Source organism: Haliotis cracherodii, unplaced genomic scaffold, assembly GCF_022045235.1.
Source record: "Haliotis cracherodii isolate W230 unplaced genomic scaffold, xgHalCrac1.p SCAF_20, whole genome shotgun sequence".
Taxonomy (NCBI): Eukaryota; Metazoa; Mollusca; class Gastropoda; order Lepetellida; family Haliotidae; genus Haliotis; species Haliotis cracherodii.
In genome coordinates, this window is record NW_027266276.1 from 1,276,455 (window position 1) to 1,348,543 (window position 72,089).

Below are 72,089 nucleotides of genomic sequence, written 5' to 3' on the forward strand. Positions count from 1 at the left end.
TATAAAGGAATTAAATCCAAGGGATATTTTTCAGTCAGGTTATTCTACCCCCGATTCATTCTTAACACGGATAACATGCTCGGAAATGAGAATTGGTTTTACAATAACAGATTTCTTTGCATACTGAAACACGGATTTGTTTTGAAAGAATCAAATTATCCAGATATACTGGAAAAATAAACTGGCCCCAGATGGTACACACATAATATGTTCACGTGATATTCAGGATGTTGTGATACAGAATTAAAATTGTAGGACTCCACCTTTAAGAAAAGAAAAGTGTCTAACAGAAGCGTCCAAAAACAATGCCCTGGCCGTCCACGGCTTTGTTTTCCCTTATCATAGAAGAGTGATTCTACAAAGGCAGGTCCACATGCCGATTATATCGCCACAGCCTGCCTCTACGTCGTCTCTTCACCAGCTCCCTATATCCCGAAGTAGAGGAGCAGAGATAAGTTCGAGATAAGGAGATAAATGAGCGAGATAAATACAGGCATGCGCTGTCTGGGTTCTGAGATAAAGGACGCGGTTTGGGGAAATAATGACTTCACCAAATATCTGAGGGCAAGTGCTGTTGTGTGAGTCAGTGCATGTGTTTATGTTGGTGTGTGAGTCAGTGCATGTGTATATGTTGTTGTGTGTGTCAGTGCATGTGTATATGTTGTTGTGTGAGTCAGTGCATGTGTATATATTGTTGTGTGTGTCAGTGCATGTGTATATGTTGTTGTGTGAGTCAGTGCATGTGTATATGTTGGTGTGTGAGTCAGTGCATGTGTATATGTTGTTGTGTGAATCAGTGCATGTGTATATGTTGTTGTGTGAATCAGTGCATGTGTATATGTTGGTGTGTGAGTCAGTGCATGTGAATATGTTGTTGTGTGTGTCAGTGCATGTGTATATGTTGTTGTGTGAGTCAGTGCATGTGTATATGTTGTTGTGTGAGTCAGTGCATGTGTATATTGTTTGTGTGTGTCTCAGTGCATGTGTATATGTTGTTGTGTGTGTCAGTGCATGTGTATATGTTGTTGTGTGAGTCAGTGCATGTGTATATGTTGTTGTGTGTGTCAGTGCATGTGTATATGTTGTTGTGTGAGTCAGTGCATGTGTATATGTTGTGTGAGTCAGTGCATGTGTATATGTTGTTGTGTGAGTCAGTGCATGCGTATATGTTGTTGTGTGTGTCAGTGCATGTGTATATGTTGGTGTGTGTGTCAGTGCATGTGTATATGTTGTTATGTGTGTCAGTGCATGTGTATATGTTGGTGTGTGTGTCAGTGCATGTGTATATGTTGTTGTGTGAGTCAGTGCATGTGTATATGTTGTTGTGTGTGTCAGTGCATGTGTATATGTTGTTGTGTGAGTCAGTGCATGTGTATATGTTGTGTGAATCAGTGCATGTGTATATGTTGGTGTGTGAGTCAGTGCATGTGTATATGTTGTTGTGTGTGTCAGTGCATGTGTATATGTTGGTGTGTGTGTGTCAGTGCATGTGTATATGTTGTTGTGTGAGTCAGTGCATGTGTATATGTTGGTGTGTGAGTCAGTGCATGTGTATATGTTGTTGTGTGAGTCAGTACGTGTATATGTGTTGGTTTATGTGTATCAGTGTGTGTATATATCTTGGTGTGTATATCAGTGTATGTATATATCTTGGTGTGTGTATCAGTGTGTGTATATATCTTGGTGTGTGTATCAGTGTATTTATATATCTTGGTGTGTGCATCAGTGTGTGTATATAAATTTGTTGTGTGTATCAGTGTATGTACATATCTTTGTGTGTGTATCAGAGTATGTATATATCGTGGTGTGTGTATCAGAGTATGCATATATCTTGTTCCGTGTACCAGTGTATGTATATATGTTTGTGTGTGTATCAGAGTATGTATATATCTTGGTGTGTGTATCAGTGTGTGTATATATCTTGGTTTGTGTATCAGTGTGTGTATATATCTTGGTTTGTGTATCAGTGTATGGATATATGTTGGTGTGTGTATCAGTGTGTGTATATATGTTGGTGTGTGTATCAGTGTGTGTATATATCTTTGGTTTGTGTATCAGTGTGTGTATATATCTTGGTGTGTGTATCAGTGTATGTATATATCTTGGTTTGTGTATCAGTGTATGGATATATGTTGGTGTGTGTATCAGTGTGTGTATATATGTTGGTGTGTGTATCAGTGTGTGTATATATCTTGGTGTGTGAGTCAGTACATGTATATATCTTGGTGTGTGTATCAGTGTATGGATATATCTTGGTTTGTGTATCAGTGTGTGTATATATCTTGGTTTGTGTATCAGTGTATGTATATACCTTGGTTTGTGTATCAGTGTATGTATATATCTTGGTGTGTGTATCAGTGTGTGTATATATCTTGGTGTGTGAGTCAGTACATGTATATTCCTTGGTGTGTGTATCAGTGTGTGTATATATCTTGGTGTGTTTATCAGTGTGTGTATATATCTTGGTGTGTGTATCAGTGTATGGATATATCTTGGTGTGTGTATCAGTGTATGGATATATCTTGGTTTCTGTATCAGTGTATGGATATATCTTGGTGTGTGTTTCCAGTGTGTGTATATATCTTGGTGTGTTTATCAGTGTGTGTATATATCTTGGTGTGTGTATCAGTGTATGGATATATCTTGGTTTGTGTATCAGTGTATGTATATATCTTGGTGTGTGTATCAGTGTGTGTATATATCTTGGTTTGTGTATCAGTGTATGTATATATCTTGGTGTGTGTATCAGTGTGTGTATATATCTTGGTGTGTTTATCAGTGTATGTATATATCTTGGTGTGTGTATCAGTGTATGGATATATCTTGGTGTGTGTATCAGTGTATGTATATATCTTGGTGTGTGTATCAGAGTATGTATATATCTTGGTGTGTGTATCAGTGTATGTATATATCTTGGTGTGTGTATCAGTGTATGTATATATCTTTGTGTGTGTATCAGTGTGTGTATATATCTTTGTGTGTGTATCAGTGTGTGTATATATCTTTGTGTGTGTATCAGTGTGTGTATCTTGGTGTGTGTATCAGTGTGTGTATCTTCGTGTGTGTATCAGTGTGTGTATCTTCGTGTGTGTATCAGTGTATGGATATATCTTGGTGTGTGTGTGTGTAACATTGCATGCATATATGTTGGTTTATGTTTGTCAGTGCATGTATATATGTTGGTTTGTGTGTTTTCCAGTGCATGTATATATGTTGGTTTATATGTATCATTTCATGTCTGCATGTTGGTGTGTATATATCAGTGCATGGATGTATGTCGGTGTGTATATATCAGTGCATGGATGTATGTCGGTGTGTATATATCAGTGCATGTATGTATGTTGGTGTGTATTTATCAGTGCATGTATGTATGTCGGTGTTAATATCAGTGCATGTATGTATGTTGGTGTGTATATATCAGTGCATGTGTGTATGTTGGTGTGTATAAATCAGTGCATGTATGTATGTCGGTGTGTATATATCAGTGCATGTATGTATGTTGGTGTGTATATGTCAGTGCATGTATGTATGTCGGTGTGTATATATCAGTGCATGTATGTATGTTGGTTTGTATATATTAGTGCATGTATGTATGTTGGTGTGTATATGTCAGTGCATGTATGTATGTTGGTGTGTATATATCAGTGCATATATGTATGTCGGTGTGTATATATCAGTGCATGTATGTATGTCGGTGTGTATATATCAGTGCATGTATGTATGTTGGTTTGTGTATATCAGTGCATGTGTGTATGTTGGTTTGTATATATCAGTGCATGTATGTATGTCGGTGTGTATATATCAGTGCATATATGTATGTCGGTGTGTATATATCAGTGCATGTATGTAGGTCGGTGTGTATATATCAGTGCATATATGTATGTCGGTGTGTATATATCAGTGCATATATGTATGTCGGTGTGTATATATCAGTGCATGTATGTATGTCGGTGTGTATATATCAGTGCATGTATATGTACGCTGTGTTATAGTTATGTCACTGCATGTGTCTATAACAAGTTATATATTCCTATATAAGTGTTTTATATGTATATATGTGTATGTATGGATGATTTGTTATATATGTGTATTAATGCATTATATAAAAAATTATTATAAGGGTTTATTATATCATAAATATATACCACGTAGTATATGAGTATACGGGCATGTATACATTACTTGTTATAAATATTTGGAATACTAGCAAAACCGCCCTGATGGACATGCACAACATGTGGTATATTCACACGTGTTATATGTAATTATTCCCCATAGGGATTCCATTTTCGAGTGGTCCCTAGCAGCCTGTGCTGATAGTGACGTCGTAGCTTGACGAGGTGGATCGTTGCTCACACGATAATGGATTGCCTGGTCCAGACCGAAATATTGACCGGCCATCGACATGTTGCTGGAAAGGTGCGGTGTTAAACAACAAACAACAGCCACATATACTGCCTGGCAAAAAAATCTATATTTTTATATTGACCAAAAATGAAAATACAAGAAATGGTTATTCGATGGTGATGTATTTGATGTGTTTTGGACCTTAAATTTGCAGTGTTTGGGCGATTGTTTTGGTAATGTTTTGATCAAATCCAGTTTTAAAACGTATACATTCTTTTCCCCGACAGTGTATATAGCTGTATCAATGCATGCATATATCAGTTGTTGTATTTCCATTTATAAATGTACATGTATCCGTTGTTTCATATATAGCTTCCTAACTAGACGTATTTAAACATAGATGTGATAGAATTATAAATGAATGTATACATCGGTTGTTTTATACAGCTTTATCTGCTCATAGTGAATTCTCTATATTTCTGTGCATAAACTTACCAGTGGATGTAGGTGTCATGTGTTGCATATAAATATACCGGGTATTGTATCAAACTGTTGGTCACTATATCCTGCATCAATACAACTGTGTAATTATGGTTTATGTAGCTGCATGTAGGATTGTTTCATACAAGTGGATCAGTGAATATGTAAACCTTTGTGTAGCGCTTATTAATAGACACGTGTTATTCTCTCGTGTTCTCTATGGTTTATATAATGGCATTAACACATGGACGTATCAATTGTTTTATTTTAGCATATAATATGTATATAGAATACTAAACGAGCTCCCGTGTAATACCAAGTTTATGAAACGAATGAACAGTTCGGGTATCTGACGAGAGAATATTCACGAGTTTCATTATATTGGTATTACACGGGAGCGAGTTTAGTATTTCATGTATTACTTGCCGTTTATAACTTTTTTTTAGAATTTCACTGCCGTGTTTGAATAGGTAGACATCTACGCGATCCACAGAATAATCCAACTGAGTTTAACAGAATAGAAATTCAAACACGTCAAAGTTGACAGGTACTGGTTTAATACCATACAACAGCCCACCTTTAGAATTTAGGGGTCCGTTCGACAAAGCTATCGAAGCACAAGGGTTATCCATAACTCCCATATACATGATCATACATAGACGTACGACTGTCGTTGCGCTACGATCGCCGGGTGGGACGGAGCCCGGCTCCACCAAGTTTACAATCACGCCACACTACCTTTTGACGTAATTTGTGGAATTGTTTTGCAAGATCCACCGGCGAAACAATGCCATGTGACGTCAGCCTAGCAACAGGGTTGTTGAGGTCATCGAGTGTGCATTAGCTCCTCTAAGTGATCTATCATGTCTACACACAATGTCGTTGAATAAGCCCAGGGATGTTGAGAGTTTTCAATATTTGTTCGTGAAACTTGTTCCCGCAGTACATCAACACGCGCTTTGGTATTACACAATGTGTAATACAGCTGTATGTTTATCAAACGGGTGATCTCCTCACGGTCAAGTAATAAAAGTCTTTATCTATTTCTATTGTCTATTGTCTATATGTCTTTATCTATTTATTGTTTTACTATTTGGTTATGTATGATAAAGTCTGAGTAGCACGATTAAACTCTGGCTTGCAGCAGGGATTACTTATCGACATGAAATGGGTTTGGTAGCTTCTTTTAATTATTATTATCATTATTATTATTATTATTATTATGTTTATTATTATTATTATTATTAGTAGTAGTAGTAGTTGAATATTGCTAAATGCGGTGTAAAACAATACTTAATCACTCTGTATGAAAATATTGTTTATATTGTTTTTGCTTAAATCTATATTATATAAGCCAATGCAATCGAAATGAATCAATAAATTAAATTAAATTTCCGATTTAATTTAATGATTACCCGACAAGGATAACATTTATTGTCAAGAAAACCGTTTCATTGCTGTTATAATAACCTGCACGGGAATATGTGGATCCTCCCAGAAATGGTACTGCTATTGGCCATGAGGAAACATAATTACACTTTGGTTTCAGAGTTAGTTATGATTAGAATCAGAGAACGTCACAGGGGCATTACAGTAAAATTAATTTGTGAAATGGGTTTGCTTGAAGATGTAGTTTGAGTAGCGTATCATACTCGAACATGTGCACACTGACTGGACGAAGCGCAAGTGCACCCAAGTTCCCAATCCCAACTCCCCTTTCACATGCGTAAAAAAATAATAAAAAATGAATTAATTATACGCATTTCATCATGGAAGAATATTTCAATTTTGATTAATGTGCTTTAATGAAGACAGTAAACAAAATTAGATTTCCGTTGACATGAAAAGACGGCCTCGACTCATCAATAAGCTCAAATTTTCAAAATTGAGAAACCTTTTGAAGTCTTTCAAAGTTTCAGACGAAACGAACCCCTTTCTCGACGGTGCCAGTTTCGGCTTTCACAAAGAGACTCTTAAAACACCCCTTACCCTTTCGTTTCGTGCGATTTCACAATCCATCTTTTCAATAAGAAATCATAGACAGGCTCACGTGACCTGCATAATACTAAGCTTTGCACATGCATGTAATGGCCAATCAGAAGAAGGGCTCGTGCTCCACGTGCAAGGGAGGTCTCATTACTCATATTGCGAAGAAGGCGCGTTGTGACTCACGCGAAACCATTGTCCAAGTCACGTGACTGGTGTTACGGAATATTAATCAAACGAACAGAGTTGTGATTATAACAAAAATGGGGGCAAATTTAGTGAGATAATATTTGGCGCAAACAATCTTAGTTTACAACCATGTTTATAGAAAAGCTATGCCGGACTCGAACATTGCGGAAACTATTGTAGTTTGGAGTGTGTTAATTCGATAAGAAGGTTGTCAGCCTCTTGCTCATTGAATCCAGTATTTATATGTTTCCTGTTCAGTTAATCATCTGTGATGTTATAATATTCTTTCGGGAAATCTGACCTGAAATAATTATAATTTCATGATTCCGCGCCATAGAATTAGACGTCACATCTTTATATACGGGCGTTGGGTGATCAGAGATGTTCCAAAAATTAAAAATGATGCATTAAATATATTCAATACAAAAATATGTAATTGTAATTGCAAGATTAGCCTTTAACCCATGTGAACGTGATTGCCGCTGCCGTCTCTGGGATTAAATCTCAGAGTAATCAAAATCCTCTGCCGCGAGCTCAGTTACCATTTGTATCGCAGACATTAAGCTACCCAGCAAATTTCGGCCACGTAAAAAGCGGTGGCATCTAAATTCTACGACGGAATCAAACCCGAAATTGTAATCTTAGCGAGAAAAAGCAATTTCAAATAAATCCCGTCACGACCGGGCCGGTTATTGTGTCGACAAGGGTGAATTGCGTTGTGTCGGATTATCAGAGAAATATATTTCTTAATGTCATCAAATTATATGGGTCAGGGGGTGACCTTGTGGTTAAAACGTTCACTGGTCGCACGAAAACAACAAGCGAAGCCTTGGTGCCTCCAGACGAAAATTGAAATGTTCTGAGAGCAGTGAAAATATATTTAATAACTTCCTCATCAATAAAAGAAATCACGACAACAATGAACAGGTATAAACTGAATATTTTGTAAAGCAGAGATAATTTCTATTTGTCTGTTATTAAAGGACGTACTATTCTTTCTGGAAAGTGAAATATATATACTATCACACAAACATACCTCTTTAATAGGTCGTTGGTCAATGCACATGCAAATATAATTAAAACTTTGTTTCGTAAATTTAGAGAATAATCGTATCAGCCACGACTTACCAACCCTCTCCACCTACCGCCGTCATATATAAATCTGACTTCTCGCTAAGAATTAGTGTCAAAATCTATTTACCATGTGCTAGATTCCTCATTTTCAAAAACGTCGAAAACCTAGCTTTTTATTCAGTGAAACGTTTCACTATAAGTGATAGTTATTATGATACATGCTTTTAATGCATAAAAAACGCCATTGAAAACATAATAAACAGTAAGGTATGACTGAAATGTTTTATTATTCCTGCCACACAGCTCACAATGGGAAGCGGTGCAGACACCAAATCCTGTATGTTCGCATGTAAAGCATGGAAAACATTTCTAAAATAATTTTCATAACACGTGTAGACGATAACAATCATAATGATATTTTAATTTGATTTTAACTCCGCTTTTACCCTAAACATTAGCATTTTGAATTTACGGCTGTTCAAGTTATCACGCTCCAATTTGATTAGGTAACAACAGGGCTGAGCTTCAACAACTTTTCCAAGGCAAGGCATTTCACCCCAGCTGATGAAATCTACAGCTCCAGATATCGTGTTCTCATTATAATGTCATGCTTTCAAAGCCCAAATTAGCCTCAATGGTTGCTTTCTGGGATCTCTCACTTCGTTTGAGGTTTTCATTTTTCCGTTTTTTAACTTTTGAAACGGATAGGGGCTTGGAAACCTGCCAACGATGAAAAGATTATTATTGAACTGGTTTGTTATTGACGTTAAGGGCCGTTCAAAAACGTCTGGTTTTTTTTTTTCAACATCATCCTGTGAAGAAATAAATTCAAAACATTTGTAAGTTAAATAAGAATAAATATGCTTTACATACTCCATAACAGTAACTTAGGGTTAAACCAGGTCCCCGGCAACGCATGCGTGTCGTAAAAGCGATTCTAATGGATCGGGTGGACAGAGACAGCGATTTGACTGATGGCGTGTATCATAACCCTATAGCTTTCATCCTTGATCAGTCACTGGTTTATCTGGCCCAAACTCGCTAATGTACAGGCCGCCGCCGTATTGCTACCTTGTTGAATTTAGCGTAAAACAACATTCACTCACCAACTTCCTTATTAGTAATTGTTCAATGACATTCATTTGTCCGTCTCTGAAATGAAGTATAGTGTCGCATGATTAGGTCAAGAACAATTTAATGATTTATCAGATAAAATTGGTATCATTTCTTGTTTAATTCACACATGAAATCAACATCCCTAAAACGGTGTGTGAAAAGTGTACCTTGTTTAATAACGTAAGACCGGCATCCATCTGAATAATGCTGATGGTAACAAACAAGGCCACATAAAGAAACAATGAGGAGTAACGTGTACTGCTAGCTTGGAAATATGCTTCACGTGAACACAACATAGCATACAAAGATCTAAATGTAACTGCTAAAATTGTTTGTCAAATTGCTTTTATATATAACTTGAATTATTCGTGACATGTGGTTTTAATTCCCGAACATGTTCTCTTCTCCTTGTGGCTGAAACCATACCGATGCTACGTAACCTTTGACCTGACTCACTCATCAGTGAGTGCAATGATAGTATCTGATTTGTTCATTACAACAACAACAACAACAACAACAACAATAACAATAATATTAATATTAATATTAAATAGCTATACAAGGCTCTATCCTATTATATGAATTATAGTATCATAATAATTTAACAATTCAAACACATATATAACTGATGTTGATATTATGACATACAAAGAATAAATTTAAGTAAATTAAGAATAATACAACTAAGGAAGGTGGATTAAATTGATATAAAACTTATTGACAGAATTTGCCCGATTTGTGAAAACGATATGGAAGATGAACATCATTATAATGATAATTTCTACGATGTCTACATGGTTTAGAAAAATAAAATATACCTAAATCCATATTGAAGACTCTATATATATGATGAAATGTATCAATATGTTGACATGCGTCCTGGTATATGAATACATTTGTCGACGTGTGCATATTAAAATCTCAAGGAACGGGCATTTTCTAAATGCATATGACTTACTTGATTTTCAGATATCTATCTCGTCTTTCTTCTTTGTCGCCGTGGTGTTAGGGAGTTGGGGTTGGGACAGGGTGTTCATGAATGAAATTTCAGGGTCTTTTTAAACGAATAATGGTTAAAGATAATAATACCTAGCGCCGTGACATTAACCTTATATTGCCATAATAAAGGTTGTGCTTCATTCTGTCTATTTATGTCATACCTTATCGAGCACCTGGTTCCAAACAGAAACATGTTTAACAATAAAAGCGTCAAATCCGTTTCCACAATCACAAGCAGAGACCGATGAACGACTTCGAAGACCCCATAAGCACGTGTCCATGAATCACTATTAACCATTGATGATACCAGGTGTTCGGGAAAAGGTGCGCGTATCCTGCCCTACCGGTTGCACCCGCCACAAACGCACAGAGAGGCAAGTCAAAGTATTATATTTGTATTCCAAATCATGCTTCTTTTTGTGGGTTGCGACACCTAACTTATATTGATTTAGGTACTATTTATATTTAGCCTATTTGGAGGCTGGTATTGAGCAAATTAGCATATTGTTCGTTTTAACAAATTCAATGTGACCTAGAACATATCCCTGCAGGATCCCAGTTATGTAAGTTTCCGAAAGTAGGATTAAATTATTAAAGTTTTTTTTTTTGTTTGTTGTTTAACGCCGACCTCAGCTATATGACTGAGGTCTGTAAATAATCGAGTCTGGGCCTGACAATCAAGAGCATCGATCCATGCAAATGGGATACGATGACATGCATCAACCAAGTCAGCGAGCCTGACCACCCGATCCCGTTAGTCGCCTCTTACGACAAGTAAAGTCGCCTTTTACAGCAAGCATGGGTTTCTGAAGACATATTCTACCCCGGATCTTCACGGGTCAGTTACTAAAGTACACAGATGACGTATATCAATGTCTTTCAAAGGAAGAAGGTCGTGTGAATATAAGCGACAAAACCTTTTCCATAGTCGTAAGAATCTCTGCAAAGAGCATAGTCCTTTGTGCGACTCGGACTGTATAATGCCACAGCGGGTGCCTCAGCAGCGCATGTACGATCACTAGTCTTATCTAGACTAGACTATTGTAACAGTCTGCTGGTGGGGACATACAAAGTCACATAGCGATCCCTTTATTTGCTGCCTATTGCGAAGTTGACTTCCAAATGCAAGCGTGTACATGAAACAGCTCCATCTTATCTCAACGCCCTTGTCCCAGTCATCGAGGAACTTGCAGTCTGGTGACAAGCTTCAGCTGGTCACACACATGGAAACTTAAATCATTTGTTGCCCAAACGTTTCAAGTAACTGCTGCTAAAAAATGGACAGATATTCCAACTGCTCTCAGAACAACCCCATCACTTGATATTTGTTTGATAATTTTGCAATTTAACTCTGGTTTACAGATGTACATGTATGTGTGTTGTCAGGGCTTTGGCCATGTTTTGCTGCGTGGAGGCTAGCGCTTTATAAGAATTCTTCTTCCTCCTCCTCTTCTTCTTCTTATTATTATTATTATTATAAGCATGATTCTTATTGATCACTATCAAATAACGATGATACCAGGCATTCGTTAATTAATGCCGCTTAGTGTGATAGTATTGACCAACGCGATGTACGTGTTGCCACTTCAGTGACCACCTTGTGCAGGTATAAATACTAAGATCCGAACGGTGTCCTCCCATTAGTTAGACAGCCAGTTGTTAGACACCTTAAGATAACAACATTTTTGGTTGAGTACACATCAAAGTGCAATGCTGTTACCTTGATTGATAATGGAATGACCCATAGCTAAACATCAAGATATAACAAAACAAAAAGACGTGTTAAGTCAGATGTACTTATTTTACAAACGTTCATCTCAGATTTGGCTGTTACATCAGATGTATATACACATATATTAAATTTAGTCATGATATGTACACAACGTCATACTCGGTTCATCCTGTTGTCAGACTATGGTCTTTAGGCAAGTTTCAGGAGGTGGCCCACAGCATCTAAAAACTGAACTGGAGTCTTCTGACCAAGGCGTAGATAATCTTTCAATCCAAACCTATCATCGGCATGGGAGATCTGCGCAGGGATATGCGAAGCCTACACAAATCAGCTACCAGTGTCGCGCCTTTGAAGAATTACTTGATATAATGTCACATATAAAAGCGTTTATTATAGAAGGTGATGTTGTTTTTTAACTTAGTTGTTTAAATGTATTTGTGTCGAATATAATCTACTGTGCGACATAATGATTGTGAAAAAATACTTCACGACCAGATCGTTTTAAAAATCTACTGTACGTCCCAATCAGTGTAAAAATATAATAAACGATCAAATTACTGTAAACATATATTTACTGTACAGACAAATAACTTAAAAAAACGCTGTAATAGACAACCATAATTGCAAAGAAATATTTTGGGCCCAATCATTGTTGAAATATTATTTCCGACTCACAAAATGTGTACCGATCATTGTAAAGATATTTTGTACGGCCCAATCATTGTGATATTGTAAAGAAATACTGTACAGCTCAATCATTGTAAATATATTACACGCGACTCAGTGCACAAATTACGACCCAATCAGTGGAAAAAGATTATGTACGTTTCAATCTGTGCAAGAATAAACAGGATACATATACAAAGAAAATAACAATAAAAAACTAAGATACGTAAAATATGGCCGCAGACCCTGAACACAAAAAATAAATAAATATGTGTACATAAACTGTACATATAATAAATGCCTGGGAGTACAGTTTTACATCATATATTAGTCTAAAGTCTGATATATTTTCAAGCAATGTCCACACATTCGCTAACAATTGGGGGTGGGGTGGGTGTGTGTGTGTGGGGGGGTACTTCTTGAGCCCCAAGCAGTCGACACAGTGTACTTATACGCTGCCAAGGTCGTTTTCAGACATGGTCAGACAAAGTGGGGATTCCGGGTTAGAATAGGTCCCAAACAATCCATGCTGGTCGTAAGAGGCGACTAAGTGGCTTGGATGACTTGGGTCATTGCGTGTCACCATTATGGTGTGGACCGTTCCTCCCAATAGTAATCACTGGATTGTCTGGTCCAGCCTGGATTATTAACAAGCCGACGTAAAAAACTAGGATATGTCTGTGTACGGCATTAAAACGATAAACAAAATTTCGAAAATTATAGTTTCATGATCAGTTTGTTGTTGAGAGACAATATTTCAGATATTTTTACAAGAAGATATCGTGAATAATTATTTCGCTAAAATGAAATTAAATGAAGTTATCAGCAGCAGTTAAAACATCATGACACCGCTTAATGGATCAGCCCGTCATAATACGACAGATAGATAGACACGAGAAGAACAGGTTCTTTTCTATCCATGTCATAGGATCAGTGGAAGACACTTCAATACAAATTGTTTGGCATCTGAATCGTAACGGGACAGGCGTTACTCGCCGCGTTTCAGCCTATCCTATCTCCAAAGTTGATGTTGAATAATTATTTCATTATACTTTCCATGGTTCTAATTTTACGCAACAGCGAATTCGCGAAGATCAAGTAATATAGGGACTTTAATAATATAAAATGTCACCGCCAGAGAATATCCAGTCTTCAAAACAGATTCTGTTGGGGGTAAAATGCAGAATAGGTATGAAAATGATGTGTATGACTGAAAATCAGTGATGACACTAGTTGCTCGCGAAAAGGGTAAGCACATTCGGTCCTAAAGGTAGCATCCGCCATTCACACAATTTGCATAATACCCATACATAATATTTGATATACCATAGAGTCAACTGATTCAACTACTGATTGTAACATGCGTATTATAGTCCTCCCCACTGGAAATAAAAACAAGAAATCTCGCGATGATTAATTAACAGAGATAGTTGCGTGTGACCCAATACTTATGAAGCGAAAATAAGTTATTCCGCCGAAAATGAATATTACTTACAGTAATGACAAAAACGACAATGTGTGTTTTTCCATTTTGTTAGCGATAAACAACATCGAGTTTTGATCACGTGGTTACAATCCGACTGAGGATCGGCAGTTTGGTGACTATTTTAAGGCTAAATTTAGCATATGTAGCGTGCATACATTACCAGCACGAGCTGAATGAAACGCACGTGCAGATGTAGTATTTAAAGGCATTTGTCCAAGCTTTCCCTAAACGTGGCAAAGCCCAACTCACTCACTCACTTTCACCTCACATTTAACCAAACTCTCCCGGTCAATCGGTTTAGCGTGCAGTGAAGCGATTAAATAATCAAAGCACATATATTTACCAACACATGTACATTAAAATATCCGTTTCTCTTTACAAACGATTGTTTTAGAACCTTTAATCTCCTCATTGTAAATGATAAGTACCCCCACCCTACCCCCTCTATGGGTGTCATACACCATCCCTAAGTCCAGAGCCGGTTCAATAACTACCCAACGCACGCAGGTCATTCCACAGATATACAAATAGTTCAAAGGTCATAAAATCCCGAAATTATCCCCATAGGCCGAGATACAGCGAGAAAATGAACTACACCGTATTACAGCGCGAGTACTCCGACTGACATAAAACATCGGTATCTAAATCCGACCTCTTGTAGAAGCGTAAAATAAACCCTAGATATAAAAGTACGTTGAAAACACTCAACGCTGACAGAGAAACGTCTGGTTTATCAACTACACCGCGGAGCCAGCAGTTTTATGGCTATAGAAGACAGCGGGGTCGGAGTAGAACTGCACTGGGAGTCATAAATCAGCTGTTCGTACTGACCATAAGCGGCCAAAGTGGCTAGCCACTAAGGTCATTATCATAAAGGTCGTGAGATGAATTATTACTTTGATAATGACCGTGGTATATTGCTCCCAAGACGATAAGCCCACTTTGATACTTATACGAGACATACTTTATTAATTGGTCATAAGTTTCCGTCCACGTTCGGGAATGTTCGTTTGTCTCCGTTGTTTTTGTTCGTGAATCTCGGTTTCGAGTAGAACCTTCGCTTGTTTCTCTCAAGATAAGAATCTACTGGGGTATTTTATTGTCAATTCATAATTATTTTCGAGTGTAATTTGTTATTCAAGTGGACTTGTTGACTGAAGCGATGAACAATTATTTAAAAAAAAGAAGTAGTTTTGATTTTGCGAAAAATAACAATAACATAAAATTTGCAGATGAAGACATGCAACTATTATGGATAATAAATAACCGGATGAAGGGGCCGGTAGCCCCGAAACGTCGAAAACTGTAAAGAAGTTGTTTTCCCTTACGATTTCAGGTCTTTATATTTTTTCCAACTTCTAAATGTCATCAAAACTGGAATATGAAAACGAGACAATCGTCAAAAGTTCTATTCTTTTTCTGTTAAAAAGCCCAGCTATCGTTTATGTCTCGGACATCATTATACACCGCATTAAAACGCGTCTATCTTATCTAAAAGCATTTATTGATAAAATAAATCAGTTCAAGAGTTAGAATTAGAATAACAGCTGGGAGATATTTCGTCTTTAAAAACACATACTCATATAATTTTCATGTTCAACTAAACCTTGTCCAGTAATTGCTATTTAATGTTTAATAAAGACAGTAAGTTTTCATATCTGTAGCTCAGCCGACGGTTGCCAATATCACGTGATCCTAACATGATTAGCATACGATATCAAGGACTACTTCGCAACGCTATACAAGGAGGAAATATGTCTAATCTCTCCTGTCGTCTTATTCGCAAAAGATCAATTGTTAAATCCCAAGTCCGATGCGCGAAGATAGCAAAGGTGTCTATCATCTCACTTTATTCAAACATGTATATTGCAGATCAAAGCTAAGGTAAGGTTCGTGAATGTCGCAAAGCATATATTCCATTTGCAGCTGTATTTTGTCCACTGAACAGTTCACAATATTTGACATCATGCAGCACGGGCTATCTGGCTATACATATTCGATCAATATTTTTTGGAAACGCTGTAGCGAAACACACATCATAAATCCTCTAAAAATATACAAATAAATTGACTCAACAAAATTCATATCATCGGTTTTTCTAAAATTGTTTTAATGTTTCAAACGTTGATACATGTATCCATTACGTATAATTGACGAATTACCAAAATGTTCGTCTTCTCGTCCAGTGCGACACACAGACCTATGTTTGATCTATAACCCCAAATACCAATGCTGTGACGTCGTTACGAAATATTCAAGATAGAATTAACTATCATCTGATTTGGTCTTGCCTCATTTTATTCAATGTATGTTTCAGGAAATAGGATTTAATATAAACAACTGAATTCTTCTGTATTTTATTCAGTTCACCTCCATTAGTCGGGTGTCCATCAGTCAGACGGTGGAGTGGGGATTAAACTTTCCCACCCATGTCTACAGCGGACTCTATCCTAAACTTGAACTAGTACAGTGAACTACGTTTATAACGAACACGCTAATAACGAACTGACCGAAATAACGAACTTATTTTTTAGTCCCGGCCATTTGTTGCATATATGCTGTATATATGCGTATAACGAACTATGGTTATTAGGACCGAAAATTTGTGGTCCCTTTGAGTTCGTTACAACCGTAGTTTACTGTAGATATATTTGACAGCTTGGGAATTAACTTTGCATTCGAAGGTTTTCCATATTTATGTTTTACCTTCATGCTGTTAATGTGAGAGTCCCATACCAATTTAAATATTTCTCTATCTAAAAAATTGAGAATCATATATGTTAACCGGTCTCTATTTGCGCCAAGTGATGATACGAAAGCTTTTATCTTTGATTTTGCATATGAAAAAGCATAGCTTACGAATGTGTTTTCACTTACATTAATAAAAGCCAAAATAACACACTTTTCATCTATATGATAATCTTTCTACTTCTAGAGATTAGAGCTGCAACTGAAAATAAACATGTGATCACGTGGTGATAATGACAGCAATATGCAGCTATCTCTGTTTCTAAATACATTCTAATGAAGATAGCAACCAAGTATTAAAACATATCTTTTCCACGTGTCCTATTACAACAAAACCCCACATCATGTCGGGCTTTTTAATCCGAGGATTTTGAGTGGATATAATTATGAGCCATTGGCTGTTAAACCCTCTGTCAAAGTAGAACACGATCCTTGTATCAAACGCCTGTGAAATTAACACGTTTGGATTTCAGGTCGCTTTGAAACATGACCCGTTCCCCCACACGCCTGTACAGAGTAGCCTCTTGGTTTTCGTCCTTAATTGCACAGTGAACAGCTGTTTTCCAGTCCTCCATATGATAAGCAAACTTTATTTGTTTATCTGTTTAATATTATCATAATTAAAAGTATCCAATTCATACTGAAATTAAAACTTTGAAACCCATATACCATTTCAAATATACATAAACATAAGTTATTATCTTTAAGAGATTAATTATATTGTATTTATGTAGTAAAATAACCACGAACAAATATTCGATATCATTTAAAAAAATAAAAATAATAAAAGCGACAAAACGATTTCCATAGCTACAAGACATTTCTGTAACAAAATACCACAAAATCGCTGACAGATCTCTCCAAGTGGATATGTTTTTGCAATGTTTGTTCTCGGCAAACGTCTTGATGTTGTTGTATTTGTATCTTTGTGGTTTTACATCGTTGACATCCAGCTATACACGACGGTCAGTAAATAATCGATCATGGACCTCACAAACAAGGGGTTGATATAATGAGCAACGTCCTTGCCGTCGGGTTACGATGCTTCACAAGCTACCACGTCATCGACTTCACCAACAGAACCACATTGTAGTCGTTTTTAGTGAATAAACAGTTCTGGGATCCTATATGACGAAATGACAAAGATAAAATACCTATTTTTGAACTGATGAAATGAATCCGCATGATGAAATTAATCTCACTTGTTATAATACGTGTGGCGGCACATGGAGCTCTTATATGAAGGTGTCATGTCAATAAAAACAATTATTCTCACTGCCGAGAAAACATATCAACGTCTGTATTTATTTATTTAGATCAATATTTACGTGTAAAGAAGTGTTACAATACCTTTATATCATATATCAACACATGCTGATACAAAAGTATCGATTATTATCATTATTTTTTATTTTTTGGTTATTCTACTTAATGACAATTTATACACAGCCACGTATGTGTATTTGTATGACGTATTTGGATTATACATACCTACTGAAAATGCTTCGCCTTCGTAACAGTCATTTTTTGTTGTCTCCATATCGAAACGATTGATAAAAAATTGTTTCCTTTGTTAGCCTTAGTTAAACAACACGATTATTGATGTAATGCATTATCAATCTAATTTCTGAAATATATGTATTGTGAATGTGAATTCGATACCGTTGAAAAACTCAATGTATGCAGGCTCACTATATACGTTGCAGCAGAAAACACATCAATCACATCAGAACACGACAGCGCCTTAATAAAAACGTTGATTTAATCGTCAACACCTTGCTCTAAAACGTGTTAAAAATGTAATGCAGATTATTACAGTTAATTCATACAAATTATAACATGCCCTGAGTATCTATTTAAATTGTTGAGATTATAAGGGGTCCCGGTGATAGTGTGCAGCTATGGCGTCACGGAGACACTCTACGTGTAATAATGATAAATGACTGTGTTGCGTCAAAATGTTTCAACTATGAGAAAAAATGATATTGTCAATTTCGGATTTAGGGATCTTTCATATTGAACAATGGCGGTAAATTCCCCCAGGGGATTAGTTTGGGGTTCGTTAGAGCGATTATCCGGTATAGCCCTCGTTGGTGAGGTGTCTTCCTGGTTGAAGGTGGTGATTTGTTAATTATGCATGTACTCAGGTACAATAATTACGATTCCAAAGTTTTATGAATTTTGTGTAAATGTGCTTCATTGAAAAAAGGAAATTTTATGACTACACTTTTCGAAACATTTCACGTTGGAAACAGAAATTTACGCGGTTGGAGTTTTCCGAATTTCGCTACATTTTTTTTTAATAGATTTTCGTGGATGATATTAAATCAAAATCAATATCGTACTTTCTACTGATTGTGTTTTATATCTTAATAATGTTTGTATGAAATAAATTAAATTGAATACGAGTAGATGAAAATACGTTTCATCTCCGTTATCTAATCAACGATACATGTGTTATCATAAGCATCTATCTAGTACCGTTTTCACGTGTAAACAGATTGACGATTAGCTTTAAAAAATGGATAAAACCGCAAAGAAATTAAAAGTGGATTCTTACCATACATATTTTCTAATACGTTTAATAGATTTCATATAACATGGTGTTTTTTTATACACGATAACAGAAAATGCAGTCAACGCTTATAAATCTACGGTTTTATTATGTTTAGTTTAAAAGATATCGTCCACATGTTGACGTCTAGATAAAGTCGACATATAAATCTTCCCGCTATTATCAGAAGGGTTTATTGTTTATAAACAGGGGGGTAGACACCAAGTCTGAACGATTTGTAAAGAGTTTTCTTTTCGTGCCTGGCTTCACGTGCTGAAAACCCCCCTGCGCCAAATAAACTTGACCTACTGACCGAATCCCTTCCGCTAAAATACAAGGTCAAAAGAAATTGACAACGCCTGCCGTGGTATTTACCGTGTCGTAGTGACTTCGGTATAACGCAACACGATTCACTCAACAAGTCGGTTTATATTTATCACAGCAAGGTTGTATCGAAGTGCGGCGAAGAATCCTGTGGAAATCCCTTATTGCTATGACAAAATCCACAAACAAAGAATGTGTTAGGCTTGTATTAATAACATACCTTAAGCTACAAATATCTTTATTATATTTTTTTCGTTTTGTTTCCGGTAAAATAAATGTATTTTATGAGCGCGGTGTAGAATATATTTCGATAAAGAAGATATGGTATATAATAAAGTTTCGCCGAGAGTGAAATATACATGTGACCATGTTCGCTAGCAGGTGGATTCAGCAGCAACATCGCTGACTGAAAAATAAAATTCATACTCAGGCACACATTCAAATAAAATTTCCAAAATATTATTGATAATTTCGTGCCATCACAACTCGCGAGAGTAAATTTTGGATGAACGTACAGGACACGCGTAATCTAACGTCTATAAGTTGTGCCTGGCGAATACATCAGGTTCTCCTCCGACATAACAACAGCGGTTCCAATATAGTTCCCCAGAAATGGTATGATGACTGAGTAAGGCTATGTAAGTACTGAAAAAATATATGGGAAGTTTCCAGAAATCAAAGACAATATGTCCCGATGACTATATATCACTCAACATTTAATAGGGATAATCAGAAAGGTCCTTCAAATTAAATATATAATTGACATACTATGAGAATCAGATCTGTGTACCCCTATCAAAAGTGGAACAGTATTATATCGATTCTCGTTGTCTGCATATCTGTTGAACTACCTCGTAAAACATGAGGCACATTACTCATTGTGACTATCAGGAACCATAAAATTTTATTATGAAAGAAAATCACATCAACTCAATTGTTATAACAAAATATTTTTTTTAATTTGATTAAAAATTCGTACATTGCTAATATTACCTGTAACTATTACCATGTTCTATAATCCTATTTAATATCAATGACATAAAAAAACCAGAAAACGCGTTAAAATCGAAATAAAAATCATTTCAAAGCGTATTTGGTCCAGTCAAGAGACGTTAGTTTTAATAAAAATGCCGATTATTTACAAGAGTTGAATGCATTTTGTACCATAACGCGGAATGCCTCTATTCATCTCTCCGCCATTGCATTTCAAAGTTTTCAAGCAGTCATTACACGCTAACGTTATTAAAAACCACCTCAGTTTGACGAAGCCCTTCGCATGGGCGCCATACCCAGAAACCTGCATTTTCGGGTCACTATAAAGACGTTACAATGTAGACGAAGATCCGTCTCTTTGAGTCATATTTTCACACCACTCCGCGGTAGACAGGCGGTAGCAAAGGCGTTCCACCCCCACGACGATATTAAACGGTCCGTACATACGCAAGATCAATGCAAATCTTCAACACTCATACCAAAAATATAAAACGAAACTATATCAACTGTAATTTCCTAGATTATTATCTTAGCATAGTTGAAATCTTTATCTTAACACGGGGTAATCGTAGAAATTAGATTTGATTATTTTTACTCGGTTTTCATATTAACATAATAATTTACTGGCCTGCTTTGGTGTTATATTAAGAAACAATATTTTCGGCCAATATTTTGCGAGCTTGAATATGTCGTATTCTATGGAAACTCATATTTCTTTTCAGAGAGATAACTATCATTTTTAACTTTGGGGCTTAATATCGACGTGACAATACTTTTGGTGTCCTTTAGTATTTTGATGCAGTGTTGGGCGATATTCAACAATTCAACAAGTACTACAGCATCGAAGTAGAAACACAAGGCTTGAACACAAAGTAGAGATCAACCTTTGAGCTTATTTTCATAGATACTGTAAATGCGGAACGTTTTCCGTCACGTAAATATATATACGAATGGCTACAATAGCTTTAACTGCCCCTGCCGAGTTTGGCGACACACTGATAATTAGATTACCAAAGATCAAAGCTGCTTTTGCACGAGTTATTTGTTAAGAGTAGAAAGCAGCGTGGTGTATTCATATTAATAAAAATAACAAAAAATCATTCAAAAAATTCATTGAACATTATCTGTGTAAATCGTCATAGAATTTCTCTGACGCACGAGACAAATATTTTTGAATCCATATATTGCGAGGGACCTCCAGCTGAGAAATATTATGAAAGTTTGTTTTTTAACTTAAAGAATTAACATCTAACTTTTAATGACATGCTAATTGTTTATGCTGTCCTATACATATAAGATTATTTTTGTAAAGACACACGTGCTAACAAAAAAAAAGGAATAATTCAGCCTTTATTTGATAGGATGTATCGGAAACTAAAACCACTTGCATGTTTCTGAATGACACGGGCATGTAATCTTCAAACGCAACACATGGGCCCTGACAGGTAGTAAAATCAAATTTGTTGTAACAGATGTGGTGTTGCGCAGGGTCCACACCTATTGTTCCTTTCTCTTGATCGTCATATCACATCAATTGTCATCATTTTTAAACAATAATCTACGAAGTGATGTGTTGCTTCAAGTTTCAAAATCATTCTTGCACCTGGATAGACAACAGCGTCTGATACTTAGTACTGATATTACAACAGCTCGTACCTATCGTTCTGGATATTGGGGAATAAAGTGTTTTTTTATGCATAAAAATAACTACAACGATACATATTACCATAAAATTCAAACTTAAGAAAAGGAATTCAAACTGAACACAATATAGGATTTTCTCACAGTTGAGTGAACACTGAAATTGGCCAACTGGTTCGTCTAGCTTTTTATTTGATACATGGAATAGATATTTATTAATTATTTTGACTGACGCTACTTATTTAACAATTACCCGAGAAATATATTCTGAATGTTTATATCAATGGTATCCCGATAGATTTTTCATTATGTCAGTTAATTTTACAAATTAAACTATATAGACAGAAATTATTTGCGTCCTAAAATTGGATAAAGTGCACAGGAGCTAAATCTCGTACTGTCAATCAGGTGATGACTTGTTTGGGATACGCTGAAAGGTCCATCAAATTTATAAATACAACATAATCCAAGTTTCGTAAGGAATCAACAAGCAGTTTGTGTGTAAAGAAAATAATTCAATGACGAATGGCTAAATGTTAAACCCCCTGTCACCAGATTTGGATAAAATCAATATCAAAACCTTTTCTGTGTAAACTCAAATTGTGTTATGCATTTTGATTATTTTAAGGTTTAGCAGGTTTGTTCCTGGAATAGTATGAACAGAATTTTTGGATTAATACTTAATGTTTCAAACGAAGTTGAAATTGTGTGACTCCTTGTTTATGTTCTTTTAATGCTTGGTTATACGTCCTAAAAATGCAGTGTTGAATTTCAAAACAGATGTTAGGTGTCGTAAAGTTAAAGATATATATAATTTAAATTTTAAAGACCGGTAAATAATTAAAAACGAATCCCGGTAGTTTTATAATCTTTTAAAGGGCGAATTTAATTTAGGTTTAAGTTTCACTTAAATAATCGTATTTCACTGTGGAAATAAATAATGCAGGGAGAAAATATTCTTTGGGGAATTTTAACCAAGCTCTTTGTTCATGGATAAAAGACGTTTTGATTTTATAAAGATCCTATCCTAGATTTAATTGAAGGGTTGCCTAAACACAATTTCTGATCAAAATATTAATGAGAAATCATATTCCGTTCATTAATCATTATGTCATAAAGTATTCTCCCTCTTTGTTACATTTCCACCGATATAAGACTAATAACGTCAAGATATTTCACGACACGGCTCTAAGGCGTGGCTTGGGGAATTTATTTCGCGTGAAAATTTGACATAATGGTTATGAAAAAAGGCCTTAGTATCTCTCTGAAGCCATTTCCCGTCCGTGTCGTTCATTCTCTCTGATTAAAAATTTATCTTTTTATCGCTACACCCCTGTGTTTTTCAGCACGCGACCCTGGGCCAGCGATTTCGCTCATTGTTCCGTTGTAATCTCACATTCTACGATGTCTGTGCTCCTTTGAGCTCTTGGCCAATCACAGAGCAACATATTCTCGAGCCTATCGGCCAGCTGCGCTCTCATTGGCTGAATTTTTATGAGTCTATAAATAACAAACCAAAGTAAATAATACCGGCTGGCTCTATGACAAGTCACGTGATAAAGTCGATTTGCTGGCCCGGGTGCTACGAGACGAGGCGGATATTTTCAGTGTTTCTGGATAAAAGAAGCAACGAGCAACCGACACAGTAAGTACAACTTGAAGTATGATCCTTCTGCGACAATAATTCGTAAAATCTTAATATTTCACGACGTGTTTGGGGCTCCAGAACGCGCGACAATTCCGAAGCGGTCTGCTTTGCTAACAACTGGCTATCCAACATGGCGTCTCTCTCGACTCGGCAGACGAACGGGCCCCGCTGTCGGGATTGACAATTTAGCTTGGCTATGGCGTCTCCGTGAACGGCATTTGTTTGGAAGGGTCTGCTACTCTCACGGTTGTGTAGTTACCTTAGAAAATATTTTACGTTGTGTGTGTTGATCAGAATATTTTGATACTTTGCCAAATTGACCTATCGCTGTTTAAGCATCGTTTGGTTTTGGATGTGTAGTGATAAGGGCTTAGGACTGGATTTATGGAAAAGCACATGTGCAATGTACTAGATAGCCCGAAGGACCACCGCTAAGGATCGCAGAATGTTCCCCTTTGGGGGTAACTCTCATTTCGTGAGAGGCGGTATACTACAATTTCAAAGACAAGGTTTTTACAGTGAGTCCAATCAACTGAAGCTCACAGCTTTAATGCTTGTGTTTACCATTTATCGCTCCAGACTCGTCCAAGGGACACTCTTACCCCTGTCTGAAATTTCCGTCTGTGATATGTGTTTACTGCTAACGCAGAAACCCCCAAATCGAGGAACATATTTCGTAAACTACCGGAATTTTCCGCAATAGAGGATGTAGAATAATTTGACCCAATATCGACGCTCTTGCTCAAGCACGAGAAAAGCGAGAGCGAATAGCGGGCAGACAAAACAAGCTTTTGTTATCATAATAATCCTAGGCAATTCTGCAAGCTAATTTGCCTATCGCTACTCAAGCGTTTCTTGTTATTTAGTGTGAATGTGTATTAGGTCGGTGCAGTTGGGTTGTGAAGGTGCTATTATTTTTCTCAACGTTTCGTGTGTTGGTCTTCTCGTGCAATGATAACACGCGGAGATTATTGATGAACCATTTATGGTATGTTAATGAGTTTTAAAGTCAATTACAAACATGCACATCTTCTCTCGTCTGCTTTTATGGGCGCTGACGCAATTTATGATCATAATGTCATGTTACTGTGTGTTGACAGATTATCAGGGTGAACAAAAACCGCTGTAGGTAATTATGCAATCAATCGCAACCGTGACTCACTGCACTAACATAGGACTTAGCAATCCAAGATGTCAAAAAATGGTGCAATTCTTAATCAATATGCTATTTTGATATACTTATATAAGATATTACGATGTTAGCCCATCGACACATAAACCAATTAGGTAAGATAATATTGATAATGGCTATCACGTAGGCAATTTGAAATTGAATATGATTGATATTATCCTGATTTTCATGTATTCACACTGTGGCTAGAAGGTCGTATCACATTAAGTTATATCATAATAATGATTATCTTCATATTTCATAATCACCTGATTATTATTATTATACACAATGTATGATATCTTCCAAGGATTCCTGATGACACTCATCGCCAAAAATAGATTCTGATTATAACGCATATTTTCCTCAGTAACTGCATTGTACACAACGATAGCCAACGTGTCAGCATGGCCGGCTTGCGATCAGAGGCTGATGTTTCATTGTCAAACCCATTCCAAAGACCGCAGTTCGATATACAGACTATCAATTTATATGGGCAACCCTCAAAATGTGAAGTTCCAAATACTGCCAGTAATTGGCGACGGAGAGTGGTCATCCATATCAATTGTTGTGCCGAGGAAAGTGTCCAGCTTGTCCGAGAAACGCAATTACATACACGTGGGGCTCCACATGGGGTGACTGGGTAATTGAGGCTATATTCATTATTTATTTTCACTGTCAGTGGCGGATAACTGCACTGGAAATGACGGATTATTAAATGCTGTGGTTGTTCTTGTTAGAAATGATTTAGAAGAGGAAATTTCACCAGCAACTGTTTCCTTTAACTGTATTTGTTTAATGACTACATATTACAGACATTGTACATAGATCGATAGCCATTACATATAAATCCATAATCATGACATATGAATCGTTAAAAGGTGACTATGCTAGTCGTTATAGGCGACTAACGGGATCGGGTGGTCAGGCTCGCTGACTTGGTTGATGCATGTCATCGTATCCCAATTGCGTGGATCAATGCTCATGATGTCAATCACTGGATTGACTGGTCCAGACTCGATTATTTTACAGACCGCCGTCATATAGCTGTAATATTGCTGAGTGCGGCGTTAAACAACAAACAAACAAACTTATGAATCGATAATCATAACATATTAATCGATACATACTGTATATGAATCAATAGCCATTACTTATGAACCGATGACTGAATTTAAAGGATGGGCTAGGATGTATGTTGAATGGCATTAGACAAGGTGTTTAAAAAAATCCCTATTAACATTTATTCTAACAATATTGATGATGAGTATAAAAAAAATAATTTAAATAATGGCCACTGCTGAAATCGAAAATATACAATCGTCACAACAGAAAAGAACACACAGATAATTAGCCCAATGCCATTAGAAAAAAACCCATCAACCTAATATGGAGGGTTGTCATGGATAAAACATTGGACAATGTTACTTCCAAGTACACATAATCTAATTTTAAATTATTATTTTTTTCTAGAATTTCCAAAAAAAAATAATTTCCTGAAAACTGATTTTTGCTGAAATCATCCCGGACTCGACATGACGTAGAATGAGTGGTGTTTGCACAAAATGAACGTAAAATTGCAAACAGTTAAGTCAACGTTCTGTGTGGAATAATTACATTTGTCAAGACCGTTTTTGATCCACGTGCCGGGTAGCAAATAACATGTACACCAGTCAGCAAATAAAATGTCTCGGTCGTTTGTAGAGAAAATATTTTGGTTACGCTATCAAAGACTAACCGAAATTGCTGTTAGCCGTCCTGACAGCTCGTCAATCAGTCTGGAAAGGGAGGGGTAAATATTCATTAATTAAAGAAGCCCGATAAAGGGTACCCTCCAACGCTTTTTGTATAGGGGGACCCCAACAGACAAGTCATTATCGTGCATGCGGCTAAGAATTGGAAAGTAAACACGTGATCGTCTGATCAAACTTGAGCAGACGACCGATGACCCCCTGCAAACATCACGTGACCCTGAAATCTTTCACCGACAACAAAATGGCGGAAGGGAATTGTTTCATTTTGCCCTTTCAGAGCGCAAGTTAAAGCAATTTTTGCTTCAATTCGCTGGCTTGTCAGTGCCTATTTGATTGAGGTCACGGGGGAGAAGCCTGGCCGGCTTCAGGGACTGCGAATGCCTGTATCATGCAAATATTCCTTGAACTTGTGACCCTTGTTTGGCGATTCTGATTGGCTAACAGTTACCATAGTGATGTCACAGGATGACGGCATTACTGTATCATCCTTTATCGTGACGTAACAAGGACCTGGAGGACCATAATTTAGCGCGCGAATGGCCATATACAAACAATTAGCCTTCTAACCAGCTGTGTTTTGTACCCGACTTTCCGTCATTGCGACAGCGGATAACTTTAAGGAGCTCTCTCGTCGGTGAAGTGAACGCAAATTGAATTAAAGGAGTCTCTGTAGAACCCTAAACCGTACAGATTGCCGTAATATGTTATTTCTCAAGCTAGTGGTGGTTGAAAACCCAAACTAATAGCATGGTTTCAGTGTCTAGGTGTAGTTAAATAAGTAAAACTGTCCATTTTCATCTGCCGCGGGATTTGATGATTATAATTACTGGCACTTTCCTCATTTTAGGTGAATAAAATAGAATGTGTGTTCACCTGAATGTTATCAACCGTTGCAGCCTATTTGGATTACAATTTTTTTTATTGGTGACGTTTTGAGTCCGATTTCAGTGAAAGAAATAGACACGTGCTACAACAAAATAAAATTCGTTTTGTCCAGCATTGTGCTATTAAATCGCTTAACGCGAAGTGTCCAACTTTTCAGCGTGAGGCAATACATAGTTATGTCGACTAGGTATAAAAGTCACTTTTAAATGTGTAATACATGTTCCTTAAGCGAGTTCAGCGTTTTGTAAAGTGACATCTACAGACGTATTATGTGATCGTGCCCTGATGATGTATGCTGATGCTCAGACCAGCCCGACTTTCCAAAAACTCCCAGCCCCTCCGTGTGACGACAGTAAATGTGTATGAATTAATATTGATACTCTCGTGTCAGAATTTCGTAAGATTCGAGTGTTTACGTCGGTAAGCGCTTTCTGCTTGTGAGTCATTTGACCACTGGGGTTAGTCTAGTGGTGAAAGTGTTAACTTGTTCCTCGGTTCGGTTCGATTCCCCACATGGATATTTGTGAAGCCCATTTCTGTGACCCGCGACGTAATATTGCCGGTATTTTGCTCAAACCCAACTCATTCACTCATTTGACCTTTGATACTCGTCACAGAGTTGCCAATAAGATATTTTAACGAAATAGACACCGTTTTGCGGTATGGCATATTGTACATTACAGTTTCCAGCTGAAACTAACCTGGCTGATGGAACTCTGTACGCTTTTCATGACCTCAGCCGAAAGCTAACTGTGTTGATAACAGTATGGTGGTCATGGGATTTTGTATAGTAAACACGAATACAACCCGAGAATCCGTTGAAGATTTTAAGAAGATTCGGCATCCTACATTCTCTGTCATTCGTGACCACTCGTGCCTTTCCGTGATAAGTCGAATGGTTACGGAAAGGGGCGAGTGTGACGAACGATTCTGGATATCCGACTTTGACATATACGGAAATTACCATTTTTAGTTTCGTGATATGAATTGCATATCTGAACAATATTTTTGTCGATAAAATAACTACTCAACCCGCGAGGTTAAATCTAAGGACTGTGATGAACGTCTTCAAATTTAGGCGAGTGTGTCTGGCGACGGACCTTATAATCATTGAAGGTGTCTCGGGGTTGATTATATCGCCAGGGCCCGGTGTCACAAACCAATCTGAACTCCACGACTGTCGGGAGCTGCAACAGTCGTAGCTATTCAGAGCGCCACTTCAAACGGCATTGTTATGTGTATTTCCTCGTATGACTTACTATTTCCGCTCCTATGGACGTCGAACACATGCATGTATACATTGAAATTATGCAAGACGCTTTGTCCATTTTCCAATGGAAACTACTTGTGTAATTATTTCTTTGAAAAATAAATCGACAGGCGATTCACGTATATTTAAGTCATTTTTACACTCTAAAGGAAAATGTGCAAAATTATTTCCAGTTGCACATCTTTCGTATATTGATAATGAATAGTACAGCTCTCGTTACAAAACTGAAACCGTTCTTCGAATTAAAACGAATACGAGAAGACCTCTGTGCCGACTTTATCACAGGGTGGCTGGTAATGACATTCCAGACATGTATGTGTATACGGATACCGTCACATGTGATACGTGTATTAATTATTGATACGACAGTAGCACACAAATACACGCTCAACAACTCAAAACGCACCGGTGGATATTTTATCATTGGGATATTTTCCTTTCCGAAAATCGACTTCTATTTAGCAATAGTGATTATTATAGCTCTTGTGCACCTTGTACTCGGACGGTAATTGTCATTAGTAGCTATCCTGTCCTCGATCAGGGCCTCGGGGCAACGTAACGCTAACAAAGGCGATCGTTAGAGCGATTGGTTGTAGCAGAACGACATGGAGCTCGCTCTTTGGCCCGATTTGATTCTCATTTTGTGTCGGTTCGCTCGACCTGTATGTTGGCGCACGAGCTTCTGCCATTTGACTCGTGTTAAACAGTATTCGATGACATCCATCGCTGCCGAGAGACGTGAATGGCGTTGGGAGTTTCTTTGAAATCGTAGTCTGCGACGGTGATGCTAGCTTCGAGACGAAGACAGGAAATGCGTTGCTCGTTTCCAAGGTGATAACTTTTCTGGCTGCCTTCAATAGATGCTTGTTGAATAACACCGGTTGTATACATCGACAATATAAGTACTGATAATTTATTTTGGTTAAATCGAGGTAAATTCTCAAAGGGTTTTCGAAGAATTTATTTCGAGTGGGCGATAAATAAATAAATAATATTCGAAAAAAGATATATGTGATATTTGGAGTGAATGAGTGAGATTTGAACAGTATTTCATTTAGATAAGAGTTATATCACTGCGTGGCAGCTTTACGTGGGAGGAAAGTCATGCAGGTCGTAGCTTTGACAGCAGAAAGCCGTCACTTGCTTAAAGATACCCATACGTCATAAATATTACTGTCCAGTTAAATAAATACAAAGTGCCTATTTTTAGCAGAAATATATTGATGGCACGAATTTATATTATACATGCCTTATGTTGATGTTCCACGAAGCAACGTGTTTACTCAGAAATACTCTCCATTAAAACAACAAATCATAGACATATACGCCCAGGTGGAAAAAGCTAGCACGTTTAATGTAATTCGAATACCGGTAAATATGCCCATCCCTCGCGAGCCCCAGCGGAGGCCTATCAGCGGTAATACATTTCATTCAGGCATCGCATGGTATTAATTTCATGTGGCGAAATCTTAGGTCCGCATTGCTATTATTTGCCTTCTTATTTCGGCCGTAGTAGCAGGTGTACTCTCGATGCGGGGCTGTATTTGCAACGATCTTCAGCAGAGAGCGCAGACGGGTTTAATCGTCTGACAATCCGCGACTAATAACTGTAATTTATCTCCATTGTTTTGTTCCGTAGGATTTTAATAACGTCAGTCCAGAAGAGTCGTTCGGATTTTATGTTCAGTATGCGACTTTTCGTTTTTGTGTATTTGGATAATACCCATACGACACGCGATAGTGTAATTAGTCTATACATTTTATAGATACATTCGACTTTGTTCGTTTTAGGAATTTTACAATTTTGTATCACCCGGACCCGGTAACATTTCTAACTGTGGACTTACGCGTTCAGAATTTCGGTAGGGAAACTGCTTAATTTTTCTATGGAGTGCACGTGATTGTTCATAGATATGAACTGCGCTTTGTGCTAACGGTCATTGACTGGGCCAACCTGGGAAAGTGTTGAAGGAGAATTTACAAATGCTTGCGATAGCGGTCCGACAATCGAAGGCAGATAACGTACGGCGTATGCAGCTTTTTTCTGAGTGTGTGACATTTAATTGGGCTTCTTTTATTTTTTTGTCAAACTATTTATAACACGTTGTTCAATATGCACAACGCGACATATTCGACATTTTGCCATGAACGATAACTGTACGTCTGGAAAGACGTCAAACACCGCCCCTTCTATATTTTCAAATGTCTCGACCTTCGTGTAGGTTTTAGACACATGCACATATGAACCTGGTTTCATTTGGACAGATGTCCACGATAGCATTGACACCTTCAGGACAAGAGATCCTCTGGTCAAGAACGCTGTTCCTCCAGATGGCCACAATGTCACCTCACGTTTTACAAAGAAGCAGAAGAACAACTGAGAGGGTAGTCCAGTAACATAGAAAACGGGACTAGATGATTATTTCAGGTTTCTTTATTTCAATAAAGCTTATCACCTTGGTAACAAGAACCAGTGTTTTTTGTCATAAATTAAAATACGTGTAAGTTTCTTTTTGAAAAATATATGTTTTATCTGGAATTATATAGTAAGCATTTCCCGATGTAAAAGTGGCGGCGGTACCCTCATGTATGACGTAATTAAGGCCGATAGATAGTAAAGTGATGTTACATTTATAGTGTTTTGTTTGCCTATGACATTTTAAACCACATTTGCCGTGACACACTGGTAGTTTACCATTACTTCTGTTTCTAAGGACAATTTGAATTTTATATCAGGCTACACTGTTTAAAAAACAATCCTTAAAATTGAAACAATTATGGACCTTTTCAACCCACAGAAAGCTTTCATTCAAACTTCGCTGTATATCTTAAAATGAGTCTATAGGGTTATACGACTATCCAAGTCAGACCTATTTAAGTAAAATCTAATCCGCGTAAATAATCTAGTCAGATGAACCAATGATTGAAAGCATGAAGATGGATCCATGTCATCGGCATGTGATGAACGTAGGCACAGATAGAACTGTATGACGTGAACGTTCGTCTTATCATCAGGGGGTTCATTAGCTGTTTAAAGCAAGCCAGAACAATATATCATGTTTCGGTCCTCAGGCTCCATACGTCGCATTTCTCTCATCAATGCTGAGAAGCTCAAATGCGGTATTTTCCTGGGCGATTCTGAAAGCCTCCAGCACCCACCTCGTTAAATAATTACACGTCTTGGATGCTAGATGTTAGCGATACATGGTGTAGACTTCTCGGTCTTCAACATCTCACAATTAACGTGAAATATGCGTCCTCATACTCTTCCGTCTAATGCTATGTTTTTCAATGGCTCGGGTCACGGAATGTCAAAATCGGCACGTGACCAAGTGTCACGTGATGTGCTGGTCACGTGCGAGACAGTTGAGACAAGGCTGACGAACGAGTGCACGTGTCCTGTGCAGTGAATTACCGAAGTCAGCTAATGAAATTTGTAGCCGAGAATGGTAAGGGTGCGATCAAGACATCCCACGCTGCAGTGCCATTTCCATATGATTCCAAAATGTCAATGATTTGTCAAAATAGTACAACGCTATGCCATTCAAACTATTTAATTTATTTATTAAAAAAACACACCAAACAAACAAATAAATCTTAGTTTGTTTTCCGAGGTTTTTTTTTTGAAAAATTAAAAAAAACCTCGCTTCTCTCTTTGAAGAGACAATGACTGCATATGTCTGGTAGCAATGATCTCGTTTGCATTATTTTCTTTTGTGTTCTTGTGATAAATAGTCACGTCACGTGGACAGTTTAAGGGTCAGCGTTGAAACTGCAATATGTACCCACCACCTAAGAACTGTGCAAATTAAGCAGTAATAATCGACAGTAAACAAGCTGATACAATATTTCACCACTGATGGATGTTATCAATTAGTTATGATACTGACAAATTCTGACGTATATATATCAATCTATATCTATATCTAGATGTATTGTTTACAAAATATGGCAGGTCTACAGATATAAAGGACGCTAGTTATTTTGTAATGTAACGAAACTTCGATTTTCATAGTCTGAATTTCAATGTTCGTCGCATTGTCTGTTTATTGAATCTGGAAGATATACAGGCATCCACGGGGGAAATATCTGGCAGCTATGCGAACTTAAAGCGATGGAAAAGGAGTATTATCTTCATATCGCGTGTCCGATCTACTACTAAGATATAAATACTTACAAGAATAGTATTATGTACATCCAAATGCAGATACATTACTTTTTTATTATTTTGTATTATGCAAGATACAACGACTAGGTAATAAACAACATTATTTCAGAGCAATTACACGCGTATGTTCATTATATAAATACAAAAGCGACAAAAACTATTTGTATGATCGCAAGATCTCCATTGTACGATACCGACTATATCGTGAGGATGTATTTATGAATCACTATCAAATATTGATGACACCAGGTGTTTGCGAAATGGTGTATGCACGGAGTAGTGTACATGCCTGTATCATGTTGTTTGTTTGTTGTTAAACGCCGCACTCAGCAATTTTCCAGCTATATGACGGCGGTCTGCAAATAATCGAATCTGGACCAGACAATCCAGTTATTGATATCATGAGCATCGATCCACGCAATTGGAATCGATGACATGTATCAACCAAGTCAGCGAGCCTGACCACCCGATCCCGTTAGTCGCCTTTTACGACAAGCATAGTCGCCTTTTACAGCAAGCATGGGTTGCTGAAGACCTTTTCTACCCCGGATCTTCACGGGTAGCCTGTATTATGTATTATATTCCTGTGATCTCCATTAAAAAGAAAGAAGATTCATTAACTGATACTATATTATTCCGGAAGGGCAAGCTGATAATATAACTAAATTAACACGGGAGATTACTTCAAAAAACATATTTCCGCTATTATGATCATTATCATAATACGGATCACTTAGAAATACCTCTTTTTAAGGCCGAAATAAACTCGAAATGGGTGATAGCTTAAGTTCTGAAATATGCAGCACGCGTATCAGAACCAAACGTTGCATATACGTTCTGATTTCAAGAAGTAAGCTCGTGTGATTCTCATTGGCAACTCGCATCTTAACAACTGCCACATGATGAAAGTTGGAATACTTTGCAATGAAGACCGTCGATAGATTCACATTGGAAGATGGATGTAAGCGCCTGCTTTCGATGATATTGAATGATATCTTTCCTCATCACGATTTGGACCCAGCGTAATTCTACTCCGGCAGAAACAATAGCACTCAAGAGGAAATGGCTTTTACCGCAGAAGCAAATGAAAAAAGTCTGTCGCAATTTTCTGTTTTCAACGCCCGCTGAGAGGCGCTATCTGAAACTCCCTATTGCAGGTTGGCTGGCGGAGGGGTACATGATCAATCTTCGTTGCTAGGGTGACGTCATACCTAGCAACCCTTTTCCCTCAATCAGGCTGGTCGCGCAGACGACAGGATCGCACAGCGAGTCTTGACATCAGTCGACTGGGAGGTCGGGGAAAATCGTGGGGGTTCGCGCCACCTCGGCACTTTCCGTGCCCTTCTGGAGATTAGAGTGATGCACGGGGGATTAGAGAAACGTCATTTGTTTTTCTGATGAAGATATTTTTGACTAGCCTAAGGGCGGGAGAGGTTGAGATCTCCCATGAATGTCGCCCCTGCTTCCATTAATTATACACTTGAGGGCCCTAGGCCCGACCCTGCCTCATAGAAATCCAATCCGACCCCATTGAATCAAGCTAAAGGATTACTTTATCTCATCGCTTCTTCAGAGAAAGGGGAGAGAGGCTAAGGCTCCTCGGTATCGATTCATCTTGCGAGATCTCTCCAACCAACCCACTCCCTGTGCCTACCCAGACAAGCACATGGCTATCTCCGATCACCACCACCCCTAGTAGATGCTTCTGCTTCAGATGTAGCCAGAATCCATTTCTTGAAACAATCGGAAATTAGATGTAGCACCTCTTCATCCTTGGAAAGCTTGTACGATGAGCAGAGACCCCTTACCCCACCCCCACCCCCTAGTGAGTCTCGCCTGGCTTCTTCCTGTTCCGGGGTCGAACCAATTCCATGTGGGGCGGTTTTCTTTTGTTTTCCTCATTTGAAGAAATGGACGGCTTCTTTCATGAACCACTGACACACGATAAATACCGTCATAGGATGTGAACAACATCAATTCAAATCAGATGTAGGGTGAAGGAAATTAGGCGGACAGGAATATAGCTGTACTGAAAAAAATATACCAGGACTCGTCTGATATATTTATCATTTTTGTAATTCTGTTCAGCTACGTATTCGTATGTGTGGAATAAACTATTCGGATTCAGGTTTAACTAAGAAAATGATATGGCAATTTATTCTACCATTTTGACGAATCAGTAATGTTTCTCTCACAAAATTAATTTCACGCCAACAAACACTTTACTGCGTGTCAGTGAAGTGGAAACATGGTTGTCGCCACAGACCTGTCCACAACACTACCTTCTTCGCGGCAGCGAAGTTTTCTTTTCGTCGCTTGTTCATGTGTTGTCTGCTCGCCTCCTTCCAAAAATCGATACATGAAGATGAAGATGACGAGAAGACGCGTACACAGTGAATATACTGCCGTTCTGGGCAGGCATTATTTATTAACGGCCTGCTGGTATTCAAAACTCTTCAGCTAATGGAATCGTCTAGATTGCCGCCAGGGTTGTTATCTATTCTAACGCGACAAGATAAATGTTTCAGTTTTATTACAAAGCTTTGAAAAAACCTGACCCACACTAGGGAAGCTTTGGTCAAATGCCAAGCAATCTGTCTCCCTGCCGTATAAATTATCCCCAATTTCGTCTTATGAGGGCTGGGCGTCTGGACATGTATGTGTAATCCAGGACACTGATCCAGCTGAGGTTGGCCCACGGCCGAGGTGTATCGCCTGGTCGCGGCGGACCATAGCAAATCTCCCTCTGCCCATTTTGACACGGCGTGAGTGATTTGATGAGAAGTGACTGTGTGACGCCCTCCCCCTCCCCCCTCCCCCGGGCGGTTATCTGTTCTCCAGGCGACACACCGGTCCTACACCCCCCGACTCCCAGTTTTAGCTAATCACATTTGCATACATTTGCATAAACACACTCATCGGTGTCACGTCAGCGCAAACCAAGAGTGTATTAGTCCTACCGCGTGTCTTCAAAAGGTTAAGAAACAGTGGGGCGCAGTGTACTAAATTTAAAGACGACATAAAACTATGAATCCGTGTTAGCTTGCAATACGGTGTTCTTACAAATAATAAAAAATGTCATCTCTGTGCTTGTTGGACTAGCTCGTGTCTTTCTGAAATATGAAAATATGATATTTTATAAGTTCATTTTAATATTTCTCTAGACCGCATATCATAGATTATGTCACTCGTGCGTCTCAAACATTTTCATTTCTCTAACAAAAATAAATAACTCTTAGATTTAAACATTTAACACCATAAAAGATTTGAACGCCGATTCACCAGAAAGGGACGCCAAACAAACTCTCCTCTAAACATCATGTTTGCTTTTCATCTGGTAATTCAATTTCTATTGCATGTTAGGTGCCAATTAAAGTTCAACCTTTGACCCCGCTTGTTCCTAAAGCTGTTAACATTATTGAATTTCTACTTTGTGCATCGACCGTGAATGCATAATTGGTGTTAATAAGCCCTATGTGACTAACAGTCGGTACGCTATAATTGGAACGAATTCTGAAAAAATACCATAAAAAAACACGATATATAATTATACATGTTTAATGTGTCGCCTGCTGGATTATATTTGACATAAAATATTAACATGGTGGAGCTAATATTTTAGTTACGACATCGTTACATATTTTACTAGTTACATAAAATTAATGGAAATGTCAGTTCATTTGTTTTTCAAGTGAATTACTTCTCTGTACACAAGTGTTTGTTGATTATAAAATCCCTCCCTGAGTATCTGGGTCCTGGATTAGGTCTTCACTGTATGGTGTTAGTAGTGTCATGATCGCATCATCATCATCATCATCATCATCATCATCATCATCATCGGGGCGTAGGGTAGCCTAGTGGTCAAAGCGTTCCCCTGTCAAGCCTTATGCCACCGGTTTTATTCCATGGGTACAGTATATTAGGAATTCGTTTATGGTATCCATGACGTGATTTTGCTGATATATATTATTTCAAAGTAGAAGAGTTCCTCTCGTTCAGCAATCAGCCGCAATAAGTACAATTTAAAGTTTGCCGCACTGCGTAAAACCACGCACACGCACACATTAATTTTGATTAAAATAGCGATTTTCTGTATACCTTATTATTTTAAGGCAATAACAAATCAAGTGTTAATTATTTTTTACATAATATTCCGCTTTTCAGAAACCGGGTTACTTTCATATCAGATTGCGTTTAAAGCGGAAAAGGAATATATAGATAAAATATATTTAGGTTATCTGCAGCGTATTTTTTACAACCACGTTTCACCGAGTTAACGTACCAACCGCTCGCCCAACGCCATGTACGCGCTCTGTCTGAACAGGAAGGACCACTAACAAGCCTTCCTATGAAGGCCGACTACAATACTTTCTCCCCCCGGCAACGGGGGCTTAATATCACAAAGAAAATACTAGGGGCTAATTTGTCTTGTTTGTTTCAGATGCATCGGACAACCCGCTTGAAGATAACCGACATCAACCCCCACCTCATCTGCGTCCTCTGCGGTGGCTACTTCATCGATGCCGCCACCATTATCGAATGCTTGCATTCTTGTAAGTCATCGCTCTAGACGGCTAAATATAGCAGCGTTTCGATTTTTGCGCCTTTCTCTCGCGGAAGCCAGTAGTAGAATTGTGAACGTTGTGTTGGTCGGTCCTCGCAATTGCTCCTCAGCCCGACGTGTTTAAACTGAAGGAATGTGTTTATAAATCTGCGCAGTTCCAAATGATTTTTAAAGTTGAACAGGGGCTGTCCTGGAGTGCATGAGAGCCCTTTGATGAAGGAATTGTTTCTTGGAATCTGGTGGGATCAACGTCTTGAAGAATTTACGCAGGCGTTCGGTTTGGAACTTTTCATCGAAATTCTACGTCTGTTTTAACGGCTCGCTTGAACGCCAGTTCTGTAACTGTTTTGAGCGTTGGGATCTTGTCGTTGACATACTTTAATCAAGTTGCCAATTTCACGCATATCGTTTTAAAAGTGCTACGAAATCTTCTGAAAGTAAGGTAATTCGACGAATACACTTTTCCGGGAGCGTTAATCACCGTAATTATTACACATCTTCATGAAATATAATCCCGTTCCGATTCTGCTGTGATGTTCGTGTCATCATTAGCCCTCATTGTAGTTCTGCGGCTAAAACACAGCCGGTGCGACATTAAAGTCGTTTACCATGATGTTCTCATTGACCAACAAATGCATCCTTGGTTTCCAGTCTGCAAGACGTGTATCCTCCGGTACCTCGAGACGAGCAAGTACTGTCCCATCTGTGACGTCATGGTGCACAAGACCCGCCCCCATCAAAATATTAGGTATGTAGTTTGATCTAATATACTGAAACACTTTGAAAACGCATTGTGGATTTTGACTCTTGTTAAGTTCAAGTGACTGGGAGCTGTTGTGAATGAGGATTCAGACTCGGAAAACATTCTTGCAATGTTGCATTTCTTGAGGCCTCACGACCACAAACCAATTTCTTTGTTTTCTGTCAATTTGCTGAAAATTATTTCTCAATTTTCACTTTGCGTTTTTATAGGCTGTCAGTATACCTGGTTCTTGTGGGAAGGAGATGGTATTTGGTGGAATGCATTAAAACTTATGGCAAATTGAGATTGGTGGTGTTAGTTTTGTTGAAAACGGTTAACCAGATGAGATCGTTATGGTCTTGTAAGACGGTTACATACATCCCACATTACCATAATACAGCCACGTGTTTAGTATGCTTCAAACAGCAGAGGTGGGAGAAAATAATAAAGACATTTTGAATTACATAAAGCTGCAAATAGTTCCAGTGCTAGACATCGCAGCACCGCAACTAGAGATCGCTACACTGAAACCAGAGATCGCTACACTGAAACCAGAGATCGCTACACTGAAATCAGAGATCGCTACACACAACTTCCTGCCGCAAAGTTACACATAACGCGAAATTAATTTCCATTTATAGCGGGATTTTAAAATTTTGTGTTTAATTTGATTTTTCGATTTTATACAATATGGATGTATCCGAACCCTACTCAATTAATTTTATAAACTGTATCGACAGTGCGTACACATACATACAGTTCACAGTTCAGGTGAATTTACGCGGTGGCAAGTCGATAACACCTCTTTCATTGAGACTTAGACCGCGAATAAGAACATGCGTCCTGCATAATTGCTCGCGACTCAGTAGCGTCGAGTCCCATGACGTAGGTATAGAGGCACAGACACCACGGACCTACTTGCAAAATAAAAACAAGCGACAACCAATTTCCAAAATCACAAGAAAATTCTAACAATGAGACCACTGTACAATTCCGACTATGTCATAAGCATACGTTTTTGCATCACTTGTAATAATATCAGAAATTCGCGAAACGTATCCTGTTTTTCCTGCGAATCCTTCCAACCAGTGGCATCTGTCATAAACACATGCAAGGACAAGTCAATTGTATAGTTGCAAAAAACTTGGAAACACATGGTCAAGTCGAATTAGGTAATTGCATTTGATATACTTCTTGTCATTGTTTCGTCAAGCTGACGTTAAAGTATGGGATTTACGACAGTTTAGCACCAAGATCGCTTTGTACAAGTGGACACAGCTTTTACCGTATCCGTAATAAAACCAGACGTACGCGAAGACTGAATACGTACGATTACGGAAGTGTTTGTTGGGAATGTAGAGCCGTACTTCTGTACCTCGTGTGACAATACACATGCCTCATCAGGCGATAAGTGCGCGGTAATCAGCGGGCTGGGCGACGGCAGGTGAAGCCGCAGACTGGAAGATACATCAACGTCGTAACATCAACGTCGTAACATCACACTGAGCCATCGGGCGACGTGATTGTGACCGTCGCGCCTTTCCAGAATCACCCGACACCTTCTCCACCATTTCCGTAATCCGCACGTACTGTCACGAATGTGACCTCGTTATTTTTACATCTGACTCGATATGTTCTTTGTGACAGACCGGTAAATGTTTCCCTAATGTTGTTATTGTCGCTCCATATGAACGTATTAACGTATTTTCGTTAATAAACGATAACTAATCTGCGATCGTCAGCACAACGTGCGTGTGGGCGACATTTCTAGTCAATCTTTCGGGTGCCAAAGCATATATCTAATAACACATTCACCCCTATTCCCCTCTCATCTCGAGCGGCCTCACCCAACCCTTCCCATTTTCCGAAATTAAGAGATTTGAGGGTTCCTGAATACTCCACAGTTCCTTAATGAAATTATTTTCATTTGTCATTAGACATAACTGTATTTAGAGGATTATGAGGTAGTCTAAGACTCGTCTCGCGTAGCCGTTTTATTAACTCGAATTGCGATCTAAACAGTGGATATTGAAAATAATCAAATATTTCGTTATTGTAAAGTTATTATGCTTTTGCGTATAAAATTGTGTTACGGGAGTGTTGTCTGCAGTAGATATTAAACATAAGAAGTAGTATTTTTTACCCCGATAAACATCCAAATATTATTTCTTTATCTTACCATGACAAACAAAAACGAATCTCATATTATGTCAATAACTAATAGATTGACATATCTGATAATCCCTATAAAAAAATCAGTGGTATATTATCATTTCAAGACAATTCAGAAATCCATTCTTTCCCAATAAGAGCACACACCGTATATATGTACTAAACAAACTCATTTGCGGTTCTAGACTTATTAATTTCAATAAATCATACAATATGGATGTATTCCTTTTCAAATATTGTATTACTTAATTATCGCTGTGTGTTGAAACTGCGTATTTTATTATCAAATTACTTTATTGTATATAGTTAATTGGTTTTCAAATATATTAATTAATAAAGCATAAAGTCTGTAGCGGCGCGGCCGATGGAAGGGCGGCATGCAGAGACATCAACGTTCGTCGTACAGAAAACAGTTCCCCATCTGTCTAAAATACTTGTTCATTCCCATTCTAATATTTAAGTGGAACTAATCTATATTAACAACGTTTTTGATTAAACGTCAATGTCTACAGAGAAAAGAAAATCGATTATTTATTACTTGACGAGCCACAAGAGGGAATGGCTCGTGCCTGATATTAATATTTCAAACGAATTTCTGTATATGTCTATTCTAAACAGACCTTCGTCACATGGCTGGAAAATTGCTGATGCGGCGTTAAGCAACACACAAACAAATTATAACATTTCTATATCAATTGATGTGCTTTCAGAGCCGACAAGACTCTTCAGGATCTGGTCTACAAGTTAGTTCCGGGGCTGTACAAGGGTGAGTTAAGTTTGTCATATGGTTAAAGCGTTCGTTCATCATGCTATGCTATGTACCCAGGTTCGATTTCCAACATGATCCAAGAATGGTATCACTATCTTCATCGTGGTATTGACGGATCCCCATGGGAACTCCAGGTGGGGATAGCTCCCCAGTACGACATGCTTGTTGTAAGAGGCGATTATTTTTAATGGAGAGGTCACGCTCGTAACTTGGCTGATTTCGTCTCGACGTACTCCAACGGCGTGAGTCGTTGTTCATAATATCAACCACTGTTTTTTCTGGTGCGGACTCTTTTGTTAACAGACCAACTTTATAAAGCTTTAATATTGCTGAGTACGGAGATGAACAAAGAAAAAACCCCAATATATTGCTGGAATATTGTTAAAAGCCGCGAACAAACCTCACTCATCATATTGTCGAATTTGTGTACCTGAAGTTCGTGTATTCATTGTTCTGTTTTATTAATTTCAAAATAATTTATTGATGTTATCATTTTATAATAGATATTATGATAACGATACATTTGAAGACATTAATTCACCTATATCACCTTAGATGCGGCCTAGACAGTGGTGCATCATTAGTGGTTTGATATTAATATAAAAAATATAGAAAATAAGACCACCATCTTGACCTCCCTATTTCAGGAGAGATGAAGCGACGGAGGGAATACTATGCTATAAGTCCAAAGAAAGGTAAGCTAAATTGAAAGAATTCGCGGACATTGATTTTTACGTTTTTATTATTGTTATCATCATCATCATCATCATCATCATTATAATTGCTCCAGGCCTACAAGGACAGAGCCCTATTATTGTTGTGGTTATTTATATTCTTCTTATTATTAAACCCCGACCTTTTAGGTCGGGGATATATATTTATACCAAGGTTCTGTCCGTCCGTCCGTCCGAAAACTTTGTCCGCGCGATTTCTCTTAAACTATTCAGTGGATTCACCTCAAACTTAGTACATATAATCTGTGTCATATGGAGGGGTGCAGTCAAAAGAAAAAAAATGTTTTTATTAATGTTCCATTTTTTTAATGAATTTTTCAAACCCTAACTGACAGAAGCACTGTTCAAAGCGGCTTGGAACCAAATCCCTCACTCACTCACTCACTTAAAGTTGGACACCTGGTGTTGTGAAACTGTTGATAATCCTCGACCATTCTTGGTGTTTCCAGCCCCACGTGGTGTCAGAGCACGATTAAGAAAGATTTGTAGATACCAATTATGCTGATATGTTTTATCTTGTCTCGTCCACAGAAGCGCCGAGAGCCCCGAGCGAGGCCCGAGGGGACGAGATGGCGGAGCGGTTCATCTACACGGCTGACGAGAACATCAGTATGTCACTGGCGTATTGTCAAGAGTAAGTATTCACGATGACCAACACCTGTATAGAAAGTCAACTTGACGTCAGTGACCAAATCGCGGATTATTATTTCGACAAGGATTAGTTAGAAGACAGATCCACAAAGGATTATGTCACACGTGTGTTGGTCAACCTGCTTGGTCAGTTTGCTTGCTCCACGGTACCGAGCTTGTCAACAATCGGCGTTGCAGAAACAATGCTGACGTTTCTCACTCATTCATTTCAATCGGGCGTGGGGTAGCCTAGTGGTTAAAGTGTTCGTTCGTCACGCCGAAGGCCGGGGTTCGAGTCTCCATATGGGTACAATGTGTGAAGCCGTATCGGATGTCCTCTGCCATGTTGCTGGAAAATACCAAAGAACGGCGTAAACACGCACTCGCTCACTCTCACCGTTTGTACACAACCTGCTGAATTCTCTTAATTGATTACCCGACCTCATGATACGCATATATCGTTCGTTCCTGTATTTTTCATTTGGAGTTCGTGTTCGTCAAAAACACCAATTAACTACCAGATTAAGTGATGATGTAACATATGGCTTGGTAGCAATACGTGGTCGGGGTCTACCGGCGATCTACCGATACAGTCAGCGCTAGGAGAGCTTCCGGTTCCTCGGTAGGAAACGGCCAATTACAGCATTAGCTTCTGCGTCCCCACGTCATTCACTTGTCAAAGACAAAATACATGATTAAATAGTTTGCTAGGAACATTTGCGATTAACACAAGGAAATTCCCAATTAGAGAAGTGATTTGTTGAAGGTTGCGAAATTTGATCAGATTGTTAAATGCTGTAGTATTATGAATAGATTTTGTGCCAGTGTATGTGGAATAACTTAACGGCAGATGCAGCCGCCTGTCATGAGTTCGAATCCAACATTTGCTAGGCTGTATGGCCTTGCGTCACTGTCAACTCCATCACATGAACTCGCCATCTCTCACTCCCCACTCTCTCTCTCTCTCTCCCTCTCCCTCTATCCCCCCCTCTCTATCCCTCTCGCTATTCCCTGTCTCTCTCTTGCTCACTCTCTCTCTCACTCCCTCCCCTCCCGTTCTCTCTCTATCCCCCTCTCTCTCTCGCTATTCCCTGTCTCTCTCTTGCTCACTCTCTCTCTCACTCCCTCCCCTCCCGTTCTCTCTCTATCCCCCTCTCTCTCTCGCTATTCCCTGTCTCTCTCTTGCTCACTCTCTCTCTCTCGCTATTCCCTGTCTCTCTCTTGCTCACTCTCTCTCTCTCTCACCCCCCCCCCTCTCTCTCTCTCTGCCGAATGGCCGGCATAGCTGTCATTAACCCTCCATCATCTGTTCCCCCCTCCCCATCGCTCTCTCTCTCTATCCCCTCTGTTTCCTCTCTCTCTCTCTCTCCCTCTCTCTCTCGCTATTCTCTCCATCTCTCTCTCTCGCTCTCTCTCTCTCTCTCTCTCTCTCTCTCTCTCTCTCTCTCTCTCCCAACTGGCCGACATAGCTGTTATTAACCCTCCGTCATCTGTTCCAATCTTTTCGGCTGTCAGTGAGCTTCCTTTCTTTCGCATCTAGTGCAGCAGGTAATTTATTCATGAACCGGCCAGAACCTTGATTTAATAGTGGCACCGAACCGTCTAAACGGCATTGGCCTGGATTCCTCCGGGAATTGCTCCCAGATAAACCCAGGAACCTCAACAAGCTGATATGATGCTGAAACAAAGATACTCACAAACAATCAACTCGTACTGCACAAAGGTGCGCCTGGATGAGACGAACCCATCGTCATTCTGGAATATTGTAGAAGGGAATACAACAAAAGTACCTCGTAGCCCTGGGGGATATATTTGGCAGTAATTTACCTCAAGTAGGTATTTTGGGGGTCCAAGTGACGCACTGCCTATATGATTAAGATATTCCAGAGTTGCTAATATCGAATACAGTACTCTGTACCAGTGTAGTATTTTAGCTTCTCTTCGGTGTAGTTCTCATAAACTAGAACTAGACAGACACAGTTCTCCCCCTACTTCTCCCCCTACTTCTCCAATAGAAAGATTGTGTACATTCTGTACTAATTGTGTCGAAGATGAAAAGCATTTTTCCTACCGTATTCATTTCATAATGATATTCACCTGAATGAATTACTCAGTATATTTAATAATCCCGCTTTTCCCATTATTACACAAGATGCAAGATGCAAACATTATTATGTTAATGCAAAATCCCAAAACGCGTTTTAAACGTTGTTTACCCAAGTAATTTAGAATATATTTTTTTTACTTACTGCATATTTTATAATAATGTTAAAAAATAGAAGTTATGTAATACTGTAATGTTACTTTTTCGTGTATACTAGCTCCTCGGCCTATTTTGGCCTTGCATAAAAAATATAAACATATTTTTAGGATGTATATGTATTTTCATGTGTGACCCTTAGATTATACTAACAATTTCTTCATACACACAATTCTACCACAAGTGATGTAAGCGTGCACGTGCCCAGAGACTGTTAGTTAAAAACAGATATGTAGTTAAACCAAAATGAAACAAATCTAATAATAATTTAATAAAAAAATTAAGTGGTGCTAGGTAATCCAATAGCGGCATTTTTTCCTATTTTGTTTTTGCGACCGATTTTAATTTTTATGCGTACAGGATGAATGATTTCGCGTCCGGTGAATCCTTATTTGGTCCCAATTTTGTTTAAGAGACGACTAACGGGATTGGGTGGTCAGGCTCGCTGACTTGGTGGATGCATGTCATCGTACCCCAATTGCGTAGATCGATGCTCATGTTGTCAGTCACTAGATTGTCTGGTCCAGACTCGTAAATATATTGCAGAGTGCGGCGTTAAACAACAAACAAACAAACAAACAAACCTTCACACGGTCCCCATTCGGCACATCTTCCTCAGCGTAACGACCACACAAACTGCAGGGCGAAAGAAAGTGTATATACTTCAAAATTGGATTTGACCAACATATTACAAGCATGATCAAAACGTTACAAGGCTGGAAACAGCCGCTGAAACACTCCAAACGTTAGATCCTTAACACAACTATGATACCCGTGTAAAATACATCACCATCGAATAACCATTTTTCTTAACAAGCACAACGCAAAGTCAACTTCATGACCCGCGCTTTACTCTTTTAAGGCTGCAGTTGCAAAATATTTCTGACATTACAGTCTTACAACTGAAAAAATGTTCCCTGCTACTATTTGATACAATTTGTGTATTGTAGAGGAATCCCTGATCCCGAGGTTCTGCGGAGAATGCGACAAGAAAATCTGAAGAAAGGAATCTCCAGTCCCAAGAACGGAGAGGTAAGAACCCGAAGACAGACGGGCTTTTGCAAAGAACGAAGAAATGTGGCCTTCTAGGAACTTAATCAAACTGCAATCTTTCATGGTCACTTAGGGACGGCGTTCACGATCGTGTTTGTTATGCACATGGGTTTAATTTGGGAAGCTAATTCGCGGTGTCCTCGCTTTGATATCGCTATGGAGAAGCTAAAACGGCTTAAAAACCAACTCGCCTTTATGTATTTTGCTTGCTTTTAAAAAAATGTTGAAACTATTCCCTTGTAAATATTCCTTCCATTCTGAAGTATTTTGTTTTTTAGGATGGTATTGTGTAGAATGTTGTTAAATTTATTTGAAATAGGTCATACCAGACGCTGCATGGAAACAGGCGTATCTGCAGCTTTATTTGTCGTCGGGGCGGTGGGGTAGCCTAGTGGTTGATGCGTTTGCTCGTCATGTTGAAGGCCCGGGTTCGATTCCCACATCGAAACAATGCGTTGACCCCATTTATGCTGTACTTTGCAGTGATGTTTCTGGAAAATTGCCAAAAACTTAAAACTGTCGTTTATTGTTAGATTGCAACAGTTACTATATCGGCAGGCTAAACGTTATTATGCATCTTTAGCGAACGACGTAACAAAATACTACTCGGGGAGAGGTTACTGTACATAATGACATGTTATGTAGCTGTACTGAATTCTGTAGTACATTTTATGCACACACAAATATGAATTGTCAAATATTTTTTTTCTTTACAGAATCGGGACGTACGGTATCTCCAGTGCCCAGCCGCCGTTACAGTCTCACATCTGAAGAAATTCATCCGACTTAAATACGACTTGCCACTGAATTACCAGGTACAACAAATACAGTTGTCATTCGAATTTCATCCAGAAATATGCGAAAGTGTATTTATGGTTTTATTACAAAGGTTTTCTATTTATTTTTCTATTAACCGACGTACTTTTGCGAAGTGTTTGTATGTTGTTTTAACCCCGGACTCAGCAATATTCCAGCTATATGACGGCTGTATGTAAATAATCGAGTCTGGAGCAGACAATAGAGTGATTGACATCATAAGCATTGATCCACGCAATTGGAATACGATGACATGCATCAACCATGTCAGCGAGCCTGACCACCCGATCCCGTTAGTCACCTCTTACGACAAGCATGGGTTGGTAGAGTCATAGTCTAACCTGGATCTTTACGGGTGTTTTGCGAAATTGGTACGAATACATGAAGCTAATCAAGCATACATGAAGCTTATCAAGCATACATGGTGTGTTATGCTTGTGAAGCTTGATACATATGCTGACTGAAACCACGGATGAAATTACAATATTGTCGTTGTTCTAAAACCACTATAATTATCAAAAGACAAAATAATTATTTTATAGTTGTGTCAATCTTTGTATAGACGTTAACTATTAATATGACTTATGACAGTTGATATGATGTTTAAGGTAAATTGTAATAGCCGTTTGTCTGAACCGTTTTTGATTTCTAAAAACAGGAGAATTATAAATAATTCTAACAATATTTGTTAAAAGAGGTGCACTGGCGTATCGCACTAGTGAAACACTTCGTCCTTCGACAGAGATGCTCACAGAATTCCCCCGAAAACTAAGTTTTGTATTTCGTTCGATTTATATGCATCGTTTCTTTTGGAATCTAAACATCTTTATGACGGAAGTATAGTTCCTAGGTTTATCAGCACCATACCCGTGCTCGTGGATTTCACCTAAGTGGTAAACGCCTGAGACCTGCATCACTTCGGGCTTCCATTAAGTGATATAACTGGAATACTGTTCAAAGCAGCTTTTCAACCAAACTCTCTCGTTAACTATTGATATAACCGTATGACGTCACGGTGACATATGCGTGGTTTTATTTAGCATCCCTGACGAAATTTCGCGGAATGAAGGATAATATTATAGTGTTTCCTATTTCACTGTTATATTCTTTTTGGGGCATTTATACCATTATCCATGGGTCAACAAACGCCACAACTTTCAATCCTATTGCACTGTAGGTATTACTCTGACGTAAAATATTTTGAAAGTTTATATGTTACTTCATATGGGATTAAATTTAACACTTTTTCATTTGAAAGTAATAAACATTTGTATTTATCTGGATATTTTTTATAAGTTTGTTTTTGCCAACTTAATCTGTCCCGTCAACGTCTTTTTGCTAATCAGACGCTCTACTATATACGCTTTAACCCGAAATTTAGAGTCTGTGAAATTTCCTGGTTAGAAGTCTTGTCTTGGAGCCGACTGTGAAATTTCCTGGTTAGAAGTCCTGTCTTGGAGCCGACTGTGAGATGTCCTGGTTAGAACGCTTGTCGTGGAGCCGACTGTGAGATGTCCTGGTTAGAACGCTTGTCGTGGAGCCGACTGTGAGATGTCCTGGTTAGAACGCTTGTCGTGGAGCCGACTGTGAGATGTCCTGGTTAGAACGCTTGTCATGGAGCCGACTGTGAGATGTCCTGGTTAGAACGCTTGTCGTGGAGCCGACTGTGAGATGTCCTGGTTAGAACGCTTGTCATGGAGCCGACTGTGAGATGTCCTGGTTAGAACGCTTGTCATGGAGCCGACTGTGAGATGTCCTGGTTAGAACGCTTGTCATGGAGCCGACTGTGAGATGTCCTGGTTAGAACGCTTGTCATGGAGCCGACTACAATGGGGATAAGGTGGTTAGGTTTTTAGAATCAGCTGATTGCGTCTCTTCGTGTCCCGATGGCGTAGGTGGTTTTCAGTCCCTGGTTTGCCTGTCCTTGACCGTCATACAGTTTTAATTCCCGATAAATCCTTTTAAAAATAACAGAATAGAAAAAAAAGATATGTCCAGAATAAGTATCTATAGTCAATACGCTTGTTCTATTAATCATAAAAAACACACGCACAAAACTGTTAGACGTTTTGTTTCTCAAGTTGTCCTGGTGGGGCCGCCTACGCACGGTTCACGTATGACCATAGCTGTGTAACATTTGACAGGCTGCTTAATGCTGGTCTGGACAAAATCAGCCCCGAGTCTACTGTAGCTGTATTTGGCGGCATTGTGATATCTACAAGGAGACAGGTTTGCTAACGCCCCGGAATCTTGAGCCAAGCTGTCGGTAGATTTACTGGTACACTAACGAACCTCGCTCCGACAGTGAAAAATTGCGTTTTATAAATCCAGGACATGTTTACAGATGACTGGTCTAGCTTATCAACTTCGGATCCGAATTGATTCATGATGCCAATGCGTAATTAGGGCACTGTTGTTAAGATATCCAGCCCCGATGGAGCATATCGATCATTAATATGTGAGGTGCTCGTCTCCACTGTCTTGAGTTTGGCAAACAGATCACGAGGAACAATTTGTAACTTTTACATTTTCTAGACCTTACTAGTAACTTGAAAACACAGCTTGCAGCTCTCGTGGTATTCCGATGATGAAAATATATACTTATATCAAGCAGGTTGAATATCTTGTTACGAATCCCTTGAATGGTATATTGCTACATTTGGATTGCCAGTATGTCGTTAGTTGTACGATTCGCCAGATTATATTCCTTGGGTTTCACGTGGTTAAGGTGTACGACATTTTCCACTGTTGTTCTGAAATGTCGTTCAAAGCGGCCACTCACTCACCTCACTCACCCACTCACTCACTCACTCACTCACTCACTCACTCACTCACTCACTCACTCACTCACTCACCCACCCACCCACTCAACGCACTCACTCACTCACTCACTCACTCACTCACTCACTCACTCTCCCACGCACCCACTCAACACACTCACTCACTCACTCCTCTGTTATACTGGTAAATTTGTTGTCCTTTCGTGGCCCCGCGCGTTCGCTTGTTGAAACTGCGGTCTGGTCCGCCGTGGAACATGTTTACTAAACAAACTCACCACGACTTGGACCAGCCTGCACTGTACATTATAAAACTGCGACATCGGCAAGTTTAACAACGCCAGCCTAGTTCGTTTTCAGTGTTAATCACGCTTGCTTTTGTTTCAGATCGACATTTTCCACACAGACGAAGCCCTGCGGGAATATTACACGCTGATGGATATCGCCTACATATACACGTGGAGGAGGGTACGTATAGCATATAGCCCCATAGGACCCTGGCATATATCATATATATACATCATACATAGTGCGTATGTCCTTATGTCCTTGGTATATACGGGGCGGTCGGGTAGCCTAGTGGTTAAAGCGTTCGCTCGTCACGCCGAAAACCAGGGTTCGATTCCCGGCACGGGTACAATGTGTGAAGTCCATTTCTGGTGTCCCCCGCCGTGATATTGCTGGAATATTGCTAAAAGCGGCGTAAAACGATACTCACTCACTCACTCCAGAGGTATAGTTGTGAAAATCACTGACATATACCAAAGGATTATTCTGAAGTAATCTCATTCAGTAACAATAATTCTATCCTACTTAATTGTTTTGAAAAGCATGTGTGTAGGGGACATCATCTAAACACAAACCTACCCATTGCCTCCCGACAGTGCATACACGGTTAAGTTAGTGTTATATCCGTGTGGCAGATTCACATGACACATTTCTGGTGTCCCCCGCCGTGATAATGCTGGAAAATTGCTAAAACCGGCGTAAAACCCTACTCACTCATCTTGGTATATACTGCTCAAAAGAAATGGCCGATCAACGTTAGCTATATGAAACTACCGGGTGTTCTTTATGTTCTTTTGAGCGGTATATAAGTCACGTACTAAGGACGCACTCAAGCACACTTCACATGTTTTAGGGGGGCACGGGTGGCCCAGTCGTCTAAGGCGCCGCGATTTGCTGTGCAGAGTTGCGTCCCTTGGGCACGCCAGAAACCTATGATTGTGGGTTCGAATCCCGGTTCACCCCGATTATGTTTCTAGGTTTGTCAGCACCATACCCGTGCTCGTGGGTTTCACCGAAGTGGTAAACGTCTAAGACCTGCATCACTTCGGGCTTTCCTCCCACATTAAGCTGACACGCCGTGATATAACTGGAATACTGTTAAAAGCGGCGTTAAACCCAACTCACTCACTCACTCATATGTTTTAACAAAGAGGTCAAGGTCACTGGTATTTCCTGAATTGTAAATGTCATGTGAATATTTCAACAAAGTTACAAAGGTTTTAATAATTAATGCGTTATTAATCATGTTGAAATAATCTGAATAGCATTAATGGTATCGTGAAAATAAGCTACCGTGGGCACCAACTGACGGAGATACATATTTCATATAGTTCTACGTGTCAGGGGGTACTTATTGTGTCAATATTTGTTTCCTTTCACGTAACGCACTGTTCACACCTGAAATGTGTCTATATCTACGTAGATAAAAGACATGATATAGCATCAGAGGGATTGGAGCGTGAATGGAATACCCCTCACGGGGGATGTGCTATTGCTGGAATATTGCTACATGCGGCATAAAACATCACTCACTTATCTCGTGTTTGTCCCCAACCCGGATATTGCAAACACCGGCGTAAGCTCATCCCCATCACTTATATCAAGAACAATTGTTTCATTCACCGCCTCCAACATTATCATTTCCCGGTTAACATATTTTCCATTATTCCAGACCCGTGAAGATCCGTGGTAGAATAGGTCTTCAGCAAACCCCGCTTGCTGTAAAAGGCGACTGTGCTTGTCGTTAAAGGCGACTAACGGGATCGGGTGGTCAGGCTAGTTGACTTGGTTGATGCATGTCCTCGTATCCCAATTGTGTGGCTAGATGCTCATGGTATCAATCACTGGATTGTCTGGTCCAGACCGGATTATTTACAGATCGCCATCATATAGCTGGAATATTGCTGAGTGCGGCGTAAAACAACAAACCAAGCAACCAACCATTATTCCACTTCATATCAAAATAAGGGAATAAATACGTACACTGCTCTTTTATCGCGAACAGATCCCACTTTGAAATACGAGTTATCCTTACTCTCGAAATATATAATATTAATAATGATAATCATAATACCAGGGGCGGTCGGGTATCCTCGTGGTTAAAGCGTTAGCTCGTCACGCCGAAGACCCGGGTTCGATTCCCGACATGGGTACAATGTCCCCCGGCGTGATATTGCTAAAAGCAGCGTAAACCCATACTAACTCAATATATTCCCGAGAAGCATCAGACAAGGAAACAGCATGTTGTTTGCTCGAGTTGTAAGGGAAGTATTGCCTTCACATATTGTCCTCACGTGTAGGCTAGTAGCTTCTTCCGCTCATTTCCTACCTGCAAACCTTCGCCGGGAACACTACGCGAGGCTCATTGTCTATTCTTCATGAAATGAAAAACGTCTTCTGTTACCGAATCCACTTATTGATTTTCCGTCTCATTCGGAATAGTTATGGCCATTGTATTGGGGAATCGTGTTCGATTCCTGTAATCATTCCGTGATGACTTGCTCTTGATGAATTGTCTAAGGCTGCATTGTGCAAAAGCCATTGCAGTTTTTTATGGTGTGGTTTAAATTCTTACTTGAAACGATATTTAGAATATATATTTGATCTAGTTCGGCAGCATTTGTGATGTGATTGATTTTGGTGACGTGATTTTTGGATTGAAACTATCAAGATAGAAAATATCACCCTCTCCATCCTCGAATTGTGAAACTGGATGTGAAATTGTTTTGCAAAATTGTATAGACCAGTTATGTAACCATAACGTGAGGTAGTACTGCAGTATGTAGGTACTTGTGCCCTCCTCTCTTTTCTGAAATATATCCAGTCTTGATCAAGCAAACCAGTGGTCACACACCACATCACCTAAAAGTCACATTCGACTCCAACGAAAATCATCGTGTCTATTCCGCCCTTGAAGCTAATCAATTTTTGTTTGTTCCAGAGGGGCCCATTGAGATTATACTACACCATATATGAGCGTAAACTGAAAAGACTTCACGACCAAGCTTTGTCTGACGAAGCTGAAACCTGCTGCGATGTGCCCACCAAAACCGCCAAGAAAATCAACAACGAAATTGTGAACACCCCCACAATGTTAAACATACCGACCATACAAATACAAAAAGACACTGCCGAAAGCAAAGGGAAAGAAATAACAAGTCCAAAATCAAATGACACCCTCTGTCCTAAAGCTAAAGACACACCCTGTCTCAAAATCCACGTGGAACCGAAGGGAAAGGTTACCACCAATTCCAAAGAGAAAGACTCTTTGAAAACAACAGTGTCTAAATGTCAGGCTGACACAGTGAAAGTTGTTTCCCAGTCAACCACCAAAGAGGCTGAACCCAAAAAGCAAACAGAGAACAAGAAACCATGCCCAGAAATGAAAAAGACTGTTTCTGATGCTAAAAAGGGCGCCCATGATGCCAAAAAGAGTCTTCAAGAAGCGAAGAAAACTTCCTTGGAGGTTAAAAAACCTTTACAGGAAGTGAGAAAGCCTTCTGAAGTTAAGAAACTTGCTAATGAGGTTAAGAAGCAAGCGGATGGCAAGAAACCTCAGACAGAACTTCGAAGAATTGAACCAAAGAAAACCACCATTGAGCTCAAGAAACCGCCGACAGACATGAAGAAGATGTTAAATGATGTGAGAAACGACAACAGGAAACAGTCGGAAACAAAGCGGCCATCAGAACCGAAGAAACATCAGACTATCGAACCCAAGAAAAGCATCGAAAATGGCAAAGCATCGTCTGAGGTCAGAAAGACCCACTCTGTTGGTCGTAAACAGGCCGAACCAAAGAAATTATCAATGCCAAATATGAACGGACATTATACAAACGGTCACGGTGCGTACGACCTGAGTAAAGCGACCCTTGACGAATCTGGACTTTTCAAAATCCCCAGGAGGGATGAACCTTTGAATTTGGTGAAGAAAGATAAAAACCAACCTTTGAAACTGAACGGAGGGTTTAGCCCCAGACCAGATATGAATGTGGCGACATAAACGTTTTGTGAGATTCTTTCCAAGATTGGATAATACTGTGTTTGGACCTGCCCTGAAAGGATATATTTTAAGGAATCACCGTATTGGTGTCGAAAACCGGTGGCTTGAATATCTTGTGAAAGATATGCATGGAACGATATTCTCTATGGATGTATATATACATATATATGTCGGTGTATTAATTGTGCCCAAACTTGGAATGTGCAAAGCGATGTTCATGTGCTGGATCTTTATGTGCAAACCGATGTATTCTCCATACTGCCATCTGGCCTTTTAATCATGTACACTGCGGGGAGCTCTCGTGGATTACCAAAAGTGACATGCTGGATGTATATATATATATTTACTTACCTAAGACTCAAGACACTCATGGGAAGGTGTTCTCCTCCGAAGGTGACGTGTACATACGTTGTATTTACGGTCTAAGACTGGTTTTAAGTTATTCTGTAGAACTTAGCGCATCACCTAGTGCTGAGCAAGACAACTGCCATTTTACTTGCATTTATAGCTAATGCATTAGAAGCTGTGACATATTGTGTTGATCATCAAGATTCGTGAATATTGGATTACTCTCCTTGGTTGGATTTTACCGACGATTGTGATTGGTTCAAACTTCTTCATCATTCGTCATTGGCTTACGAGAAGTTTCAAATTACCCGTACATTTTGATTGGTTGTAGGGGAAGGAGCAATTGGTTATTAACGATTTTATTCATTTGTGATCACAAGCAGACTAATAACGACGGGATATGTCTGCTGTTAGTTTGGATGTGTATAAATTAATGTATTTGATTACTTAGGAGATTGTGATAGAAAATAAAAATAAATTACATGATGTGCTTTTGTGAGTGTTAATGTGTTCGAGCAAACACAGAGTCGTTGTAAGAAGCGACAAACCGGATCGGGTGGTCAGGCTCGCTGACCTGCTTTGATGCACGTCATCGTTTCCCAATTGCATGGATCGATGCTCATGATGCCAATCACTGGATTGTCTGGTCCGGACTTGATTATTTGCAGAACGCCGTCATTTAGCTGGAATATTGCTGTGTATGGCGTTAAACAACAAACAACCCCCCCCCCCCCCCCAAAAAAAAAAAAGAAAAAAAAAAGAAAGATTTTTTGTTAGTTTGTAGGAACTGCTACCCCAGCCAATACACGTAGAACAAATCGGACATTTAATACCTGGTATTATGACGGGCAGCCTATCTGTGATGTGGTGGGGTAGCCTAGTGGTATAAAGCGTTCACTAGTCAAGCCGAAGGTCTGCTTTCGATTCTCACGTGTGTACAATGTAAAGGTCATTCCCCCGTCGTCATAAGGCGGCGTAAAACCATACTCACTCACTCGCTCGCTCACTCACTATTATGTGTAACGCATGACTACAAAATAGCACCAAAATAACTGCGTAATCAGATTTAAAATACAGCCTGAAAGTTAAATATAAATATATAAATACAAATAAATACGACACAAGTAAACTGTACGTAAATATCATGCAGTGCATTACTTGAGAATATATAAATTCGTGCTTCGATATCTGTACTGCTTTTCAACTAACTTGCGTATATTCGTGCTGCACCTGTATTATGCGCGTTTCATCATGGTACTTTAACGAGCAGTTACAACTGTAGCATACGTTATATTTGGGATAACACTTTCTTAGTGAAGTACAAATTCTATTACTTTTTCGGGTTGAGTCCAACCCTTGATTCGAACCCACAAACACAGTGCCTGTGTAGGTTAGATCGCTGCCTTTCTGTGCTGGCATTTGGGGCCTCGCTCTGAGAGCGTGGGTTCGAATCCTGGAGGGACTCAACTCCCCAAAGTACTAGAATTTGTACTTAACGAAGAAAGTGTTATCCCAAATATAACATTTGTTACATTTGCCCACATTCTAAATGGCATTGTGTATTCTCAGATACACCTGGTTTTTATCTGGCTGTTTTTGTGTAGTTTCCTACGCACGGATCGACAACCAGTCAGCCTGACGCCCGTTTCATTCCCAGCTGACTGGGATAACACGTTAGGTAGAATTTACTTCACTCTGTAGTCAATGTTCGAAATAGTATATTCTGAAGTTAGAAACACGTTCCCAAAATCTGACAAATACAACCCTGTTCAAAATCCTGTAACCAAATTACCAACTGTCATTAAACATGAAGCTGTTGTTACAAGCATTGTAACAAATTGCGGTTTTGTGAAGAATGAACTGCAGCTATAAGGAACACGTTTCAACAGTCCCTTCGAAATTATTATTATTAACATGTTTGATAGTATAAATCAATAATAGTAAGATGCTTTTCACTTAAATTATAGCCTTTGGATTTTTTCACTTAAACGTTGACCAGGTATAATCACATTCTTTAACTACTTGAAAGCAAAGCTTGAATCCAGGTAATAGACATGTTTTCCATTTACCTCACAGTGAATAACATATCACCTGGTATCGTCACTATTGAATCCTGATTCCTAATCACATGCTTATGATATAGAATCGTACAATGGACTCCGCCTCAGTAAATATTTCTTATTATTATGGAAATGATTCTTGTCGCTATAATTTTTATCACTTAAAAACTTTCCTCTAAGGAAACACCTATCTGTCCGTTGGCTGCAATACCCGGCCGAGGTCATTAACGCAAGCTTAACCCGAGCGTACCGCCCACACTATCAGATACTCTTTAGCATGGCACATGGGGGCAGTAGGGTAGTCTAGTAGTTGAAGTATTCGCTCGTCACACCAAAGACCCGGGTTCGAGTCCCCACATGGGTACAATGTGTGTTATTATTGGAATACTGCTAAACGCCGCGTAAAACCCTACTCACTGACTCCCTCAAGGCACGTGTTCAATACAGATCACAGTACAACAGAGGGCTAATATATTTTTAAGATGCTGCGATCTGTCAACGTAAACAGTCACGGGCGAAGCAGTAGGCATTAGGAGATGGCTCTTCGTTGAGGGAGTGCATTGTGTAAAACTATTCTATTCGTTTTCCCTCCTATTATATTAAAGTTGACATGTCATTGTAATCGTATGTGCATTATATACAGAACTAAAAAGTGGTGCTTGACTATTTGCAATGAACATATATACCACGGACCTAAATGTCATTTACATCCGTGTATATACTGAACAAACAATATAGGAATCATGTATATGTTTTGGGATACATTTATGAAATTGTGTGCTTTGTCATCACTACAAAAAATATCCCAAAAAATATTCAAACGTCCATGTATCTTTTCGATTTATCTCAAATTGATAAAATTCTAAGATGCCAAATATTAAAGCACTGAACGATCTTCAGGTGATCGCAAAGATGTGGCCATATGTGATGCGACAAAGCAGAGGAAGTGATTAAAAGAGACTAAAATATAGTCTACACAATACATTTCCCTCCTCTTAAATTAAAACAAATACTTTTCCTGATGCTGATTTAGAACAGATCTGGCTAGACTTGCTTGTGTATATATATATCTAGATTGGTTTTGTTTTCATAAAATACATCTATTTCCACAGTCATGACGCAGGACTATGATTGAAGGTGGGCGGTGATGAATGATCATTGCCATGGACTAGTTACCAAATATATCACTACAGAATCGATTTCGGTTTCTTTATTTCAATATGAGGATGTCAAAAACGTTTAGTAAGAAAATAAATAGCATACGATTTAAGCAAAATACAATTGTATATAGTTAGGGGTGCTTACTTGTCCCCCAGGGGTGTAGGACGGTCGGGTAGCCTCGTGGTTAAAGCGTTAGCTCGTCACGCCGAAGACCCGGGTTCGATTCCCGACATGGGTACAATGTGTGAAGTCCATTTCTGGTGTCCCCCGCCGTGATATTGCTGGAATATTGCTAAAAGCGGCGTAAAACGATACTCACTCACTCACTCCAGAGGTATAGTTGTGAAAATCACTGACATATACCAAAGGATTATTCTGAAGTAATCTCATTCAGTAACAATAATTTTATCCTACTTAATTGTTTTGAAAAGCGTGTGTGTAGGGGACATCATTTAAACACAAACCTACCCATTGCCTCCCGACAGTGCATACACGGTTAAGTTAGTGTTATATCCGTGTGGCAGATTCACATGACGTCCGTGTCATAACAATGAAAGCAGAGCAGTAGGTTTGACTTAGTTTAAAATTATCCTAAATCAATCATAGTGTGTGAGGGAATAAATTGTTAACAACTTTTTATTGTTTGTAAGACGCTTAAACTACCTTTTGCCCCTTCATCGGGCGAATCATCATGCGTATTAGCTGATATATTATACATTGAGTTACTCCGTATTCACCCATCGAAAGGACAAGCAGTAGCCCTGAAACGTCGTTACAACAAATTAAAATGACACATTTAGATATAAAACGTCAACGCCAGAGAATAACCAGTCTCGATTATCCGACGAAACATTCCATTGGACGTACAAGGCAAATAGCGGTGAACATTCTATGGATGGATCACTGATGGAGGAATGGGGAACATTGTGTGCTGCCTTCAAAGCCTATCCTTGGTGGCACGAGTAGCGGACACACATCTACTGGGCGGTGAATTATAAATCGATCAACGAATACCTGCAGTATGTATGTATATCAGCGATGTTATCGGATTCTGCCTGGTATGTTGATGCATTGCCAAAGAGCAGCTCTCGCAATAACACGGAACAATTCGATTTCAGAACTAATAATGATATTCATATCATATTATATTATATATAATTATATTTCGTAAATGAATGTTTAACACCACAGCGTGTACCGTCTTTCACTAGTGCGGAATTGGCAAATCACTTAAAACTGTACCCAGTTTTAATCCAAGGGCAACTGATTTGAAACCAAAAACGCCACTATTATCATTACCAGTGTGTATAATATCGGCACATCTTTTGGCAGTAGGTCGTATTGAAAGAAGATATAGGTTTCTGGATATATCATATCGTAACCTTGGAAACCGCTCTGGAAATATCGTACTTTGAATATAAAACGTCAAGGCTAGAGAGTAACTTGTCCCCGAAACAGTTTCCATTGAGCTTACAAGGCAGAATAGCGGTGACAATTAACTGAATGGATCACTTGCGATCAGTGGTGACGCCAGGTGTTCGCTGGAAAGGTAAGCATGCCCCGCCCCATCGGCAGCCGCCACCCCCACAATTTGCATAAAAAGGTAACAAAGACAACATTCGTTCATTTTAATAAGAACGTTTGAGGCTAGGCAAGTAAATATCAATTTAACGACATATGTAGATAGTTTCGACCAAACGACAGCAAGACACACATAAACAAGTTGGTGCACGTGCATGGTAATGGCGGGCGACTGAAAAATCAGCTTACTCTTGTCCCTCATGCAGACCTTGAAACGCGACCTGAAGCAAGTCCACAATTAATTGGCAAGTCTAGATTCTTCAGTATCTGAACATGAAGAACTTCTCTGGAATCCTACCTGTTGTAAATTACAAGCATTATAAGCATGTTGAAAACAGACAATCTGAAAATACTTTCATTGCAGGGAGTAAATGTTAGTCGTTTGAGAACGTCTCGATCCCTCCCCCTCTGGAGGTCGTTGACCTTACGAACGAGACGAAAGAAGGTCATGAGGTCAGATGGCTTTCCCGGTCATCACGGATTAGGTCAGCGCTGACCGAAAACATTGTATTGTTGCAAATATATGACGGAGACAGGCTATTGTTAAAACCCTATAGCTTCTTCTGCAGCTTACAGTGAATGTAATCATTCTGAGCTTGGAGTCTTCCAGTCCAAGCCGGCCCCGCCTGATAGTCTCGGTACGTGGTTTATATTGACCTAACGTTCTGAGCATCGATCATCTCTTGGCCAACTTAACCAGAATCGGTCACTCACCCGGACTGATGAACACACAACACGTACATTACTCTACCGTGATCTACAGTCGACACACAAAGAACATTTAATTTCTCCACTTGACCCTAAACCCCTTTTTGAAAACTTATTATCCACCATTTTCAATTTTATAGGCATAGAGGCTTTCAAAATATAATATTTGATCATTAGTAAATTGAGAAATTATAAAGCTATATTAAGTTTTACGTTGCTCAATGTATTTATGAGTTGAGAATGAATTCTATTCAGTACCTCTCTTCATGAAAGGACAGACTAAAATCCAACCGATCTCTATCTTAGACACCGCTTGCTGGGAACCTAATCTCACACGGATTCCCTACAACCTTTTATCAGAGACCATATATCGGTATACATGATGTGGTATCTGCTTTTACGGAGAGAAAAACCAAAACTCATTTCAGCCGGCGTTTCAAATTAATGGTGTTTGTGTGACGAACAGAAACATGATTGAACAATTGATGTACACTGACAACGAGCATCCTCCAACCTTGGTGGCCAAGTACAATTCCTTCAAAAGGAATATCGACTCTTCTGATACTCGCACAACTGTCGATGAATGTTTCACTCTAGAGCAAGTAATGAAGTCAGTGAGTGAATATTATCTAACGCCGAACTCAGCCATCTTCCCGCAACGTCACGTCGGCTTGTAAGTAATCTTCTACGGCATCGTCGACTCCTACTACTAATACAGAGGTTCTTGGATCCTTCTTGGTCCCGGGTCTTCACTGGTTAATCCGATAAGAATAATTATCCCTTTTCTAAAATAAACTCTCGGGCAAAAGAATGTATACACTTGAAACACAGATGTGAAACAAACGTTATCAAAACGTTGCTGAAATCAGTCGCCAAAACACTGCAAACATGATGTCCACAACACAACTATATTATCACCATCGAATACATATCTCTTGTTTGTTTCATTCTTAGCGATCATCAAACTTGGGTGTATGCTTTCTGATGTTGGGCAGTTTAGCTATGGGAGAAAACTAAATCCGCTGCCTGTTGCTGTGAACGATTAAATCAGATGAACAATTAAACAATATCTCCCACGACCTCTCTCAAAACTGACTGGATGGGGAGGAATGATTAATTATTATTTATTATGTGTTTAGCAATTTACAAATCTGAAAACATAAACATAATTCAATGTACCACGTTCTCTGTTATGCCCCGCCCCTAAGGCTCGAGATATGAAGAGACGGCGAGGTCATGGCGACCACGGCGAGGTCATGGTGACCCTGCAACCTGGCACAGTGTGAAAATCATGGCGTGTACAAAAGGTCTCATTTTTTGCTATATAAATTTATGTTATAATTGCTTCGGTAATTGTTTAATTTTGTACAGGTCATGTGACATTTCGTTGCGATAACACCTGGTTATACAGAAAACGACCAATTGTTTCTGGTGGATTTTCATCAACAAGCATAAATCAGCATCTTGTCATATTTAGGAGTGGAGGGGGTCACAGCTGAGAATTGAAACAATGAGTTTCATATGCATCTCATGTATCACCATATTTCATTTGTATCAGCGCCAACACAGACCACTAAAGACACCGCCAGTGATACCTGTCTGTGATAACAGCACATTGTTTTCAACTCACATGTTCGGTTATTTTGATGAATATAATTACTCACAAGATGAAATATAACTACGTCAAATAAATACATCTACAGATCGTATAAATCACATAGACACGAGTGTGATAAACAGGCCTTGTTGTATATTGATCTTAAAAGTTCGTATCATGACATCTCTATTAAATTTTGTCGTAATATTTGTATTGCTAGAGACGAACGAATACAATTCAAAATACTATCATGTACGTCAACATATATGAAAATGTGCCTTAATTTGCAACGGAATTATTATCTATTACGACATTTCTCCACGTATATTTTAAACAATAATTTAATACAAATGTTTGAATCATCTAAAACAGAGTGCAGCATTCCGGTGATGTCACATCACATTTGAATTTGAATACGAAAGTACACATATTATTTCATTCCCTAGGCACAACAGGAAAACAACTATTAAATAATATCTATAGAAAAGTATTCCCGTAAAATATAATGTCCTTATCAGGTTCCATTTATTCATCCATTCATTCGTCCATTAATTCTTTCGTCCATTCATTCTTTCGTCCATTCATTCTTTCGTCCATCCATTCATTCGTCCATTCATTCTTTCGTCCATTCATTCTTTCGTCCATCCATTCTATCATGCATTCATTCATTTATTCATCATTTATTCATTCGTTCATTCATTCGTCCATGCATTCATTCGTCCGTTCATTTATTTGTCAGTTCATTCATTCATTCGTCCGTTCATTCACACGTCCAAACATTCATCTTTAGGAAAACAAGGATCAGCAGCAGCAACCACACCGACATCCATTCAGGCTGTTGTGGAGACACAGGATACAATTACAGCACGCTGAAATTGATTTCGACAAAAAAAGTAAACGTATTTTTAGCAACACACGCATTACATGACCAATTCTTTAGTTTAGACATGTGTGTCCTATGCGAACATAAAGATGGGTGAGGTAATTAATTTACTGTAAAAAGCATGACGATCTTATGATAAAAGAAATAAAAGCTTCGGCATTAAGTACAGAACATGCCAATGATTTACTTCTCTTCAGGAACAGCTCGCTAAAGATGCATGATTTTCACGTGCAAAACAATAAACTGTTACAGTAGCCACGCACGTGACTGGAAAGAAGAATGGCAACTGTCAGCTTCTTCTTGGGTAATGGTTGCTTTATCAATAAAAAAACAAGTTCTAGGTCTTCATAACGCTCAGAGCACATCTATCACAATCCTGGACTGATTGCCATGAGCTGGTGTTCTTTCTTATGATCCAACCCTATCTTATATTCTCTTTCGATTCGACATGATGAAAAGACAAGATATTTCATAGATGGCAACATTTCGGAAGAAATCCTCATACCGTTGTCAAGCAAGAGTGTTTCGGCAAAGGGTCTTTACCGATACGTCGCATCATATTAGAATAAAGAAGTTGCCATCCATAAAATATCTCGTTTTTACTGTTAATTACCTACTTCTAAAAATTCCAATAAAACAGTTCATGTGTCACACTAACTTGTTTAATGTTTCTTCAATGTATTTTATGTTAATAAAGTCCGCTCTACTCGTATCTTTTTTGAAGCATCCAGGGTAAGTGAGTACATGTTGTTTTGCGCTATTTTCAGCACTGTTCAAGCTATATCACAACGATTTGTAATTAATCGAGACTAGACACTACTCGTTGACCAATGACAGGAGAAACGGACCACGTCATAGGGGCACGATGATACAGACCAATGAACCTGGCCACCCGATCCCCGTTTAGTTAGGTTGACAAATCACCAGGGAAAAAGTGAGGTGAGGTGAACATGCTTAACAGCGTGCGTGCTGGTCCGAGCTGAACTGGTCCGGACCTTTCCGATTTTCTAGTGCTAGCCCACTGAGATACCATGCCGGGGTTGAACATGAATACTCCACTCAGACACAGTATACTGACTCCGAGCCGACCGGTCCTCATGCCGACAGGGTAACAACAAGTACCATCTTTCAACGTCTTTTGGTTTGACGCGGCTTGGGATCCAACCCCCAACCTTCCACTCTCCGGGCGGACGCTCTACTGCTGATGAAGATCACTTACAGAGAGTTGCTGTTATAACAACTTATGAAGATCACCTACAGAAGGTCGCTGTTATAACAACTTATGAAGATCACCAACAGAAAGTCGCTGTTATAACAACTTATGAAGATCACCTACAGAAAGCCACTGTTATAGCAACTCACAAAGAACCACAAGCAGAAAATCGCTGTTATAACAACTTATGAAGATCACCTACAGAGAGTTGCTGTTGTAACAACTTTTGAAGATCACCTACAGAAAGCCGATGTTATAGCAACTCACAAAGAACCACAAGCAGAAAATCGCTGTTATAACAACTTATGAAGATCACCTACAGAGAGTTGCTGTTATAACAACTTATGAAGATCATCTACAGAAGGTCGCTGTTATAACAACTTATGAAGATCACCTACAGAGATTTGCTGTTATAACAACTTATCAAGATCACCTAGAGAAAGTTGCCGTTATGACAACTTATCAAGATCACCTAGAGAAAGTTGCCGTTATAACAACTTATCAAGATCACCTACAGAGAGCTGCTGTTATAACAACTTCTGAAGATCACTTACAGAAAGCCGCTGTTATAACAACTGATGAAGATCATCTACAGAAAGTTGCTGTTATAACAACTTATGAAGATCATCTACAGAAGGTCGCTGTTATATCAACTTATGAAAATCATCTACAGAAAGTTGCTGTTATAACAACTTATGAAGATCACCTACAGAAAGTCATGTTATAACAACTTATGACGATCACCTACAGAAAGTCGTGTTGTAACAATTTATGAAGATTTACCATCTCATTAAAATCAGATCCTGGTTCTCGCTACCACTGACTTTGTTTAGCGGTACCGAGAACTAAGACCTGATTACCAGAGATTGTGTAGATTTCGTGACATACAATCCGCCAAACCGGTAGTATGCAGCAGAAGCAACGGTCGGGGCAGTCCTGTGTGACTGTGTGATTGTTGTTCAATGCGGCACTCAGCAATATGCAGCTCCATGGATGCGGTCTGTCTGGACCGTTGCTCATACTTTCAACCATTGGCTCAGATATCAGATAAAATAATTTAAATAAAGACTCTGTCAGCTAACATCATTCCCTGAATTAATTGATGTCGGTTTACAGAATACCGCTAGTGTAAATAACACAAAATAAATCGTTCACATATAGCCAAAGGCAATGGGGAGCGGTCGGGTAGCCTAGTGGTTAAAGTGTTCGCTCGTCACGCCGAAGACCCGGGTTCGATTCCCGACATGGGTACAATGTGTGAAGCCCATTTCTGGTGTCCCCCGCCGTGATATTGCTGGAATATTGCTAAAAGAGGCGTAAAACCATACTCACTCACTCACTCACTCACTCACTCACCCAAAGGCAAGGGACAAGTATTTAATGTCTTGGGAAAGCACAAAGTGGTTAGTTGCAGGATTAAATAATTTTTCAAAATGGGTTAATTTCCCGACGTTTGTATTTGTAACCCGGTACACAAGGATGTCAATTCACGCCAATAAAGGCTTGCTGTGCAGTACCCTCCACTCATTTCTATGTGCGAGGCGGATATCCCATCGTAGTTGAGATAATGCAAACAATAGTATCACTTTTCCGGTTTAGACTGAGTTACTTTACAGTTGATGGTGTATTTTTTCAGACTTGCCTTGTAACGTATGAAAGGCTATTCATGCCACGTTTAGATATCTGATAATATGTGATTGTTTTGTTGCTTTGTTTAACATACCATATATGTATTCATTTCAAATATTGAGTAATAAGCTCCAGTTCAATTAAAAATAATGTTGTAATATTCCGACATATTATTAGATAAAAAACACATTCTGGTCATGCAGCATTGTACAATATTAATATTGTGTTGATTATAGCTGTGAAATAGACCAGTGTTCAAACTGTGTGGATGCGTGTGTGTGCATGTGGGATAGGGGTGGGAGATGGGGGGCGCCAGGGATGTTTGTTTAGTCCATCGTTTTTAATATAATTCTAAACATAGAATACACGATTCAAAGTTATCGTTTATTAAAATCGCCCAAACTGCGGATTGTGGTTTTGAATGATTACGAGAATGAAATACACCAGAATATAATTCTTCTGGTAGATTTCTATGTATATATAAAACGCGACAACAAATCATTTCCATAGTCATAATCAATCTCGTCCATCGGACGATTCCGACAATTCATAAGCATGCGTTTATGAATCACTATCAAATAGTGATGATACCAGGTATAAAATGGTAAATAACAATTATTATGGAATTAATACGACCACAGACGGGATGTTAACAAGTTGATCGCGTCAAAGATTTTTTATCTTAATTTATTCTTTGAGACTGCTTTCCAGAAACGATACCCTGTCTACCCTCTATTTCCCATTCTTCCTGGTATTCAAGGATACGCTTGTCTCCAACGGCTTGCTATCAGTACATCTTTTTTCAAATGGTTTTCAGTGCGTGGTGATAATTCACCTATCTTCGTTGACATTTTGGATTTACCATCTACGCATTTACCAGTAAGTTCACCACAGTCTGGCTGGCACCTGGCGCTGTATATCGCGCACAGACCACAAATCATAAGCAACGTTGGTCGGAGAGTAGGTGGATGGGTGTTCCCTTTTTAGCAAGTTTGACTCCTGTGAATGTCTAGAGCTTCGCTCCTTCCCCACACTGAAACACGTGTGACATACTTTGTTCTCTGCTAACCGACTAGCGCCTTACAGGCAGATTGGGTAGTATACTTCCCAGAGAGCTGAGATTAATATTCGAGGGCAAACTAATCCATCGACCGAGGTAATAAGATCATGCTTTAAGCATGCTTTTGGTTGTGGATTAGGCATATTATCATCATAATCATCATCATTATCATTATTATTATTATTTGAAAGTAAAAGGAAATTAGAGTTGTAAATGTTGATATCAGTGGCAGTGAGTATAAAAAACAAATACTGCTCGTCTATACGCTTAGATATGAGTAATGTATCCACGATCGGCTTTATAAATGTCAGTCAGCTGTGATTATAATGTCAGTCAGCTGTGATATGTTGTTGTCATATAAGACATATAAGAACGCTGATATAATTATCATTGAAATATCACAATAAAGTGTCCATTTTATTCATTGTTGCATTCGTGTAAACCTTCTACAATCCGGAACGCCAAACTCAAAAACCGAATTAAAAATATTACGTGTTTTGCCTGTAAAATAATACATAAATATGTATATTTAAGTATTTATTTGAATTCCTCTACAGGAATGAACACAGCAGATGAAGTAAAATAATAATCACAGGTCCTCCACGAACGCTTTACATAGTTGAGAGGAAATGAATCTCCTTTAGTTTTAACTGAATTTCAGCGTTAATACACTATGCGACAATCATCCCATACCTCCAGGCAATCTCGTGCAAAGCTCTCCCTTGTTTATACATTATAAAAACGAGTAATAAACATATTTTTTCCGTCATGAAGTTTGGCATTAATGTCCTCCGCTGACATGCTCGGTATTCCTCCCTGCGAACACACTCACATAAATTTGTTGCTGAATCTTAATATGTGTAATACCTTCTCCGCCCCTAAACGTGACAGTTTTTAGTCCAGTGTCAAAACAAATTTCATCTGTTTTTAACAAAGTCGTTGTTAGTGGTGATAAATAACCGTTGCCAAGGCCTAGGAAGAAAGATTATCCTTTTGTCTGTGAATGTAAAGAGATGGGTGTGCTGACGTCAGATGTAGTTGACGTCCAGTTGTTGACGGGGCCGCGTGGTAGCCTTGTAGGTAAGGCGGTCGCTGGTCGCCTCGTAACCTGGTTCGATTTCCCCATATGGGTACAGTGTTTGAAGCCTATACTTTGTGAGTGAGTGAGTGTGGCTTTACACCACTTTTAGCAATATTCCAGTAATATCTATCTATCTATCTATCTATCTATCTATCTTTCTATCAGTAGATAGAGATTTATTGTGCGAATATAAGTTTATGTCTGTATGTATCTTTTATATACTGAACTAGAAATGTAACAGATCATGAATATCGTGGGGGATATGTTTTGTAGTGAAGACTGAGCACATAATTTCATAAAATTACCCCCCCCCCTCCCCCCAACCCCCCGACCAACCCGACACAAATATAAATAAAAAAGCACATGATTTCTAACTTTTTGTTCGGTATATATCTAGATCAGATAGACACACCCCTTTCCTGTGTGATATCTTCTATAATTAGATCAGATAGACATAACTAGATCCGACAGACACGACCTGCATGATATCGTCTATAACTAGATCAAATAGACATAACTAGATCAGATCGACACGCCTTGCACGATATCGTCTCTAGGTCTACATCTCCAACAACCACCTATCGGGTTTCAAGGCTCAGTGATGGTCTGAGATTGAAAGTTATGATCACGTTTGGGGAACTGACAGGCCCATCAACCTCTAGTACCCCGGGGCCAGCTGAAACTAGCATATCATTGCAGCCTGTTGGAGGTATATTTATGGGTTTTGTAACCGAACACTTTTAAAAGTACCGTTTAATTCCAAGTTACTCACGTCACATTTTAAGTGTACTAAAAAACTTACAATTTATGTTTTGTAATTTTATTGGAATTCAATCGTCGAAGTGTCCACTGCCTTTATTCATGAATTTATCAATTTGTTTTTTTTGTGTGTTCAGTTATACGCATCTAAGCTGATCATGTTTAGCTGCATTAGTTCCGTGAGTAAAACAGAACAAAAAAATCTCTACCAACCATAATTTTCTTAACATCTGTAGAACACAGTTCAATACTGTCTGGGAAAATAAATATCACCTCACATCAACAGCGATAAGCCTCTTATTTGTGTTTAGTTGTGAATTTATCATTTTAAAATATTATTTAAAAGCATATTAAAACGACTCCAATTCTTACAAACAGATCTTAAAAATTAATATAAAGCATGGAGTTTTTTCTTTCAACTATCGATCCGAGCAAATAATCAATTATGTTGACTTTTTGTTATCGTATTTTATTTTCTATTCATAGCTTGGGTGTAACATCTTTCGTTTAATTTCGATACAGAGCTATTAATGGAATACTAAATCTAATTATATACCATCGACATTTGTCTTCTGGAACCGGAGAAATATAATGCCAGGCCCAAAGGATCGAACGATATACTCATTGGTAAAAAATCATTCAAAAGATAAGACTGATACGCTATGTTTGAAATTTGATAACGATACAAGTGTTCCCTTTCTACTACTACACGTTCGTCAGTTGTGTGACACACTTTAATGTGTTGCCAACTCAAATAAACGAACAGCTAATTTTACACCCATAAACAAATACCAAAGAGCTTTGATCTGAAAATATATGCTAGATGAAGATATAACTATGCATCAAAACATTGTCAAAATAGTACATGAGCTATATTTTTTTATTAATCAAGCCAGCAACGCTTAATCGCCTGAATCGTGGCGATTGCATCAAATTGAGAATTGTTTTCAGCCAACAGAGCTTGAAAAGTATCCACTGAACTGGTAACGAACGGGTGCGGGTAAGCCAGGCGGGAAATGATTGTCAAACGCGCGTGCTGCACGTGGACCTTGCGCCAATTTTGACATGAAAATGACACCACGAAATGGACAGATTAAAGGACACAAGGCATGTCAATTCATTTTTTTTCGTTTTGTTTGTTTATTTGTACAACTATCCGCGTCACTGCCCATTACAATGTGATGCATTTCGCGCATACATTACACACAACGAAGCTATACAATATACTGTTTTATGGTAACGTTACAGATTAAACGAACGTCGCCCGCGTGACATGTGATTGACAAGGACAGTGTTTCCGTGTTGACTGGCGCACGTGCATCAGCAATATCGCTTTCATGTAGATATATTGCTGACGCGGGAGAGACGATTGTGTGTCGTTCAATATTGGAAATATTTTTGAAGATTATTATGTTTTAGAAATCTAAAAAAATCACACACACACACACACACACACACACACACACACACACACACACACACACACACCAGAGGTCAGGTCCAACATATTAGACATTAAAAACGAAACACATCGCCTTATACCTCTATATAGTGTTTTTATTTCGGATCACCAGGTTGAGTGAATTTACATTGATTATGTTCTGTTCAATTTAAACAGCAACCAAACTGCGCTTATGTAGTAATATTTATGCTCTATTTAATGCCCGATTGAATTTATGTACAAAATATTGTCCTTTTTTAGTTCTTTTCAACTCTCTGTTCACAAAACATTTACAAAAACTAAAATTGTAAACATAATTTTCTTCTCTTGTGCACATGTGTCGAGATGTGCACTCAAAGGTATGCAACTTAGCTCTGGGCGTTTTGTTTCCTGCTATGCACTCAAATATTCTGCTTGTTCAATGTATAGTTCTTTGCACCCAGTGCACATAAATATACGATATTTCTGCAGAACAAGCCAAATCACATCGGACATGGACAATCCCCTTGTTTCTAAATGTTACTGAGCTGCCCTCGATGACATGTTCCACACCTGCCTTGGCTGCACTTGATAACCCCATCCCAAGACCACTCTTGTTGAGCACTGGAATCAAAACGGGCTTTGGTTAAGGTGTTTTAGAGATTCAAACTTTGCCGTTTGCTGATTATAATGTTAACAGAGTTAAAAAAATAATCATTTTTTCCTTCTGTTCTAAAATGCCGTAAACTACGGTTATAACGAACTCAAAGGGACCACTAATTTTAGTTCTTTATAACGGTAGTTCGTTATAAGCATATATACAGCATAATTACATCAAATAGTCGGGACAAAAAGTAAGTTCGTTATATCCGTCAGTTCGTTATAAGCGTGTTCGTTATAAAAGTAGTTTTACTTAAATTTGCCTGGATTTTGCGGAACATGTTTGCATTTCGTAGGCTATAAGTGGAAAAAAGCCATTAATTTTTTGAGGTTCTTCTGCTTGGCTTGTATAATTTTTTTCTGTCGATTTCTACTGCTTTTGACATTCCAATTCAATAAGTGTTATCGCATATCCCCTCATCAATATGTAGCCCTTCAGCCCCCGAAGTCTCTGATAATGTGTTTTTAATAGACACAATGGTACATACTTGTCGTGAAGCTGCAGGATGACTGATGCTGGTGAGACTAGGATGAGGGGAGGAAAACCTGAGGTAGCGCTTAGTGTCTGTGATTTTGTAGAATATGTCAGCATCGACTCTTGCCAATTTGTTAATCCCAGCGTCAAGAAAAGCGACTGTATCGAATTCGTTTTCATTATAAATAGATGTTTTATCCAATGTTGCTTAGCAGTGTCCAAAATGTATATAGACACGTCCAAATGTTGTCCAATCAAGAAACAGTTATCCAGTAACAGTCTCCTGTTGTTTGTAAAATAATTTCCAAACGCTTGATGGTTTGCAGTAAGATTAATGAGGGAAGAGATGCATTAACATCACCTGTCAGTTCTGCTGACGGAGATAAATAATTGCTTGTAGCAGGAAAGTTGGAATACAAATATGTTTGTATATCTAACAAATAAATATAAAAAGAGCAATCTTCAGGATACACGTGAGGGATTTGAATGTGTTGTTTCATGTGAATAGGTCTGTGTGAGCGTGTGCATGTGTGGATGTTCGTGTGATGGTTATACGTGCATATGCACGTGCGGGTAGGGTGGGGTGGATATAAATGGGGTATTTTTTACTAATTAATTAATATTCATTTTATAATATATGTGACATTGATTTATAAGATGTTGGTGTCTCGCTGGCGAATGTTGGTCGCTGTACATAATACACATTTTATGTATTCTATCCTGTACAGCGGGTGACACTCAAATAACATCTTCTTCTTCTTCTTCTTCCCCTCCTCCTTCTGCAGAGGGACAATCGTGGATTCATTTATCTGTGAAAATAGTTCAAAACCTATCATACATGTCTATGACAAATTATGCACGGAAAATGAAAAGTATGGCAAAAGTATACGTCAAGATTTGCACTAATTTTAGTTCTTTGTATCCGTAGTTCGTAATAAACATATATACACCATATATACAGCAAATGGCTTGGAAAAAAACAGTTCGTTATATCCGCCAGTTCGTTATAAACGTGTTATAGTTTACTGTAGGTGTATTCTTTACACGCAATAATATTTTCTCGCCTTTAAATTTCCAGTCTCTGATCAGAAATAAACGGAAGCCATATATCTATATTTAATGTACATGATGAAATCAGTTGTCTAATATGGTATAGGATAAAAAAATATTTAACTCAGGCATAATCACGCAAACCATTTACGGAAGATACACACGGTTATCTGTCTAGCGTTGCTGATACCCAAGGCTATTCTGGTAGGTTCATATGAAATTACAAAGACTTGTAAAAAGCAATTGGACACATTGCACGCAATCTAAATGATAAGAATACCTTTTGAAACATAGTTCGCAGAATTTCGTATTAAAATCTTGAGCAATGAATACATATTTTTATTAGTTGTAATGTCTTTTCATCT

The 72,089-nt window shown here is 38.7% G+C and overlaps 1 protein-coding gene across 2 annotated transcripts; it reads left to right on the top strand.

The window, feature by feature from the left end:
• Positions 1-23,896: 23,896 nt before the first annotated feature.
• Positions 23,897-54,842, top strand: LOC139470074 (polycomb group RING finger protein 2-like). Of its 2 annotated transcripts, XM_071252363.1 has the most exons (10): positions 23,897-23,980; positions 37,673-37,784; positions 38,447-38,543; positions 41,420-41,475; positions 42,126-42,173; positions 42,744-42,846; positions 46,053-46,134; positions 46,872-46,970; positions 50,136-50,216; positions 52,978-54,842. In XM_071252363.1, the coding sequence occupies exons 2-10, from the start codon at positions 37,673-37,675 to the stop codon at positions 54,037-54,039; spliced, it is 1,740 nt and encodes a 579-aa protein (XP_071108464.1). In that variant the 5' UTR covers positions 23,897-23,980; the 3' UTR covers positions 54,040-54,842. The 2 variants fall into 2 exon arrangements, with proteins under 2 accessions (XP_071108464.1, XP_071108463.1); XM_071252362.1 differs by lacking the exon at positions 23,897-23,980 and having other exon boundaries at positions 37,521-37,784.
• Positions 54,843-72,089: the final 17,247 nt, after the last annotated feature.

Excerpts from the sequence above, each read along its gene's own strand:
- LOC139470074 (XM_071252362.1), top strand. The coding sequence starts at position 37,580 with ATGAAGGCCGACTACAATACTTTCTCCCCCCGGCAACGGGGGCTTAAT. Across the intron at positions 46,971-50,135 it reads ACTTGCCACTGAATTACCAG|ATCGACATTTTCCACACAGA; the intron begins GTACAACAAATA and ends CTTTTGTTTCAG. Across the intron at positions 50,217-52,977 it reads ACATATACACGTGGAGGAGG|AGGGGCCCATTGAGATTATA; the intron begins GTACGTATAGCA and ends TGTTTGTTCCAG.